Raw genomic sequence first — 72,089 nt, 5'->3', positions numbered from 1 at the left:
TTTTCTAGTTGGATTGTTTTTAATTTTGACTTTTGAGAGTTCTTTATTCTAGACATTAGTCTTTTGTCAGATTTGCAGTTTGCAAATCCTGTATCCTAGTCTGTGTATTATATTTTCGTTCTCTTAAAGGGACTTACACAAAGCAAAAGATTTTCATCTTGATGAAGTTCAAATTACTGATTTCTCATTTAAGGTTATATTTTTGGTGTCAAGTCTAATATCTCATTACCTAGCTCTAGATCCTGAAGATATTGTTGTTACCTAAAATTTTGTAGTTCTATGACTTACATTTAAGTCCATGGTTCATTTTGAGTTAATTTTTATAGAAGCTGTGAGACATAAACAAAGGTTCGTTTTTAATAGATGCCTAATTTCTCCAGCACCATTTGTTTAAAAGGTGATGCTTATCTCCATTGAATTTTTTTTGTTGTAGTTTGTCAAAAATCAGTTGAGCATATTTGTGTAGGGTATTTTGGGTTCCATAAGCCATTCTTTTGATCTTTTGTCTATTCTTGGCATAATATGTTGTATTTTCATTTTTATTTAGTTTGATATGTTTTTAACTTCCTTTGAGTCTTCCTATTTGATTAATGAATTATTTAAAAGGGTGTTGTTTAGTTTTTAAATGTTTGGAAATTTTCTTGTTTTCTTTCTGTTATTGATTTCCAGTGTAATTTCTCTGTGGTGAACTCACTCTATGATTTCAATTCTCTTAACTGTGTTGCAGTTTGTTTTATGGCACAAGATAGAATCTATTTTGGTTATGTTTCACGGACACCTGAAAAGAATATATATATTCTTGCTGATATTTTGCTAGTTTTCTTCTCAGTTGTTGATAGAATGGTGTTGAAGTCATCAAAATCATTGTGAATTTGTCTATTTATGCTTCTAATTTTATCACTTGTTGATGTACATATTTTTCAGCTCTGTTGTTTGTTGCATACACAATTACAATTCTTATAATGTCTCCATGGAGTGATCCTTTTTTCATTATATAACATCTTCCTCCATCTCTTGCAATTTTCTTTTCTTTTATGTTTTCTTTACTAGGTATTAATATCCATTTCTGCATTCATTTCATTGATATTCTTTCTTTAACTCTCACGTATCCCCATTCTCTTCTCCAGTAACAATGTATTTTCCTTAAAATTTTCATATACATACATTTAGAACCGTATCAGACAATATTGTAATTTTTTGCTTCAGCCACAGACACAATTTGGAATATTCAAAGGAAGGACAATCTACTGTATGTACTCATATTTTTACTTACAGTGCTTTTTCTTTCTTCCTGATACTCCAAGATTTCTCCTCATATTGTTTCCCTTCTGTTTAAGAACTTTCTTTAGCCATGTCTTTAGGATAGGCCTTCTGGCAACAAATTATCTTAATTTTCCTTTATTTGAGAATTTATTTTCTTTCCATTACTGAAGTATATTTTTGCTGGATATATAGGTTGATGGTCTTTTTTTCCTCCCAGCACCTGACACTGAAAGTGTTATGCCATTTTCTTTTGACTTCCATGGTTTCTGATGAGAAATCTTATCATACAAACTTGTATTACTTTACTGGAAATGTGTCATTCCTCACTGACTACTTTCAAATTTTGTTTCTTTATCTTTGATTTTTGAAGCTTAACTATTAACTATAAAGTGTCTTGATGTAGTTTTGTTTGGTTTGTGTTTTCTTCTTCTTCTTTCTTCTTCTTCTTCTTCTTCTTCTTCTTCTTCTTCTTCTTCTTCTTCTTCTTTTCTTCTTTTTCCATTTTCAGTTGACTGAGCTTCTGGTGTCTCTAGCTTTATGTCTTTTGCTAAAATTGAAAATTTTCGGGATCCCTGGTGGCGCAGCGGTTTGGCGCCTGCCTTTGGCCCACAGCGTGATCCTGGAGACCCGGGATCGAATCCCACATCGGGCTCCCGGTGCATGGAGCCTGCTTCTCCCTCTGCCTGTGTCTCTGCCTCTCTCTCTCTCTCTCTCTGTAACTATCATAAATAAATAAAAATTTAAAAAAAAATAAAAGAAAAGAAAATTGAAAATTTTCAGGCATTTTTCTTTGAGTACTTTTTCAGCTCTACATTTTTTTCCCTCTTTCTAGGACTCTATTAATACAAATGACAGGTATTTTGTAATACTCTACAGCTCCCTGAGATTCTGTTCATTTTTATCCAGCCTATTTTCTTTCTGTTTTTCAGATAGATAATTTTTATTATTCTATCTTCTAGTTTACTGGTCTTTCCCATTCTGCCATTAAATCTACTCATTTTAGTTTTTTATGCCATTTATTGCATTTTTCTGTTCTAAGGTTCCTATTTGTTTTTTTTCATCATATATTCTATTTATTTGTTGAGATTCTTTGTTTCTTCTCCTGTTTTCAAGTGTATGTGTAATTGTTCATTGAAACAATTTTATGGCACTTCCTACAAATATTTTCCAGATAATTCTAACATTTGTCATTTTGAAGATAGTATCTCTTTCTCTTTTTAAAAGATTATTTATTTATTTATTTATTTATTTATTTATTTATTTATTTGAGAGAGACAGTGAGCATGAGCTGGGGAATGAGAGGAAGAGGGAGAAGCAGACTCCCCAATGAGCAGGGAGTCCCATATGGAGCTCAATCCCAGGACCCTGATTATGACCTAAACCAAAGGCAGACACTTAATCGACTGAACCTCCCAGGTGCCCCGAAGATAGTATCTCTTAATTGTTTCTCTCATTCAGGTTGAAATCTTCCTAGTTCTCCATTTGGTAAGTGATTTTCAATTGAAACCTGGACATTCTGGACATTATATAAAGAGATTCAATATTATTTAAACCAATTGTTTTATGTGATATCCTTTGGCACTGATCTGTCAAGGAAAGAGGGTTTGCCACCTTGTTATTGCAAAGTGTGGGTAGAAGTCCAGGTTCCACATTCTGCCTCTACTAACATTTGAAGGGAAGGTTTTAATGCTCTGGACCCTTAGTGGCCTCCACGGACACAAGAGGGACGAATTAAAGACAAGACTCTTCACTAGGTTTCCTCTAACCCATTTCTAGATAGGTGGGGAGGGATGTCTCATTGCTGCAAGATGGGAGTGGAAATGGGGGTTCCCCTAAATAGTCTCCATTGTGGGTCTTGTTATGTCCCAGTAAAGATAGAAATCTAAGCTTTCCATTCAGACTTTACTGGCATGGGGAAGGGTGGATCAATGTTTTTCTGGGTGTTTGGCTGTAATGGAGCGGTTATTTGTAAAAGTTTTCTTTCTAGGCTGCTACCTTTCTGGCCCTTTGGCTAAAGAGAGGAGGCTTTTCTTGAGGATATCCTTGCACCTATCCTTGCTTTTCTTGAGGGGTTGTTAATTTCTAACTCTTCAAATACCAGATCTGGGATGTTGGAAGCAGAAGGAAAATCCAGTTACATTGGTCCTCAGGTTCCAAGATCCCTACCTTCTTTCCTCCACCTTTCAAAGTCTTTTTTATATTTGTTTTATAAATAAAGTTTAGGCTTAGTGGGAGGAAAAGGGAATGCGTATCTTCTCCATCTTCAAGGAGGTTGGATTACCATTATTATTATTATTATTATTATTATTATTATTATTTTACAAAAAACATTTTATCTTAAAGAATTTTCGAAACTTCTGGTTTTGCAAAACAGATTCATGTAGTAAGTGGCTTGATGGATATGTTTAAGCAAGTTAGGATAACAGCTAAGATTGGAATCAACTCACTCATTCTCAATTTAAGTCACTTTGTATTTTTCTGCCATAATATATGGTGATCACTGTTGTGCCCTCATATTTTTTCCAGTACTTTTTCCCATTCCATGGGGGGTTTGGAGACCAAATACATTCCCAGTAACAATAACTGAGAATCCCAAGAATTCCTTGCCCTAACTAATGAAAAGAGTGTTGTACTCCTCTTTGAGAATAGAACTATTAATATACCATTTTCACTATCTAAGAAGATGGCATTCACAAAAATCTGGATAATATTTTAAGGACTTTTCCCTTCATTTTCACAAACTCCATCCACTTCTAGCTATGATCACTTATCTCATCTTGTTCAGACCATAGTGACTGTCCTCTTCTTCTTGGTGACTCTGATACATTTTGTTCTTCCCTATTCTCCCACTCAAATTACCTAAATATTATTTTTACTTCAGCCATACTCAAATTTTCAAAATACTGAAGTATTATTGATTTTTATTCTTCCTAAAATAAAGATAAAATACTTAACACATTAAGAAATGGTAAAATAAAGGAACCTTGCTTTGGTCTTACACTTAGATCAGCTTCTTGCACTACTTCCCCTGTCTTGTTATGCTTCAACCTCACTGCCGTTCTCCTGGGCCCTTGTTCATACTGTTTTTCCTCACCCACTTAGGCCATTAGGCCTTTTCAGCTGCTGCTCAATTATCCAGAATCCATCTCCACTCTTCACACTTCCACCCTTTCTCTAGTAAATTTGCTCAACTGCTAAATATCAGTTAAGCTATCATTTACTAAGGATGTATTTTTTTAAGGATACTTTCATGATAAGAATATGCTTTCATTTCTGACCTTGCTTCTATAAACTGCTTGTACTCTATGCTATGCCCACACTAATACACATTTTAGCTCTGTTATTAGTTTATGGATATTATTTGGATCTGTATCTGAACAATGATAAATGACAAAAACTTAGAAATGGACATAGTTAATAATCATGATGCACTTGACAAGGAAACTCAAGTTAATTGTAACATATAACACTTCAATGATCTAAATATCAAGTCTTCTTTAATCACACATTCCTTTCTGTAACAGAACCATATTCCTTCTTCCATGACACTTCTTCCATGAATGTAACATGGATATAACAACTTGATGTATGTTTATCTCCTATAATTTAGAGTTACCTCCACTAGAAGAGTCCAAGGAGGTTTTCCCTCCTCCACTCAATCCCCAGCAACTTACTCAGTACCCAGTATGTAATGGATGCCCAGTGAGTGTTGGTTAAATTAATGAAATAAGGCAGGAATAAAAGGGAGGAGAGAAGAAAGGAGGGATATGTGAGGGCCAAAGAGAGAGGGTAGAAGTAAATCAAGGGATGGGAAAGACAACTGCCATGTGGACCTCTTTTATAACCATAACTCTGATATTATTAGCTTCTCTATTCTCAATATCTTCAACCACAAAGTTAATAAAGCAGCACTTATTGAACTCTTGTGAGAACTGTATAAAGTAACACATCTAAAATATTTATGATGAGCCTAGAACATTGAGCAGATAGTTAATGTTGGTCACATCCCTTTCTACCTGACATTAGCTAACTAGCTAATGGATTTTCTCTTAGGTGATTTTTTTTTTAAATTCAATGTGGGTGTTTGCTTAATTCCACAACCTCATCCATCAAATGACATTAAATTGTTATTACTTGATGATTTACTACCATGAAAACTATTTGTCTTTCACACACATCAGGCAATATGCTAACATAACTGAGAGATTGGCACTAAAATGTGCTGTGGTCCCCAAAGTCTTTAATTATAAAATGTTGTGCAACTTCATTTTTAGCTCACTTTGAAAAGTTGAGAAACCGTTACCCCATTGTGTATGCATTACACTGAATCCCATGAAATACTCCATTGATTTTATAATCCTTACCATTAGCAGTTAAGTGTTTATATTATTCTGCTCCCTGATAGTTAGAAAACTTGTTAGGATATTATTTTCTTTGGCTTTGTTCTACCTCAAGAGTTGTTGTCCCTCAGGCATGTCTGGGTTTTAGTGGATATAGTCCTTATTTTTGACATTTTACTCAAGGATTTTTTGAAATGGGATGTCTGTGCCCTGTAGATTGGCTCTTTCCAAACATATAACTGAATACACAAAGTCATTTCATTGAACCCAAATGCTGTTATGATAAAGTGGATATGCTGAAGGCTTTAAATACAGACCACTAGGGCTTAAATGATAAATGTACCTATTACTAGTGGTGTAATATGGGAAAAAATTATTTTACCTCTCTGATCTACCCCTTGCTTATTGCAATACTTATCTTCTAGCATTGTTTTGAAGATCAAATGAGAAATGTCTAATATTATTTGCCAGATATTTTTATAAGTGGTATTTATTTATTATGTTATCTAATATTTGTCAAAACCTTGTGAGGTTGATACTATTATTGTTCCCATTGTACAGATGGGGCAGTTGCATTCAGAAGTAACTTGTCCACAGTCACACAACTAGAAAATGGCCACTTAATACAATGAATTCAGGCAGTGGGACTCCAGAACCTGCTATGGCACCTCCCAGAATACTGACTTCTTATGTACTCATATGGCACAGAACTGCCATGGAATCTTCATGGCCTTCCTGGTCCTGCTACCAGCTGTTACTGGTATGTACAGCATGTGGATAGATGTCACTGCACATCTCTCAGATTTGGGAGGAGCCAAGCCAAGGGTCATGCCATTGTTTCCTGCCTGTGCTTAGCTCTGTAGGGCTGAAGATATACTTGCACATGCCACCACAATGCAACTTCCTTTGTATTAAGATTAATTAAGCACAGAGAATCAGACAACAGTAAAGCAATCAGCTGTACAGGTTCTTAAAAAATAATTATGGTGTCTAAGAGCTGGGTTGTACCATGCAAATAGTAACTAGAAATTCTTTCTCTTTTGAGATTAATAACTTGCATCTCAAAGACTTGTTTTAGGTCTTTTAGCACTTTTCAGGCCATAAAAATGCATCCATTTATATTTGACCACAGGATAGCTCTTTCAGGAACATAATACTAACCCCATTTTATAGCTGACAACACTTGAGGTCCCTGAAAGTCACAAAATTTGACTGAGAAAACTGAAGTGGTAATGTCAAAACTTGAGATGTTTCTTTTTTATAAACCAGGAATATCTTGAGTTAATGATGTGTTCATGTCTTATCATGCTTGTTTTCCTATGTGTTTAGGACACTATATCAGAGCAAAAAAAATGGGACTTTGGTACAAAATGGACCTGAGGCCAAATACAGAAAGATCCATTGACTTTTCAATTGGCTTAAATCCCTTACTTCTGTGGGTCTCGGGATCTCCAGTTCATAAAAAACCAACTATTCTAATAAATGCTTAGAACATATGAAACCTCTAAAATGCAGTTTAATTGGTGACAGTTCCATATTTGTCTATGTTTATTTTACTTTTGGGTCCCATCCACTGCCTTATCTCATGGACAAGCTGCATGTGACTTTAGACCTCAGAACTAAAGATGGAGGGCACACAGTTTAGAAAAGACTCCAGATAGAGGATGAACCACAACAAAAAGTACATTCAGCATGTGGGGAGGAAGGAACATATTTTCTGTTCCCAAGGCTCAGGAAATTGTGTCTCACAAGGTAGGGATATTAAGGCAAAATAAATGGTCCTATACTAATGAATTTTATACACATATTTTTAAAAATGAGAAGTCCTTTTCCAGGGTCTTTGCCACCTCCAGGATCTGAATACATAGGTGGTATTTCAGACAGTAGAACTCCAAGGGAAGCAGTGCTAAGTCGTCAGAAAATGTGGCATAGGGAAAGAAGAGCAAAAGCTGCTCTAATCAAGAAAAGCCTGCCAAAGGATTCTGTTTCCAATTTAATTTTTTGTTTGCTTTTCAAAAATAGGGAAGATTATCCAAGCACTGCCAGAATACCTGAGCAGGAAACTAGTATTCCAAATTTTATCACCTCTCCAAAAATCCCAAACATCAAGCAAAGAAAAAGTGGAAGTAAAGACTGAGTGAATAAAGAATCAGAAGGAGGAACTGGTATAAAACAAGGGCAGAGTGAAGATATTACATCTTTTTACAGAGACCCAAGCATTTGCTTAATGTCATTATCTCCCCCACTCAGAGAGGGAATTAAGAAAGTGTTTTTTGTTGTTGTTGTTGTTTTGTGTGTGTGTTTGTGTGTGTGTGTGTGTGTGTGTTTTAAAGCACCATATAAAATGGCATTTCCCCTCTTTTAAAGTGGAAAAAACTTTGGGCAAACTGGTTGAGAATCAGAAGGTAAAAACTAATGGAAACATTCCAAAACTGAGAAAGAAAACATAATGTTAAGAATAGAATACAACCACAATCTTAATCTTTAGAAGGCATGAAAGAACTATTCAGCTCCTTTAAAGCTACCTTTGGAGAAATTTCTATATCTATATTTTTACCCGAAACCTTCTAGGAAAGAATGTTGCAGGATGCACTTACATCATTTGATTCTGAGAGCGGGAAGACAAATGTGAAAACTATGAACCATAAAGAAAATCAGACGAAAGATTGAGAGACCAAACCTTAACTCTGGCACAAGTAGCTACATAACCTTAGCCAAAGAATGAATACCCTCAAGTAGGCCTTGTGTATAAATGTTGATTATAATACTATCTTTTCTACCTCAAAAGACATTCAAAGGATCATATTACATCAGATCATTTAGATCATATACCTCAATACATCTAAATGCAGTAGTTTAATAGTGGTAATGATGATAATAATATCACCTGTTATTAGTTGTAATTGTATTTGGAATAACTTTTCAATTAACATGCACATGAGTTGTCAGGATACAATATCACATTTCAGGAAATGACTGAGATGAATCCATCTTAATATATTAGAGGGAGCATAATAACAAAACAAAGAAACAAACAAAACTTTAGCAAGTATTCATAATAAAATCTGAATAAAGAACATAGGAATGTGCATTTTGATTTACATACAAAATGGTGAATATTATTTCATTTTTCGGACTCAGAAGAAATTCAGGACATCACTACTTCATTAGCGTAAACTTTCAGAAGAATGCTCACTTATTCTCTTTGAAACATAATCCATATGATTATTTTAAAGTTGATTAGAGTTGACTCTGTTGGAATGAAACAAAGTTTCCAGAGAACAATGTGGTAACAATTTACATTTTGTTCATATATGATTGTTCAATTCTGGACCTAAATTTCATCAATACATAAAATGTAAAAGTGAATCAATCAGTCAAATTCCTAGTATTTGGGAATCCCTGGGTGGCTCAGCGGTTTAGCGCCCCCCTTCGGCCCAGGGCATGATCTTGGGAGTCCCGGGATCAGGTCCCACGTCGGGCTCCCTACATGGAGCCTGCTTCTCCCTCTGCCTGTGTCTCTGACTCTCTCTCTCTCTCTCTGTGCCTCTCGTGAATAAATAAATAAAATCTTAAAAAAAAAATTCCTAGTATTTTCTCCCTATTTTTTTTATTGTGGTTAGATACACATAACATAAAACTTACCATTTTAACATTTTTAAGTGTACAGTTCAATTGTATTAATTAAATACATTCCTAATGCTGTGCAACCATCACCAACATCCTTTTACATAACTTTTTCAACTTGTGAAATTGAAATTTTATACTTATTAAAAATGGTAACTCCCTATCCCCATCCTCCCAGTTCCTGACAACTATTTTTTGACTTCCTGTCTCTATAATATTACTCTAAACTCATCTAAATGGAATCATACAGCATTTGTCTTTTTGATTGGCTTAATTCACTTAGCATAATGTCCTCCAGGATAATTTATGTAGTATATCAAAATTTCCTTCTTTTTAAATTTTGAATAACATTATATTCTTTGTTTATACCATATTTTGTGTATCCGTTCACCTGTTGGTGGACACCTGGGTCACTTCCATATTTTAGCTACAATGAATGTTGCTATAACATGGGTGTACAGATATTTCTTTGAAACTCTGTTTTCAAATTTTATGGATATATGCCCAGAAAGAGAATTGCTAGATAATTATATTTTTGATTTTTTGAGGAACCACCATATGGTTTTCCATTGTAGTTGTACCATTTTGCATTCCCACCAAGAGTGCACAAGAATTCCAATTTCTCCACATCCTTGCTAATAGTTCATATTTTCTGTTTTTTGTTTGTTTTGATAGTCATCTTAATGGATATCAGGTAGTATCTCATAGTTTTGATTTGCAATTCCTTAATGATTAGTGATGTTGAGCATATTTTCATCTGCTTATTGACCTTTTGTATATCTTCTTTGAAAAAATATCTGTCCAAGTTCTTTGTCCATTTTTGAATTAAGATGTTTGTTTTTTGTTGTTGATAAGTTTAGGAGTTTCTGTCTATATTCTAGATATCAATCCCTATTCATATATATTATTTTAAAATATTTTCTCCCACACTCTGAGTTGTCTTTTTACTTTGTTGATATATTTTGATGTACAAATTTTTAAAAATTTTATCAATTCCAATTTGTTTATTTTTTTCTTTTGATGCCTATAACATTGGTCTCTTATTTAAGAAATTATTACCCGGGGCGCCTGGGTGGCTCAGTGGTTGAGTGGCTGCCTTTGGCTCAGGTCATGATCCTGGGGTCCTGGGATCAAGTCTCACATGAGGCTTCCCATAGGGAGCCTACTTCTCCCTCTGTCTGTGTCTCTGCCTCTCTCTCTCTCTGTGTCTTTCATGAATAAATAAATAAAATCTTTTTTTAAAAAAGAGAAATCATTACCATATTCAATATTATACAGCTTTTGCCCCATTTTTTTCTAAGAATTTTATAGTTTTAAGTCTGACATTTAGGTCTTCAATGAATTTTTAGTTTTTGTATGTGTTGTTAGGTAAGAGTCAGTATAGTATATACATATATATATCATTGAAGTTTGATTTACCAACATATAGTATAACACCCAGTGCTCATCCCATCAAGTGCCTTCTTCAATGCCCGTCACCCAGTTACTCTATCCCCCCGCCCGCCTCCCCTCCCACTACCCTTTGTTCATATAATTCTTATCCAGTTTTCTTAGCACATTTGTGGGAAAGAGTACCTGTCTCCCACTGAATGGTCTTGACATCTTTGTCAAAGATTATGTGACCATATCTCTGAGAGTTTATTTTTGATCTGTCTATTCTGTTCCATCAGTCTATATGTTAGTGTTTATGCCAGTACCACATTGCTTTGATTATTGTAGCTTAGCTTTGTAGTGAGTTTTGAAAAATAGAAAGTGTGAGTACTTCAGGTTTATTTTTCTTTTTCAAGTTTTTTTTTGTTATTCTATTGTTTCTCTTCTAATAAAGAAGCCATATTGCTTTTAAATGGTTGAAATGGGTGTTTAACCTTCACTCTATCAACTGTATGCACATGTACAGATATACAGAATAATAAGTAATTCATAGGGCGTTCAGGATGCATCAGGGATATAAATGATACTAAAGTATGCAGGACGCATAAGAATGTCATAGATTAAGTGTCTGGTATACCTTGCTAAGGAGTGTATCTCCCCTCTATACCCACCTCTTCTACCAACTATGAACCAAAGACAAAAATTGTTTCCTAGTCCTGTGCCCCAATAGAAAACATCACTCTCTCAAAGAATAAGACACTGACTGGGTTGTGGGTGTAAAGAAAGAGTACAACATATAACTATGTAAAGACTGTCACTGTCATTCTCACCTCAATGATTATTTTCTGTTTTCATCTTGTATATTGTGTTTTTGCACTTGTGCACATGGTTAATGAGGTAAAGACTAAACACTCATTTTTAACCATATAGAAGCAATGGGGCTTAAAAATACCAGAAATTTCAGATTAAGTAGAAAAACAACTAGATACAACAAAAGGCATATATTGAACATGATTTCATATTAGAAGTTTGAAGTATATTACTCTATAAGTATATGAGTAAGTCATACATTGATCAGATGATTCTCAAGTTCTGGAGGAGAAGTGTTTTTATTGTTTGCTTGTTTTTCACTCTGATCTAAGCATCCAGATTTGTGTCTGATGTGGAGTAGGTTCCAAAAACATTTTTGTGAAATGAAAGATGAGGAAAACAACAAGAAAAGAGCATATTGATTCATACTTAAAAAATGGTCTTCCTAATCAGCCATGGATACAATCCATCTAGGCGATAAGTTAGTAAGGAATGAAATATTTAGGGCAAAAATATAAAGCCTGCTCTTAAAAGAGAAAAGCAGGAAAGGAGGACTCATGAACTCATAAATCTGCCAGTAACTAGGTTAAAGATTCTTTATATAGTGTCTCATTTAATCTTTGTAGCCATCCCATTAGATAAATATCTTTAACCCCATTTAAAGATGAGGAACATAAGAATAAGAAGATAAAGTAACTGTGCAAGGTCACACAATTAATAAGTATCAGAGAAAAGATTCATTTAAAAAAATCTTTTTGATTTCAAGTCCAGTGAGCTGTCTTTTGTAATACCATGTTTACCTTTTGGAAGATTAAAAAAAAAACATAGGAAATGATTTAAAAATGTTCATTAAAAAATATAATGAGAGGTCTTCTACTTTAGAATAGGAATATATGTTAGGGTCAAGGAAAAGCAAAGAGAATTAGAAGTTTTTTCAGTGTCTACTGACGTGTTTAACCTTACAATATCCTTTCAGATGATAGTTCTCAAGAAACAGAAAACTTAAGAAATCCCTGTAGTCATGAGTCAGATATAAGACTTGAACTAGAAAATCCATGGTCTTCCATTACACTGTGAGGTTTCTATGTAAACGATGGCAAAGTAGAGAACACTGAGATAAATCAGCATGCTTGTTCTATAAATTCTCACATAGATGATTCTATGAAAAACACAAAGATAAACAGCATAATAAATGCCTCATTGTATATTAGTGAGATTAAAGAGAGAAACAACTGGATCACAGGACATATATTGACCATGTTTTCATATTAGAATCTTGAAGTATATTACTCTATAAAATAGATATATGCATAAACAAACAAATACATAGTAAAACCTGGCTTGGAATTTCACTAAGATTCTTAGAATGTCTTTAAATTATGCTGGATTCCAATTAATTTATATTCTTTCAAATTCTCTCAGATGTTGCAGGACTGGGAGCCAATAACGTAACTGTTACATATTGCACTGCATTCTGGTTATCAAGCAAACACTAAAATTCCTAAATAAATTTATTTAAAAATGGTGCTTTAGCTTCATAATTAGAATGCCAAATAATTGCCATTTCAAATAGGCAGATTTGAATATTTCCTATTTTGGTGCTTTCCTCTTCCCTAAAATGTATTCAAAACCTTATTTATTTATGCATTGATTCTTTTATCTTTGGGCTACATACATAACTTTGTAACAGCTGATATACTTATTAAAAAAACTAGACAAATACATATAAATATGCACACAAAACTATCAAGTTCTGTTATATTTTTACTGACTTTCTGGATGTACTAACTAATTTTTAGTTTACCTGGTTAATATGGCAAATAAAAATCTGTCAAAAGAAGTATATTTTATGAAAATATAATCATAAATTAAAGATTTTGAGTAACTCAACAAGTATAAAATAACTACCCTTTTTCCAAAAAAAATTAAGAGTATTTTTTAGCAATTCTGAGAGGATAGTAAAATATATATGTCTGGTTGATTGTCTTATTAATTAGTGATAGACTGGAGTCCTGCTTGGAAAATAATTCATATATAATTTGAAATAAAAAATTAAGTTATTGCTAAGGCAACTTACTGGATTTGATGAAGAAACTCACTTGGGTTTACCTAGAGGACCATATAGACACTCTGCTAATTTCCTTAACAATCTAAGTCAGATGTTTCCAATAATGGCTTACCAGATAAGTTGGTTCAATTCTCTTGGTGAGAACAATTAAACCAAAAGAAAAAGAAAAGTAAAAGAAAATAAAGTAAAATTAGACTGAAATATTACTGGATAAGATCTAGGGAAAATATATCTTGGAGACATAAGCTATCATTTGGGATCCCATTAACTCTGGAGGCATCTGTCAAATCTGGAAAATTCTACTGAGACTCTGAGAATATTAAAACTTAAACCATTTGAGAAGCTCATGAGGTAGGGACAAAAATTAGAATTTAGAAAACACCAGGAAAGGGGGATATGCTCTGAAAAATCTTTAAGATGCAGCCCATGGATAATGCTAAATTAGAACACAAATTGAAAATTATATTATCTCATAAAAATGAAATAGTGAAACCCAGTTTTAAATAAACTCAATAACCAAAAATTAGATTATGATTATCATGGAATAGGATGCCTGGGTGGATCAGTATTTGAGCATCTGCCTTCAGTTCAGGTCGTCATCCTGGGGTCCTGGGATCGAGTGCCACATTGGGCTCCCCTCAAGGAGCCTGCTTCTCCCTCTGCTTATGTCTCTGCCTCTCTCTCTCTGTGTCTCCCATGAATAAATAAATAAAATCCTTTAAAAAACAGATTATCACGGAATGTTATTACCTTTATGTTTTTAAGTTCAAAGCTGAATTATCTACAGAGGAACAAAATATCGTCCTCGTTCTCAAATTATTCCCATAGTTTTAACTACATCAAAGTAATCAGGCAAATGAGGAGACAAGATATAATGTGACTATAAGCTTAGAAAATAATACAAAATAAAAGTAGATTCCTAGGTTAAAATGAAGTCATCAGAATCATTTAAGATAGCCAGATTCCATATGTTAAGGAAAGCTAAAGAAAAGATTGAGAATTTCAGTAGAGGACTGGAAATAATATAAAAATTAATCCAACACAAATTCTAAAATTAAAAAAGAAAAAATGACTAAATTAGGAATTTGAAGAATAAGTTCAGCAGCATAAATAATATACATTAAATGAATTATTAAAATGAAAAATAAGTTATAAGAAAATACATAGAATAAAGCACAGAGGACACAAAAACAAATAAAATGAAAAGATTAATGTTAATTGGAGAGCAAAGATAAACGAAGATCCTCTATTTGATGAGAAATTGGCTAAAAGTTTCACAGACTGATAAAAACAAAGCACTATTAACCTATACTAGGATGAATTCAAAGAAAATCAAATTTTAGAAAATTATGTTAAATCTGCTGAAAACTAAAAAGAAAAAGAGAAATTATATATACATAATAAGGAACACCAATTAAAGAAAAGGAAACTAAAGTTACAAGTTTCTTAAGGATATTCAAAAAATATTTTTAAAAGATGGTCCACTTAAAATTACATAAGCAGAAGGAATTACATTCCAAGTGAAGACATGGTACAAACATAAACTGGTTACATGTGGTACAAGAGATTATAACCAAATTTTATTAGATTTTAATCAGGGAAATATACATGTTGCAATATCTAGGGTAACCATTAAATGAATTATGTAAAGTAAATGAATGAAACTAAGGCATTAAACAGTGAATAGAGGAGAAATAAAAAATGATAAAATATTAATAAAAAAGTGGCAGGATAAAACATAAAGAAGAATGTAGAATAACTGGAGCAAACAGTAAGCAAACAGTAGAAGAAGTATATTTAAGTCCACATATGCCCATCATTTAAACCAATGTATGCAGAGTAAGTTCGAATTAAAACATACACAATGCCTAACTGGATAAAATAAGAAAATACTACTACGTGGCAGTAAATTTTTATGCAGATAGGTTTAAAGAATGAAACATATTATAATATACAAGTACTCATCAAAAGCATTAGAATAACTATATTATGATCAGATAAAGTAGGCTTCTGAGCAAGCAGCATTACCAAATATATGGTGTAATATTTCATGGCAATAAAAGTTTTAATTCAAGGCCAAATATGATAATTTTAATGTATGCAATTATTAACATAGCCTAAAATATATAGACATAAACTTTTAAATGACAGTATTAATAAGAGATATATACCTGCAAACATTTTATTTTATTTTATATTTTTAACCTACATTTCATATATTTTTTAAAAGATTTTATTTAGTTATTCATGAGAGGCACAGAGAGAGGCAGAGGGAAAAGCAGACTCCCTATGGGTAGCATGATGTGGGACTAGATCCCAGGATCTCCAGATCATGACTTCAGCCAAAGGCAGATGCTCAACCACTGAACCACCCAGGAGTCCCTTACCTACAAATATTTTAAAACACGTAATTAAGTAACTCAAAACAAACAATTATAAGTAAGTCAAATATAGAATATTTTATCAAAATTAACTATGCACTAGGCTGCAAAACAAGGCTTAACAAATATCAAATAATTTAATTCATAAAGAATATATTCTCTGATTACAGAATAAGGAAGCAAAAAATAGTTTTAAAAATCTAGAAAATGTCTATGGACTTAGAAGAAACAACTTTTGTAATAAACTATAGGTCAAAGAAGATGTTACAATGGAAATTATTATATGTTTTGAATATGTACACAAACACACACAGCTACATGACAAAGCTTCACTTCCAAAGAAATGTATAATTTTAAATGAGTGTGTATGTTTCTTTTTTTAAAAAAAGATCTCACTTATTTATTTGAGAGAGAGCCAGGGAGAGGCAGAGGAAAGAAGCAGACTCTCCAGTAAGCAGGGAGCCCCACACAGGGCTCAATCCCAGGACCCTAGGATCACGACCTGAGCTGAAGGCAGACACTTACTTGATTGAGCCATCCAAGTGCTCTGTTTGTGTGTTTCTTAAAGTAAGTTTAAAAAAGTGCATACTTTTAATATCCACCTGAAGAAATTAGAGAAAGGATGGCATTTAGACAGCAGGTTTAATATAAAGATATTAGAAATAGATCAGTTACTTAGAAAGTAAATAAATAGACAAAAAAGATATATAAATTAATTGAAAGATTAACAAATCCAAAAGTTGGGTGCACAGAAAAGTTAACACAATTTATGAAACCTTGGTGTGTATGAAGGAGAGACAGAGAAAGAGAAGCTACAAATACCCAATATCAGAAATGAAAAGGAGGGCATAACCTCATATTCTCAGATACTATAGACATTACAAAATTACACTAGAAATTATTTCAACAACTCAAAAATGTAGACAAATTGGAAAAATGTTCTGAAATACACAGCTTATCAAAAGTGATCTAATCAGAAAGAAAAAACCTGAATAAGCTTACAATATTAAAAGAAATTATAATAAATCCAACACCACTTTCATTTCACAGAAAAAAATAATCATTATGCTCATTTGGTTTCACCTAAATTCTGCTAAACTTTAAAGAAGAAAAATACTGGATACAAAAACCTACTAATAAGATTAAAAGAAAGGAAAACAGCAGTGAAATCCTCTCATAAATCTACTATGTAGATTTGATGTCTACTATACTCAAAAATTCTATGAAATATTAGCTTATTAAATTTTGCAATGTATAAAAATCACATATCTTGAAAAAGCCTAGTATTTTCAGAAATGTAAGATTATTTTAATAATCTAAAATTAATCAATGTATTCCATTGCATCTAACAGAATAAAGGATTAAAAAATACATATGATAATCTCAGTAAATGCCAAGAAAAACAATATCATATAATTCCATACCTTATCAAAAAGAAATAGGTTCTTAATAATAGGAAACTCTTAATGAACTAATAAAGGGAATCTTACTCATTCTCATAAAATGTATATAAAAACTATAACAAACATTATTCATAGTATTTAAATATTAAAATCTTTCTCCTTGAAATGAGGAATAGGAAAAGATCTTAGTTACTATTATTTCTAATCAAAATTAAATAGGAGGTTATAGGACATGAAGAAGAAGGGGTAGGAGGAGGAAAAGGAGAAAAAGAAAGAGGAGGAAGAGGAGGACAACAATAAGAAAATATGGTTTGGGAAGAAAGAATTCAGTTAAGTCTCAGGATACAAAATCAGTGTACAGTAATCTATTGCATTTCTTTTTTTTTAAAGATTTTTTAATTTATTCATACATGAGAGACACAGAGAGACAGAGAGAGAGGCAGAGACACAGGCAGAGGGAGAAGCAGGCTCCATGCAGGGAGCCTGACATGGGACTTGATCACGGGACTCCAGGATCATGCCCTGGGCTGAAGGCAGGCACTAAACCACTGAGACACCCAGGGATCCCCCTCTCTTGCATTTCTATACACAAATAATGAAGCAGCAGAAAAAGAAATTAAGAAAACGATCCCAATTATAATTGCACCAAAAATAAAATACCTAGGAATATTTAACCAAAGAGGTTAAAAACCTGTACTCTGAAAACTACAAAACACAGATTGAAGAAATTGAGACAACATAAAGAAATGGAAAGATATTCCATGCTATGGATTACTAACTAAATAAATTCTTGCTTCCAAGATATGAAAGCAAGCTAAGTGCTCACTAATGGATAAATGGATAAAGGAATTGTGGTGTGTATGTCGTGTGTCTTATATTGTATTATATTATAGTTATATAATTATAATATAGATATTTCCAGCATATATTTCCACTATTTGTGTGTGTGTGTGTATTTGTGTATGTGTGTGTGTAGTGGAAACCTAGTTGGCCATAAAAAATGAAATCATGCCTTCATGACAATATGGATGGATCTTGAGAGCCCTATGCTAAGTGAAATAAGTCAGACAGAAAAACATATACCATATAACTTCACTAGACGTGGAATCTAAAAAAAAAGCTCATAGATACAGAAAACAGATTGGTCAGGGGCAGAATTGGGGGCTGGAAATGGGTGAAATGGTTAAGGGGGTCAGAAATTACAAGCTTCCAGTTGTGAAATGAATGTTATGAAGATTTAATGCATAGCATGTTGATTACAGATAATAATACTGTATTGCATATTTGAAAGACACTAAGAGAATAGATCTTTAAAGTCTTCATCATAAGGAAAAAATTATAGCTATGCATGATGATGGATGTTAACTAGAATTACTGTGGTGATAATCTTGGAATATATACAAGTATCAAATTGTTACATTGTACACCTGATGTAATATAATGTTATATATTTATTATACCTCAATTAAAAAGAAATACAGGTATTGATAATCTACTTCATGACCTACATATAAATCAATTCTAGAGGGATAATGAAGTTACTTCTGAAAGAAAAAAAAACAATAAATTGTCTATGAGATGACATAGGATAATAGCTTCATATCTTCTGGGCAGAAAAGGACTTTTTTAAAACAAGATATAAAGAGTAATAATCCTAAGAGGAAGGAATTGATAAATTATACCACATTAAGATAAGGAACTCTTAATGAAAACACCATTAGAAAAGAGAAAAGGCAAGCCAAAGTGCAGGAAAATGTACTTGAAACATATGTAATTGAAATAGAGTTCATACATAGAATATATAAATAAATCGTTCAAAAATAATAGGAAAAGAAACAAACATGTTTTATGTCATTAAAAATCAGGGAAAAATTAATTCTACAATAAGATATAATAAAAACTCAGCAGAATGGCTAATGACAATTATTATGTTATACCAACTTTTGGTAAGGAAGTAAAGCTATAGGAATTCCCATACTGCATAGGAAGAGACATAAGGACTACTATCCTATAAACCTATTTGTGAAAATCTACTGACATTGAACACACACTATCCTGTGACAACCAGTTTCATTCTTAGGTACATACCCAATCTACATGTACAAGAGTGCACCAAAATCTACAGAAACATACATAGCATAATTTAGTATAATAGCCCAAAACTAGAAACAACACAAATGTCTATCAGGATTAGAATGGATTTATAAATCATGAAATATTTGTGTGATAAAAAATTTATAGCAATTAAAATAAACGACAGCTGTATTCTGTTCATAAAATGGTATCATTAAAGGAGTGGAAATTCATAACAAATAATATAATATTAGAATCCAGGCTGCTTATTACCTTTGGTGAGATGTGAGGAACTACTTATTGATAGAAGATAGTAGGATAGCTGCTTGTGAGGATGATATTTTCTTCTCATCAGGGTTGATAGTTATAAGAGTATCTTCACTTTGAGATGCTTATTGAACTATGCATTTATGATTTACGCACTTTCTATATGATGTTTCCCTTCATTATAAAAATGTTTAAAAATATAACCAGACTTATTTGAGGAAAAAATACTGAGAAATAAGTTTGAAATATACACTATTTCTATGTTTGTCTTTCTAATCATCTATTTAGATAGAGATGCATATATTATAAATGTGCCCCAGGAAATTTGAAACTTAGTAGAAATGGATTGATTTATTTAAAAAATTTTTCTTACAAAGCTTGATAATAAAAAGAAATATAAAATCAGAATCATCTTATTTCTATTAAACTAATCTGTAATTAAAATCTTCCCTCAAAGGAAATCCTGGACTCTCTTTCTTGTCTTTATGAGTGAATTCTATTGAATATTAAAATATATATATATATCTAATTTATGCAAATTTTTCCCAAGGAAACAAAGGAACCTATTTTATGAGGTCAGCATATTTTTGATTCTAAGGATGGACAGGAACATTACAAGAAAGAAAATGTCAAGCCAGTATCACTTAAGAACACAGACATAAAAATGTGAGCAAACAAAAGCTAACAGTATGTATAAAGAATAATACATGATGAATAATTTAGTTTTATTACAGAGATACAACATTGATATATATGGAAAATTTATGTGATCATTTCCACAAATTGCAGTAAAAAGCATTTGATAATATATACCATTTATTGAGTTTTAAAAATAGTGCTTTTCAAGCTGAAAATAAAAGGCATCCTTAATCTACCAAAAACAAAAACAAAAGATAGGGGATCCATGTGTGGCTCAGTGGTTTAGCACTTGCCTTCAGCCCAGGGCACGATCCTGGAATCCTGGGATCGAGTCCCACATTGGGCTCCCTGCATGGAGCCTGCTTCTTCCTCTGCCTGTGTCTCTGCCTCTCTCTCTCTGTGTCTCTCATGAATAAATAAAATCGTTAAAAAAAAAAAAAGATACCATGCTTAATGGTTAATGAGGAAATAAAGCTTTCCCTGTGGAATTAGGAAAAATCAAAGATTTTATAACATGCTACTTTTCTTCATCATTGTACTAGAGGTACTGATCCATGCAATAAGCCAAAGTAAAATAAAATGAATTAAATATTTAAGATGTAAAAGGAAGAAACACAAATACTACTATTTTTAATCAATTAAGAGAGTGGTCTAGTTTTATTCTGCTGCATGTGGATGTCCAATTTTCCCAGCACCATTTATTGAAGAGACTGTCTTTTTTCCAGTGGATGGTCTTTCCTCCTTTGTCGAATATTAGTTGACCATAAAGTTGAGGGTCCACTTCTGGGTTCTCTATTCTGTTCCATTGATCTATGTGTCTGTTTCTGTGCCAGTACCACACTGTCTTGATGACCACAGCTTTGTAGTACAACCTGAAATCTGGCATTGTGATGCCCCCAGATATGGTTTTCTTTTTTAAAATTCCCCTGGCTATTCAGGGTCCTTTCTGATTCCACACAAATCTTAAAATAATTTGTTCCAACTCTCTGAAGGAAGTCCATGGTATTTTGATATGGATTGTATTGAACGTGTAAATTGCCCTGGGTAACATTGACATTTTCATAATATTAATTCTGCCAATCCATGAGCATGGAATATTTTTCCATCTCTTTGTGTCTTCCTCAATTTCTTTCAGAAGTGTTCTATAGTTTTGAGGGTATAGATCCTTTACCTCTTTGGTTAGGTTTATTCCTAGGTATCTCATGCTTTTGGGTGCAATTGTAAATAGGATTGACTCCTTAATTTCTCTTTCTTCAGTCTCATTGTTAGTGTATAGAAATGCCACTGACTTCTGGGCATTGATTTTGTATCCTGCCACACTGCCAAATCGCTGTATGAGTACTAGCAATCTTGGGGTGGAGTCTTTTGGGTTTTCTATGTAGAGTATCATGTCATTGGTGAAGAGGGAGAGTTTGACTTCTTCTTTGCCAATTCGAATGCCTTTAATGTCTTTTTGTTGTCTGATTGCTGAGGCTAGGACTTCCAGTACTATGTTGAACAGCAGTGGGGAGTGGACATCCCTGTCCTGTTCCTGATCTTAGGGGAAAGGCTCCCGGTGCTTCCCCATTGAGAATGATATTTGCTGTGGGCTTTTCGCAGATGGCTTTTAAGATGTTGAGGAATGTTCCCTCTATCCCTACACTCTGAAGAGGTTTTATCAGGAATGGATGCTGTATTTTGTCAAATGCTTTCTGTGCATCTATTGAAAGGGTCATATGGTTCTTGTTTTTTCTCTTGCTGATATGATGAATCATATGATTGCTTTACGAGTGTTGAACCAGCCTTGCATCCTGGGGATAAATCCTACTTGGTTATGGTGAATAATCTTCTTAATGTACTGTTGTATCTTATTGGCTACTATATTGCTGAGAATTTTTGCATCCATGTTCATCAGCGATATTGGTCTATAATTCTCCTTTTTGGTGGGGTCTTTGGTTTTGGAATTAAGGTGATGTTGGCCTCATAGAACGAGATTGGAAGTACTCCATCTCTTTCTATCTTTCCAAACAGCTTTAGTAGAATAAGTTTGGTTTCTTCTTTAAACGTTTGATAAAATTCCCCTGGAAAGCCATCTGGCCTTGGACTTTTGTGTCTTGGGAGGTTTTTGATGACTGCTTCAATTTACTCCCTGGTTATTGGCCTGTTCAGGTTTTCTATTTCTTCCTGTTCCAGTTTTGGTAGTTTGTGGCTTTCCAGGAATGCGTCCATTTCTTCTAGATTGCCTAATTTATTGGTGTATAGCTGTTCATAATATGTTTTTAAAATTGTTTGTATTTCCTTGGTGTTGGTAGTGATCTCTCCTTTCTCATTCATGATTTTATTAATTTGAGTCTTCTCTCTCTTCTTTTTAATAAGGCTGGCTAATGGTTTATCTTCTTATTAATTCTTTCAAAGAACCAACTCCTGGTTCTGTTGATCTGTTCCACAGTTCTTCTGGTCTCGATTTCGTTGAGTTCTGCTCGAATCTTTATTAACTCTCTGCTTCTGCTGCGTCTAGGATCTATTTGCTGTTTTTTCCTTAGCTCCTTTAGGTGTAAGGTTAGCTTTTGTATTTGAGTTCTTTCCAGTTTTTGAATGGATGCTTGTATTGCGATGTATTACCCCCTTAAGACTGCTTTTGCTGTATCCTAAAGATTTTGAATGGTTGTATCTTCATCCTCATTAGTTTCCATGAATCTTTTTAATTCTTCCTTAATTTCCTTGTTGACCCTTTCATCTTTTAGCAGGGTGGTCCTCAACCTCCACGTGTTTGAGGTCCTTCCAAACTTCGTGTTGTGATTTAGTTCTAATTTCAAGGCATAATGGTCTGAGAATATGCAGAGGATGATCCCAATCTTTTGGTATCGGTTCAGACCTGATGTGACCCAGTATGTGGTCTATTCTGGAGAAAGTTCCATGTGCACTTGAGAAGAATGTGTATTCATTTGCATTTGGACGTAAAGTTCTGTAGATATCTGCAAAATCCATCTGGTCCAGTGTGTCATTTAAAGCTCTCGTTTCTTTGGAGATGTTGTGCTTAGAAGACCTATTGAGTGTAGAAAGCTCTAGATTGAAGTCACCAAGTATAAGTGTATTATTATCTAAGTTTGTCTTAACTTTGGTTATTAATTGATTGATATATTTGGCAGCCCACATTCGGGGAATATATATTGAGGATTGTTAAGTCCCCGTGTTGGATAGATCCTTTAAGTATGATATAGTGTCCCTCTTCATCTCTCACTACAGTTTTCAGGATAAATTTTAGTTTATCTGATATAAGGATGGCTACTTCTGCTTTCTTTTGAGGACCATTGGAATGGTAAATGGTTCTCCAACCTTTTATTTTCAGGCTGTAGGTGTCCTTATGCCTAAAGTGTGTCTCTTGTAGACAGCAAATAGATGGGTCCTGCTTTTTTATCCAGTCTGAAACCCTGCGCCTTTTGATGGGGTCATTAAGCCCGTTCACGTTCAGAGTTACTATTGAAAGATATGAGTTTAGTGTCATCATGATACCTATTCAGTCCCTGTTTTTGTGGATTGTTCCATTGGACAATCTTAACGGGGAATTTTAAGAGTCCCCCTTAAAATTTCTTGCAGAGCTGGTTTGGAGGTCACATATTCTTTCAGTTCCTGCCTGTCTTGGAAGCTCTTTATCTCTCCTTCCATTCTGAATGAGAGCCTTGCTGGATAAAGTATTCTTGGTTGCATGTTCTTCTCATTTAGGACCCTGAATATATCCTGCCAGCCCTCTCTGGCCTGCCAGGTCTCTGTGGAGAAGTCTGCTGTTAATCTGATATTCATCCCCATATAAATTAGGGATTTCTTGTCTCTTGCTGCTTTAAGGATCTTCTCTTTATCTTTGGAATTTGGAAGCTGCACTCTTAAATGTCAAGGTGTTGAGAGGTTTTTATTGATTTTAGGGGGGTATCTCTCTATTTCCTGGATCTTAATGCCTGTTTTCCTTCCCAGGTTAGGAAAGTTTTCAGCTCTGATTTGTTCAAATACATATTCTGGACCTCTGTCCCTTTCGGCGCCCTCAGGAACTCCAATTAAACATACATTTTTCTTCCTCAGACTGTCACTTATTTCCCTTAATCTATCCTCATGATCTTTTAATTGTCTCTTTTTTCCTCAGTTTCCCTCTTTGCCATCAACTTGTCTTCTATGTCACTCACTCGTTCTTCCACCTCGTTAACCCTCGTCATTAGGACCTCTAGTTTGGATTGCATCTCATTTAATTGATTTTTAATTTCTGCCTGGTTAGATCTAAATTCTGCAGTCATTAAGTCTCTTGAGTTATGCTTTATGCTTTTTTCTAGAGCCACCAGTAGCTTTATAATAGTGCTTCTGAATTGGCTTTCTGACATTGAATTGTAATCCAAATTTTGTAACTCTGTAGGAGAGAGGACTGTTTCTGATTCTTTCTTTTGAGGTGAGGTTTTCCTTCTAGTCATTTTGCTCAGTGCAGAGTGGCCAAAAACAAGTGTATTGGGAAAAGGAGAAAAAGAGATAAGAGAAAAAAGGAAAGAAAAAGAAAAAAGAAAAAAGAAGAAAAGAAAGAAAAAAAGAAAAAAAAGAGAAAAGAAAAAAGAAAAAAGGGGAGGGAAGCAAACAGAAATCAAAAAACAAAAAACAAGGGGGAGTATCCTCTGATTCTGTATACTGTAAATATCTCGACTTCCCCTGGAACTTTCCATTGCTGCTTGGACAATAATTTGTTTTTCCCCCTGTCCCTCTAGCTGGTCTTCTGGGGGAGGGGCCTGTTGTGCTGATTTTCAGGTGTTAGCACTTGGGGGAGCTGCTCAGCCCCTGCCTGGTGCAGGGCTCAGTGAAAGATGTTTAAGCTGTTTATCTGGTGAGGCCACTGTGAGGCTCAGTGGGGGTTGTTTACCCCGTGTGGCCCCAGGAGGATCAACCGCAGTGGCGGCGGCCAGCTCTGGAGCCCTGGAGTCAGCTCACGCAGTAACTACGGAGCTTTCAGTCTGCAGGGGCCTGGATGCTCCGGGGGCCAGGCCGCTGATCTGCTCAGCTCGGGCCGCCCTGCAGCAGGAGCATCCTTGCTGTCCTGGACCCTCCCAGCCTCTGCCTGTCCCGGGGGGGAGGCCTGATCCTGGGCTGTGTCCCGGCGCTCTGTGCTCTGGAGCCTGCGCCGTTATTCACGCTCCCGCCCCGCGGCCCCCTCCACCGAGCCTCTCCCCGAGCCGCCTCCGAGCTGCTCCTGGGTCCAGCCATGTGCACGCTGCAGCCCTTAGGGAGCTCAGCCGCGGGTGTGGCACACTCTTCCTGGGGTGCAGGTGTCTGTTAGTGCCCCTGGGAGCCTGAGGGCATCCCTGCCCTCCTGGGGTCCTGGTCCAACTCCCTGCTGGCGCCTTTCCACCTTTCCACCCGGGGAAGATTGGTGAAACTCCTGTTTGTCCAGGCGGGACTCTTCTGTCCTGGGGGCAGTTGCCCCGGCCTTAGCCTGCTCCTCGCGGGGCCCCTCCCCCTTGGAGGCCTTTTGTTTCTTTCTTTCTTTTTTTCCGTCTTCCTACCTTGATAGAAGCGCGAACTCTTCTCACTGTAGCATTCCAGCTGTTCTTTCTTTAAATCTCAGGCCAAATTCATAATTCTTTTTCTTCCTATGGTGTTGGCTATTTAAAAAAAAATTGTTTGCCTCTTTGCAGATATTTTAAAATTATTTTAATATCCACAAAATAACGTGCTGGGATATTGACTGGGATTGCATTGACTCTCTAGATTAAACTGGGAAGAGCTGACATCTTGACAATAATGAGTCTCTGTATCCATGAACATGGAATACCCTATTTATTTAGTTCTTTTTAAATTCTTTTTATCAGAATTTTGTAAATTTCCTCATATAAATCTCACACATATTTTGTTAGATTTAACCTAAGTATTTAATTTTGGAGGATGTCAATTTAAATCGTATTGTGTTTTTAATTTCAAATTCCACTTATTCATTTTTGGTACACTGGAAAGTGATTGACTTTTGTATATTAAACTTGTATTCTGTAACCTACCCATAATTTATTATTAGTTTCTGGAGTTTTGTTGTTATTTTGATTCTTTCATATCTTCTACATAGACAATTGTATCACCTGCTAATAAAAACAATTTTATTTTTTACTTCCCAATCTGTACAGGTTTTATTTCTTTTGCTTGTTTTATTACATTAGTTTATTACATTAGTTTTGAATTCCAGTATAATATAGCAAAGGAGTAGTAATAAGGCTAACACATTTTTTGATAAAAATTGTTGAAGATGTGTACATGGAGGGCAACATGTTCACATATTACAAGGGCAAATGTAAATTTATGAACTCTTTTCTTACAATCTGAATGGTTACTGGAAGAAATTATTTTTTTTTAACTATTGTAAAAATGTAATCTCTAACATATATAAGTGTAAAGGAAAATTGATACCTGAAGGTGCAGCTGGCTGAAAACTGTTGGATAGTACTGTTGAACTGGTTCCTTATCATGTCCAGTTGTAGCACAGGCACTATGGCCGCCTGAATTCTCTGGTCAGGTTTCCTAGTTAAGTAGGACAGAGTGCTATTGCTCATTAGCTGGGAAGGACTGAAAATTTGTTTCCCTACCTGAGTGAAACCACTGAACGGGCTCTAAAGTTGTTCTGTTAAGCTGTTATAGCTTAATCACTGTAGATCCAAATCTACCAGAACTGTCCACAAAAGTCTCTTGCCTGCTTTGGCTCTGTAAATGGACAGCCACTAGCTGAGCTCTCTGTACAGATTCCACCATAAGCACAGCTATAGGAGGGCTACACAGCTTCCCTGGTTCTGTACACTTGTTAGTTTTCCTGGTGAGGCATAGCTGAGAACTGTATTTAGTTAAGGTGAAGTGGGCTATGAACTTGCTTTCATGTGTATGTTGGGTGGCACAACAGGCTCTAAGGCTGGCATGGGTCATTGTGGATCCAAATCAGAAAATGACTTTGCTAGCCAGACAGGATCACCAGTTGAGCTTTGCAGACAGGCAGAGCACTGGGTGGGCTCTTTGTTCAAGTGATACTGTCAGTTGAGTGGTAGAATGGTCTATGCAGCTTTCCAGGTGTTTTAGTTGGGTTTCCTGATAAAGCAGCAGAGCTGGATGGAGTATTTGGCAGTAGATGGGGCTACAAATTACCTTTCTTTGCTGTGCAGTGCGGCTAAACAGTCCCCGGCGCTGGCAAGGCTCATTGTTTAGGGTCCCGAGTAAAGCAGAACTATGTGCCATATTTCCTGGCCAGACAGGGTCACTGGCTTGGCTCTGCAAATAACTGGGTCTCTACCTGGGTGCCACTGTGAGGAAGAACTCAGTTTGCCAAGATCTGAGCACTGATTAGTGAAAACCCCAAACCCCTTTTCAATTACAATCTGATCTCCAGTGTTCAAGCCAAGCAGAATTTTCCCAAAATCTCTGTGGAGCAAGATTTGAGTGAGAAGTGACACAACCTCAGGAGTGACCCACAATGCTACGGGATCTAGATGTCCACCTTGGACTCCTTTTCCTATTTTGGACTCTTTTTCTCACTGGGCTCTTTTTCTCAGAGGCCTGGGAGTCCTCTTGGTGGAATCCTGTGCTAGCCTTGTGGAGAAACAATGTGGTCAGAGTGTAACCATTTATTTTACCTTATAATGTAGTTATTTTTCATCTTGGTCCAAGGGGGTGCTTCAGCCTCATCCCGGTGTTCTGGGATCTTCATGTGTCTTGTTTATGGATAGTTGAAAGTTGGTCTTCTTGTGAGGGGAACTGAAGTCAGGAACAACCTACGTCACCATCTTAATAATGTCACCCTCCCTCTTCCTTTTTGGGGACCCAAGTTTCCATGGTATTATTTTCTACATTCTGAAAGAAAAAACAAATTGCTATTTTACATGTAATAGAAATGTAATCTGACCGCCACTTTTCTATGTTTAGCATGACTGTGAAGTTGAGTTTAAAATAGGGTAATAAAGAGGGACTATGAGAAATGATGCTGGAAGGATAAGGAAAGAAATGGAAAAAAAAAAGGAAGAAAAGATCTATGTCACGTCAGGGAATTTGAAGTCTACCATGTGTGTGAGGAAGAGCTTGTAAAGTTTTTACTCTTGATCAATTTTGAAATAGTTGAGTATTATCTTAAGATAAGAAATCTTAAGAAATCATCAAAGGGTTGACTTCTTATTCCCTCATGAATGTAATGTGACTTTTATTAGATACAGATCTTCTGTAATCCTCATCCTTTTTTTAAAGTAAAATACTAGTAATATATACCAAAATATATTGTTATATATCATCCATCAGGTAATTACATATTGCATACATCTCTCATACGTATTCTTTTCACCTAAAAACAAAAACAAAAATTGCTTTATACTATTTCCAGAAAATGCATTTATTTTTTTTTAATTTATTTTTTATTGGTGTTCAATTTACTAACATACAGAATAACACCCAGTGCCCGTCACCCATTCACTCCCACCCCCCGCCCTCCTCCCCTTCTACCACCCTTTGTTCGTTTCCCAGAGTTAGCAGTCTTTACGTTCTGTCTCCCTTTCTGATATTTCCCACACATTTTTAAGAGCATTCTGTATATAACCTGAAAGACAGCTTGATTTCAATGGTGTGCTTTCAGGTATCACATTTGGGCAGGAAAGGAAGCACAGTTGGGACAGACAGAACTCTAAGGGGTCTCTCACATGACCTCATTTATATCAATTGTCATTATTGTCTTCACATAGTTTGGGGACTATAGATGACTTATTCAACTGCCTTCAACTTAGAGGCATAAGGAAGTTACATAAAATAAAAAGGTTCGCTTTGTTTTGATTGGAATCACAGTCATCACTTAGCTCTCAAAGAGGAGTATTTACAAATTATGAAGAGCATTTAACTTGTTAATATATGTAAAATACCTCATCCAAATACATGACATACTGTAGACACTTCATAATTTAAAAATAATAGAGGAATAGAAACTTAAGCACAAAGAACTTCCAAGGTATAACTTCTAATAATGACCCATTTGCATGTGTGTGCAGGGGGAAGGAGGTTCTATTTCAAATCACCAGCTCAATATGACAGACTCAATATATCAGAGAATATGTTATTAAATAGATTGCTATAAAAAAGGATAAAATTAATTTTACACTACAGCGCTTCTTCTAAACGTGTGTGTTTGCTGGAAGAACTTGGTGTTGCTTTTTGAATAAAAAGTGACTCTTTATTCATAGTATTTGACCAAGTTTACATCCTCAGGGAAATTAAGAAGACTGGTTGCATTTTATCCATATGTAAATTCATGTCACCAGACAGCTGTGTTATCTCCAACAATTTAGCAGGAATATTAGCTTCTGATAAGTTGCATCATCGGGGGTTATTAGAGTAACCACAGTTAAGTTGGTTTGGGGTTTGACTGAAGTCTTACAGAAATTCTTAATGTTAACTTAAGAATACTTAAAAGTCTGGGATCCCTGGGTGGCGCAGCGGTTTGGCGCCTGCCTTTGGCCCAGGGCGCGATCCTGGAGACCCGGGATCGAATCCCACGTCGGGCTCCCGGCATGGAGCCTGCTTCTCCCTCTGCCTGTGTCTCTGCCTCTCTCTCTCACTGTGTGCCTATCATAAATAAAAAAAAAAAAAAAAAAAATTAAAAAAAAAAAAAGAATACTTAAAAGTCTTCCCTTTCTTACATTTAGGTGTTTTTTTTTTAATCCCCATGTGAGTCCTTGTCCATAAATAAATAAACACAATGCTAAACAAAGTTCTAAATGTAAATTCAGTATTATATATTTCTTTGTTATATTTTGGGAGAAAGTTCATAGATCAGTGGTTTTTATTTATCTCAAAGGACAAAGACTATAGTTTTAGATTTTCTTCAAATACTTGCTTTATCACTGAAATGACAAATATCCCCAATGGAAATCTTTATCTTTCCTCTGGCACAATCTGGCCGGGGGAATTGTTAATTTTATTATTTGTTATCATAATATAAAATGTGATTATTGTACCAAATAACTTTACAAATTTTAAAGCTAAATGCAAATATTTGCTATAATTAATATATCATAATTTCCCTGGAAAATAAAACTGATAACAGTACATCAAACCCTCAAAACCATCATAGATTCCTATTCCTGAAATCATCTTCCTTTTTTTCCACCAATCTCTTTCCTTCGTCTTCTCCCTCTACTTAACCTTTCTCTCTCCCTTTCTTTTAAATTTTTTTCCACCTCTCCCAATTTGTCTCCTGCTCTTTCTATCTTTTTCTTCCCATAGTGCCAGGGTTTGGGGATACTGTGATAAATTACACAATCCTTGTCCTCAGGCAGGTCACAAATATATTCTAAAAAATGAAGGAAAATGAACCAGATTTACAACTCAAGCCACCACTGTTGGTGAACTTTTTACCATATGCTGCTGGAAATTTACCCTCCTTATTGAAGACTCTTCACTGTAGAATCTCATCTACTGGGTGATGGTTATGATGAATATTTATTATATTATTCTTTCTATGTGTAAGTCCACTCAAATTTTTTTCAAAAAAGAAAGAAAGACAGAAAGAAAGAAAGAAAGAAAGAAAGAAAGAAAGAAAGAAAGAAAGAAAGAAAGAAGAAAGAAAAAGAAAAAGAAAAAGAAAAAGAAAGAAAGAAAGGAAGAAAAACAACAGATGTATATATCATTTTGAAGTGCAGTGGCTGCAGAAACTTGCCATGTTTAGCCTGGAGTAGTTCATACTTAGAGTGGCATTAAAAGTGTTTTTAAACAGGTCATGGGAAGAGAGAGACAACTTGGCCAAATAGAAGTTTTAATATTGAGTGTTTCAACTACATAAAATGATTTGATTTCTAACAGACACATTCAGAGATAGAATGGTCTGTCTGAGGAGTAAGATAATGAGCTTCTTATCATCAACTCAATGACCTGACTTTACAGTAAGTTACTGATGTCAATTCTGTAAAAACATATTCTGATGGGGGGAGAAAAAAGATGAATAAGAGGCTACTTTAAGGTACAAGGACACCATGGAATGCATATGTAGAAATAAATATCCTCATTTTCTCAGGGAACAAGAGCAACTCAATATGCTATGCACCTTATGGAACTTTTTAAATAGGTGACCATATGCCATTATATTAATGGAGAAACTGAGGCTAGAGTGCATGGCAAGATCTGGACGTGAAATCAAGTATAGCTTATTGCAAAACTAATGTCTCCCCCTCTATGTGCCCTATCTCAAGAGTACAGGACACGCCATGATTAAATGGCAGAAAGGACAAGAATGAGCAATGAGAAAACTGTATGAATCCAAAGTAGGCTCTGCTCGATGCATCTACTGAAAGATCAAGAACCTACTGGAGTGTGCAGATGCTGCCCTTAAGAGACCTGCTTTCAAAATTTGGCCCTGATGTATGGTCTTGGATAATTTATTTTTATTTTATCATCTTAAACTTTAGTTTGAAAATTAAAAATTGGTTGTTTTTGGTGTAAAAATAGTGTATAATTACTAAATGGTAACTTTTAGCTCTCATGTTCTTCTTACTACTACAAACATACCTGGTCTTCACCTAGCTGGGAAATTAGGCTCAGGAGCAGTGAGGTATCTAACCAGTTTGTTTCATTCTGGGCTTTAACTATGACACGTTCTTTCTGAAAGCTCCAGTCAAGTCAGTTGCTTAGTGGTAATTTTTTCTAGTATAAAAAGATTGACTGGACTCTCTTGACTTGTTCTTTGTAGCTAAAGAAGTCTAGAGGGAGGTGGCAGCAAGTGCCCTTGCTTTTTCAACTGCAGAAAGAAATGATTTTCTGAAGTGATTTTTTTGTTTAGTTGTTTTGTAAGACAGTAGCAAAGGCTTCACTAGCACATGTTTGTTGGCTTCATGAGAGGGAGAGAGACTGGCATTTTTTATCAAGTTTGACTGGAGGCTGATGTTATTGAGCTACTGGTTTTCATGTGCCTGGTGGTCAGTTCCCACAGTAGGTGCTCATGTTTCTTGCTCAGATAATTACTTAAAACATATTTATGGGAATTAACCAAACTGAATATACTCCGGAGCCCATAGGCTCACGCCAGCACCCCAGGCTGTTCATGGTCAGAGCAGAGCCCATTAGAAGCTGACAAAGGACAGAAGGTGAGCTGGGAACTAGGAAAATGTCATTTAGGCATGAAAATCAAGAAGAACCAAATACTCAAGCCCAAGGCTCCAAATAAATTAGAGTGAAATAATGAAAAACAGGCAACATAGCTCAAGGAAATTGAATCCTCCACTCCCTGCCTGCCTCTGTTTATGTGCCCCACCGGTAATTGACCATTTAGGAGCTGATTTGAGCTTTACAGCTGTCATAACAGTCAAGTGCAGGGCAATCCATCATCCCATTTCAATCTAAGTCAGTAAGGTTCACTTCGGATGCTCCTGATTCAATGCTGCACAAACACAGGCTCTTGTGCCATCCCTGTCCATCCTGCTCTGCTTCTCCCTCATCCTGCAGACCAGGGTCAGCCTAACAAGAGCACAGCCACATGTTGGAAAAAAAAAAAAAAAAAAAAGGAGCAAAGACTCCAGAGGAATCCAAGTCCATTAACAGATAGTATCTCGGGTGTATGTGTGTGCGTGTGTGTTCAACACAGTGAAAAAGCCTAGACAGATAAAAAGATAGTTCATTTGAGCTGCGTGACTCTCTGCTATACTTTATATTGGGATTAACTACTTCCACATCCCTCTTTTCACATCTCTGGTACCCATGAACCTCACATTAGGAAGGTTTTTATTTTTTCAGTGTGTCTCTGAGACTTCTCTAGTTCACAAACTATATGAAAGGAATCAGACTCTTTTAAATATCTGTAGTTGGGTTCGCATGTGATGTTTCTCATTGAAATGCTGTTCCCACTGTTTTATCTTTGCCTGGCTTCTCCCCCATTCCAGAGTCCACATATCACCTCTTCTGGTGACGAGTTACCTGGTACATCCCTCTACCTGCCCTAATCTACACATGCATGCTGGGCAGTGCAGATCACAGCCTTTCTACCTAAATATGATATTGACACTTTTTATAGACTCTGCTCACACCTAGCTACTTTGAGCAGCATCTCAATCTCCAACATACCTAAAACGGATGGTTCACTACCGATCCCTTCCCTCCACACACGCGTCCACTCAGTCTGTCTCAGAATTTATTGCCAACATTCACCCAGGAGAGAAACTTGACCTCATCTTAATTACTTCTTATCCCCCATCCTTTACATACCTCAAGTCCTATCTATTCTAACTCTTTAACACCAACACAGTTCCTCTACTTTTCCATAAACCAATCATCAGTTCCTATGTTCAAGGCATTGTGACCCCTAGGGCATGCCCTGCTGTGCCCTTCTTGCCTCCAGGAAGGTGCTGTCTGGGGATCTTTCTGTGGCACCGTTGCGATACTGTCACCACCAGGCCTTGAAAATGTTAGTTCTGTCTGTGCTTCAGAGGCTCAACCTCCAACATGACTTACCTGGCCTGTTTTAGTTCATCCTGCTTAATTTTTAGGCTCCTCTTTTACTATATCTTTTCAATTCCATAATATACTCCTACAGAAATTATATTTTAAATTTATTAAGTACCTCCCCTTTTTTTAATGTGTCCTAGACCTTTCTGCCTGAAAGATCCTTACCCTTCTTTCCTGACTTGCCCACTCCTTCTCATGTTCCAGGTTTTGTTTTGGAGTCACCCCTCTTAGAAGCCAACCTCAGTTTTCAAAGATTTTTTGTTGCTCATTTTTTGTTTTTGTTTTGCTTTGTTTTTTGGATGATACACAATCTATCCTAACATGATGACATCTGTTCCCCTGTCCTGGCATCCATCACTGCTCAGTGCTTTTGCTTATTTCAAGTTTGTCTTATGACTGTCCTGCTTTCTGTAAAGCTGAGGATATGTCTGTATTATTTATTGTTGCAGGAGCCAGCACAAAGACATATTAAATACTTAATCAATGGATGCTACAATAATTATCCTTTCTTACATTCAATAATTCTGCAAAGCACTATGTCCATTTTACAGGGTGGAAGTCCAAGGCTTAATGAAAGTCAGGATGTTCCCAAGATCAAGTAATTATTAAATGGTGAAGTAGGAATTAAAAGTGAGCTATTTCAGGATCCCTGGGTGGAACAGCGGTTTGGCACCTGCCTTTGGCCCAGGGCGCGATCCTGGAGACCTGGGATCGAATCCCACGTCGGGCTCCCGGTGCATGGAGCCTGCTTCTCCCTCTGCCTAGGTCTCTGCCTCTCTCTCTCTCTGTGTGTGTGACTATCATAAATAAATAAAAATTTTAAAAAAAGGAAGGTCTAAATGAATAAATAAATAAATAAATAAATGTGAGCTATTTCTGTTCTTAAATTATATGCTTCTATATTACAATAAACTGCCTTTATAATTCATAAAGTGATATAGTATGTGAATAGTGGTGTCATAGGGATATCTATATCATCCGTCAAAGCTGTCATTGTTTTATATGGGAAAGTACTTTGCAGATGTGAGAATTTTAAGGATTTGGGGATACAGGGATTATTCTGGATGGGCCCAAAGTGTGATGATCATTATATCTTAGAGGGAAACAGAGGGAGATTTTACTATGGAAGAGGAAGAAGGGGATGTATAGGTTAGAATGATGTGAGGAAGGAGTCACAAGCCAAGGAAGGTAGGCAGCTTACAGAAGTTAGAAAAGGCAAGGAGACAGATCTCCCTGCTAGTGCCTTGCCTTTCCCAATAAAACTGATTTTGGACTTCGGACCTCCAGATCTGTCGCAGAATAAATGTTATTTTGGCCTCCATATTTGCAGTAACTTTGCAGCAGCAATAGGAAACTAATAAAGTACATATGAAAAAAAAGCAAGTATACACAATATATATTTGATTATATGTGAAAAGCGTGTATTATCATTAAATTCAACCTCTTGAATGGCCCTCTTCATACCTATGTAATTCAGTTTTAGCTGTATTCATCAACTAAATGGAAGACCACACATTTCCCTGGAAAGCATGAATTTAAAAAAAAATTACTTAAGAGATATTACATTTTAAAAAGAAATTATTTTATGGCTTTCTTCTTATGTTTTTCTAATAATCAAATTTAAAAGGATGAGAAAGTAAAGATAAATCACAGCTTTCAACAAATCATGTGCATTCTTCAACGAGATGACAGAATTATCCCCGGCTATCTCAATACTTGCTTAAGTACAAGTTGTTGCTTGAAGATTGCCGTTGTCCTCCATGCTGAGTTAGGCTTCACATTATACTGTGTAAGGACACCTAGCTAGTAAACTTCAGGTAAAGGGGTGGTGCTATTGTCACCACATCCCCCTGGCACACTCCCACGTTCAGTAAGGTCTGGAGCTGGGGCCAGGGGTCTGCCATTTCCTTCTCGAGGTGGGCACTCATTTCTGGCCAACCTCCTGCATTCCCTACACGCTTCCCCTCATTCATTTTTGTGTGAGAAGTTCCTGATACATCTCTTCATCTCCTAATTACGTCCTTTGCCAATGTCTCAGTTCATCTCTCACTGGATTAATCTTAAGAGCATTCCACCTGCCGCCAATAGCTCCCTATGCCCTGAGAGTAAATGCCAAAGTCCCTCCAGTGACCTGCAAGGCCCCGTATAAATGCGCTGCCTCACACACATTCTGAGTCACACACATGATCTCCTAGCTGGACTTGGAGCCTCCGGGCACACTTCTGCCTCAGGAGGTGTGTGTTTTCTGTTTCTCTTCCTGCATGTTCCTCCCACAGATGTCCACATGGTTCACTGTCTCACCTCCTTCCAGTCTTTCCATAAACATCACTTTATTAGTAAGGCTTTTCTGACAACACAAGCTAAAGTCACAATTCCTTCAAACACTTTCTATCTGCTTCCCTTGCTTCAGTTTTCTCCTTAGCATTTACCACCAGCCAGTTGACAACATAGCACTTAGTCACCTCATGTGTGCGGTCTGCCCTCTCACCGGGATAAGCTCTCTCAAAGCAGGTTTTTCTCTTTGCTGTATTCAGTGTTGTGGTCTCAGTTCCCTGGACAAGACCTAATAGAGATATATAAAAATTGGTTAAGGAAACAATTTTGTAACCAACCTCTCTTTACTCTGTCTAATCATCACATAGTATATTTTACCTTTGAAAAAATTCAAACATAATATCAGGTCCTCCATGTTTGAAATTCATTAGTGGTTCTCCACTAAGGAACAAGGTAAAATGCTTATTTTTTTATTTGGATGTACAAGTGACTCTGTGATCAGGTCTCAATTCTACCTCCTCATCATGCCTCTCCATCACATGCACAAGAACCGACTACATACTTGTTACGGCTTGTCCCCATTTGCTGTGGCTGGCCCATATTCAGTGCCTGATATGCTCCTTCCCAGTGAGTTTACCTAACAAAGCCTTCCCTCACCTCTCAAATCAGCTTGAACGCTACTCTCCAGAAGATGAGCTGTAGTTGTCTTTAGTATTAACATAGAAAGATCACTCTCAGATCCCAAGGTAATGTATCTGCCTGTGCCTGCCTCTCTCAATAGGTGAAACTTCGCTTTAAAGATTAGATTAGATCTTAGTCGGTCAGCAAAATGCTTACATATGTTTAATAAAGAATAATTGTTTGAATTGAATAAGTGAGGAAGGCATTACCTCGATTCTGGGGATTTAGAGCAGTTTATCCACCCCTCCCCCCAAACTTTTTCATGTCATGGCATACACAGAAATTTTGTATGTACTATCCCAAGAATAAGTAATGGAGGCTGCCCTTGGAGGACGAGACTAGTCTGGGGATGTTAGTTACCCTACACTCAGATCTCTGCCTATCTGAAACTCACGTGAAGCACCACAGATGAGACACTCTGGACTGAGTGACCAAAACCCCAGTAGGAACTAATTTTTATGCCCTCTGTGCCTCACTCTTGCTTAATAAGCTTAGAAATCTTCCCTGTGTTGGATTTCAGGTCTCACAGTTAATAACAAAGCCAGGACTTTCCCCACTCTGCTCTTTCAGCCCGAGCTCTGTGACCCTATTCTTTCCAATGACTCCTCCAATTTAAGGAAATGTGTAGATACAAGTTAGTAACAGTGTAAATGTACTTTTAAACATCATATACATTCGAATAATTTATAGAATATATTTGTAATTATAGTATCCAGACTTAAACAGAAACATCAGATACTACTGCTGTTTCTTGTCAGCCACTAGATTATGTGGTGGCAAGTGTCTGTAAAGAGTCAAGCATAAGACAGTATAAGAGGACAAGGCAGAGTTTTATCATTATTAAAGAATGAGCCAGAAGTAAATAAAATTGAAAAATGCAAAACAGGTAAGTAATTATTCAACTCTTAAGACATTTAGCCTACACCAATTACAAATATTACATATTTTGGGGGGGATTTATAGTAATCCTTTGTTCAGACAAAAGGCAGCCTGATTTTTGTGTGAATTCTGCATGTGGGCTATGGTTGCATTTAACCCTGAATTTTATTTTCACTTACCTTTTATGCCAAGCAAAGGATACTGTTTATTTTGTGTATTCCCTCACATCCAAATGAGAAACGTGACATTTACCAGAAATTTGACTACCTAGACTGAAGGTTATTATGTGCCTCACCCTGCATTTATAAACAACATGAAGTTTTTGGTGTAAAAATATATATATATATATATTCCTTACTTCTCCTGATTTCCATATTCCTTCTCCTGATTTCCATATTCCTAAGTATATCAATGAAAAGGAAACCCCTATGTGCTCTAATTACCTACACATGCAGTGCTTCATCCTACAGCATCTAAAGAGGTCTCATAAACAAAGATATTAAACTTAATATTATAAAGAACCAACTTTTCCCCCTGGAGCAAGGATTTTACTTTTTAATAGTATTTCATACATTTCACCCAAATCATTGCAAGGAGAACTACATAAAAACAAATTTAAAAAGAAGAATTTCTCTGGTGGATACAGATGAGGGGCTCTGAGGCTAGTGTGTTCAGAGTCCTCTTCTCCTATTCTGAGGCACTTTTGTTATATCTTGAAACTCCATGAAGCATGATTGGAAAATCAAATGGCTTTTCTGTGACTCTTGTTCATGGTGGAAAAAATTACAAATATGGGAAGGTAGTGGAGACCCTATATAGCTTTCACAGAATTGCCCACCTGGAGTGATACAGTTGGTTCTGGAAGTTAAAAAGTCAAATGGGGGGATCCCTGGGTGGCTCAGCGGTTTAGCGCCTGCCTTTGGCCCAGGGCGCGATCCTGGAGTCCTGGGATCGAGTTCCGCGTCGGGCTCCCGGCATGGAGCCTGCTTCTCCCTCTGCCTGTGTCAAAAGGAACAAACAGGAGCCATCAGCCTTGGGCAGGGGCCTATAGGTGGTCTGGAGCAAGGAATGCACCTAAGGCAAACTGAGAAACTTCCAGGAACACACAGAAATGGTGCTAAGATGACTCAGGCAGAGAGGAGATGAGAAACAGGAAAATGCAAAGGATACTCAGGAAGGAGGCACAGGTGACCACAGAACAGCACCTTGAGCAGACAAGGGCAGCATGGGGTGGGCCCTTCTGTCAGGAAGAGAGAACAGACTAAACAATAATGAGATTTTATGCTTTCCTAATTCCCTGGAGCTTCCAAAGCTCAGATGTTGCTTTGTTTCCATTGGCTGCTGCACAGGTGTGGGAATTTATGGTACAGAGGAATTGCACCTTAAAAGTGCTTTAAGTTTTAAAAAAATCAGAACAAACAAAAAGCAGAAACAGATTTATAAATACAGAGAACAAACTGATGGCTGTCAGAGGGATAAGGATAGGGGATGAACAAAATGGGTGAAAGGGAGTGAGAGGTGCAGGCTTCTAGCTATAGAATGAGTAAGTCAACAGGATGAAAAGTATAGCATAGGAAATTAGTCAATGATATTACAATCATTATGTGGGGACAAGCTACGCTTGTGGTGGCCATAGTAGAACATATAGAGTTGTCGAGTCACTATGCTGTACACCTGAAACTAATGTAACATTGTATGCCAATTATACTTCGATTATAAATAAGTAAATAAATAATTATGGAAAATTTAAAAGGTAAAGTAACAAATCTCCTTAGAGTCAAAGTAAAAAATCTTAAGAAATATACTGTTTGGGCCATTGGTATACCTTATTAGTGAGCTCAACCAGAGTGATCTATTCCCAATGTTGAACAGACTACTATGTCCTCAATTATGTGTCAGAACAAGTAGCTGACTTGGTCCAGGGCACATGCTCACAATTTCCCCCACTATATAAATTGTTACTTTTATAATTGGTTATTTTATTTGAGGTAGAAATCTTGACTTCCGGGACGCCTGGGTGGCTCAGTGATTGCGCGTCTACCATTGGCTCAGGGAGTGATCCCGGGTCTGAGGATCAAGTCCCGCATTGGGCTCCCTGTGAGGAGCCTGCTTCTCCCTCTGTCTGCTTCTCGCCTCTGCTTCTCTCTCTGCTTCTCTCTCATGAATAAATAAATAAAATCTTAAAAAAAAGAAATCTTGACTTCAACTCTCACAAACTAGAAACTAAAACATATAAAATTGTACTCTGAAACTGCAAATGAATTTGTTTCCCAAAATTGAAAAATTATCTCACTTTAGGATGGCCCATTATGGTGGATGCCTGTCTCTCTCACTATTGGTAACTATTCATTACAGAGTCAGTTACTTACATGAATCAGTGTATGCTCAGGACATCACAAATGTCACAGTTCCAAACTGAAGTCACAGGTCTGAGAAAGTAGATCATGAGAGACATTCAAAGACAGAGAGAAACTATCCCTGTCAAGATATTTCTTGGGTGGCATCCACTGATAAAAGGGATACAGTTATCAAGGCTGGAAAACCAGGCCAGATAAGTGCAGTGTGGGACCATGAGGCCCTCCAAGCATGTATCTGTGAGAAGTGAGGTGTGAAGGAAAGGTTCTAAATTCAGACCAGGTAACGGCAAGTGATCTAAGTAGGCCAAAGATTGACATAAAAGATGCTTTGGAGGAAGTAGAACAAGTACCAGAGAGAGTATATTAGTGAGTTCCTAGAAAGCAACTTTCCTTCCATTTACAGTTATTTATCCTTCAGTTAAAGAAAATTAAAAAGAAAAGTGGTATTTTGAACCAGACAAATAGAAACAACTTAATAACAACCTAAAGGACAGAGTATTTAAACATTTTCATTACTTATATTTAGCATCAAGGGCTTAAAAATTCTTTGCTGTATATGGATACAGATGCATGATAGATTTATATTTTTATCTATTATCTATAGAAACATATACTTAATTTTGTAAGAATTTTTCAAGTGCTGCTTATTTTCTGAATTTGAATAAACTGATAGTAGCTTAAGGATATTCATCTAATTTTATGAAACATTTTCCTCTGGGTTATGGGTGTCTCTTGGAACTCTGGTTCCAAGAACGGTGCAAGAATGCAGCCAGAGTCACAAAACAAGTACCAGAACTCACAAGTCTCCAGGTTCTCTTTCTGTGTGTCTTTGATGCTTCTGTCTGTAAACCGTTTATGCTCCTCTCTGTCTATAAACCAGCCTTCTCCACTGCTCACTCCCAAGGCAGAAGAGTGTTGTGTTCTATAGTCAGGATTTTTCATGTCTGCTCCATGTGAGAAGCTCAGTCTTCGACTGGACCTTCTTGGTATGGGTTCATATTTCCAGGGAAAGGCTCTTACTCGCTCAATTCAGGTGGGATTTCGCTCCCAACTCTGATAAACAGTGGTATAAATGTGACTGCTGGGCACAACCCAATTAATTGTCTTACAATCTTTAGTTGGTGGTCTAGGGGAAGTACATAAATAAGAAAGTGTCCAGAGAAGGAAAAGCATGAATAAGACCCACACTGCCAAAGGTATGCAGTATAAGGGATACAGAGAATTTTAGAAAGCTGTCACAGAGATTGGCCTTCTTAGCGACTCCCTTCCCACCCAAACAAAGTCTTGTCCAAACTTCTGGAAGGAAGACGGTTAAGTATAATAAGACAGTTTTATGCAAAAATTAAGATATACACAAGAAGTGAGCACAGGGCAGCATTCTTGGTATGGTGATTGTGACAACCAAAGGTATGTGGTTGTGTGTGTGTGTGTGTGTGTGTGTGTGAGAAAGAGAGTGTGTGTATGTGTTCACGTATTGTGTGGTGGGAGGCAGCAGCTGTGTACTGGTCCTCAGCCAGGTGACCTCGGTGTGGTAGCAGCATGGTCTACCGCCACACCCTTTGGTAGGAAGTAGCTATAAAGCCTTCATGAGTGACATCAATGAAAGTGACTATTTTACTGGAAGGAGAGATAAGTGTCAGATGCTATACAGCAGCAAAAAGGACATATTCAGGAAGACCTGGAACTAACTCTCAGAGACTCTCTGAAATCACTTGAGAGTCTTGGAACAGTCAGGAGTTTGGAAGGCATGGCCGTTCTGCATCTGCAGGGTCCAGTGAAGTGCAGATGACTCCAGATGAAGCTTAGCATGATTTTGCTCTCTGTTCACCTTGAGTCTAAGGAACTGGCTATCATGGCGCATTTCAATTTTCTGATCACTCTTTACTTAATGAGTAACTATCCTTGAGGTACCTAGCCTTTTAGATCTCCTAATTTGCTATTGTTAATTGCTTCTAATCTGAAGCTGAAAAAGACTTTTTTTTTTTTTTCTCTGTGACAACAGTGAAGCTGCTTCCATTGTGAAGCCAGGCAGTGCATGGCAATAGAGACTTTGGAGCCTGGGCACAGGATGAGAATTTTACCTGGCAGTAAGCAGAGGTTTTGAACCCAATCCCACATAACAGTGCTGAACTGGAAGGTTCTGGTCTAGCTACACTTTCCCTCTTCCATTTAAGAAAAGCCATCCATTCCTCTGATCCCTAAATTCTACATCTGTAGAGTGACATTGTTTTTACTTTCTGTGTCCTATCCAGGAAGTACATGTTACAATCAAGGGAAATGCTAGGTATGTGGAGGACACAGTGCCATTGTATTCGGTTACTAATTGGTGGAATTTGTTCTGAGAATCAGATATCCCAAAGCCCCAGCAAATGTTAAATCACTTGCCAGATTTTCATAGAAGAAAGGATCCTATACCAAAACCCACCATTTTTAGGCAAGCCTGATGAAGCTAACATCTTCATTAGCTGAAGGGAAAGGAGAGAGGCCAAGAGGAGAATTCTGGTTGCACACAGCTTTCCAAGGCTTCACTTCTGCTGATTGAGTGGAAAGAATCAGGCATAAGATGGAAAAGGGGGAGTTACTGGGTCCCCACTTGTCAGAAAAAAAAAAAAGGAAAAAAGCCTAGGGGTTAGCAGCTTAAAAACATAAATAGGTAGGAGGAAGAATTCTTTGAAAGATCCCTAAGGCAGAAAAATAGGAAACCACAGACTGCCATTGGTTGAAGTTTTTTTTTTAATATTTTATGTATTTATTAATTCATGAGAGACACACAGAGAGAGAGAGAGAGAGAGAGGCAGAGACATAGGCAGAGGGAGAAGCAGGCTCCTCACAGAGAGCCCGACTTGGGACTCAATCCTTGGTCCCCAGGATCAGGCCCTGAGCTGAAGGTGGCGCTAAACTGCTGAGCCACCTGGGCTGTCTGAAGTTTTTTTTTTTTTTTTTTTTTTTAAGATTTTATTTATTTATTCATGAGAGACACACACACAGAGAGGCAGAGACACAGGCAGAGGGAGAAGCAGGCTCCATGCAGGGAGCCTGACGTGAGGACTTGATCCCGGGTCTCCAGGTTCATGCCCTGGACTGAAGGCGGTATTAAACTGCTGAGCCACCCGGGCTGCCCAAAGATTTTTATCCCAACAAACAAAATTGCTAGGAAGCCTCTGCATGGTTGGAAGGACTAGAGTCTTCAGTGAGGAATATTTGCCTACTTTTCACCATGAGAAGAACAAGAGCAAAATGATTGAGGAGATCAGGTGCTATTTTATTTATGCTTTTATTCTTTATTTGATGACCCTTGAGAAACATTTGGTGGTAGGACATATATACAGCTAATTTCAAAGGTGTAATTTTGGATAAACTATTTATCCAGCTAAAATATGCATGCTCCTTTGTCCTTTATAGAGAGGCAAAGTCAGTTCTTCTACACTAATCATGATTTCGTAGCAACTGAGAGTCGACACTCTTACTTTGCAGCATCCTTACTTGGACACCAGTACTCAATTCTAAAATATTTCAGAAATGTAAACTAAGATACTAGTGAAAGAACATATTCAATAAGCACTTTGATAATTAAAAAAATAAATCTACAGAGATGTGATAGTTAATTCTACAATGGACTATAAAAATAATGATAATAGTAATATTCAATGACATTTGTGGAACAACTGTTTGGTACTGACTTGTAATGTTTTTTGTATCACTGTATTCAATTCCTTTAGAAATCTATGAACTAGATAACCAATTATTTCCCTTTCTTAGATACAGGAATTGAGATGTTAAAAATTTGGCTCAAGGCAACACTACCAGGAAATCATATGGTAGAGACCCATCTCACACTTTGGTCTGTCTGACCCCACAGGCACAAGGCTTTACTCACTGTCTGACAATGGGCTGAAATCACAGGAATCCCTACATAGTTAGCCTCAGGCCTACACCAAATTCTAAATTCCATTTAAATTTCACTTTGGATCTATTGACTTTCCACCGTAAGGCCAGCTATTTGACATCAACAATTGCTAACTGTGATTTTCTTCCCACACTAAAAATTCCCTAGCTGAGGTTAAGTAACTGCCATCAGTAAGTGGAAAGTTTGGTCAGGAGATGGCTGCAATTCTTTTTTTGGTTATATCCAAAAAATATATCCTGATACCCTTTGGTATCAGAGCGTGTAAATCAAGGGAAGGCATCAGAAAGGGAGACAGAACATAAAGACTGCTAACTATGGGAAACGAACTAGGGGTGGTGGAAGGGGAGAAGGGCGGGGGGTGGGAGTGAATGGGTGACGGGCACGGGGGGTTATTCTGTATGTTAGTAAATTGAACACCAATAAAAAATAAATTAAAAAAAATCAAGGGAAGGCAATACTGAAAAAGACTTATTCTCCACTGCTTGTGAATTACTCTGCTACCACCTTTCTGAAGAAATCAAAGACTTATCACATAGAAGACTCAAAAGTCATTTTTTTTTTTACTTCTGAGTCCTACTGCAAATATTAATGTGCTGCTTTGCCTTCCTGCTGGGTTGAACAGGAATGATGGCAAATGAAGAGAAAATCACTGATGTTCTCTAGCTGGCAGGGGTTTCTCTGTACACTGACTCTTTTAGACCATATGCCCATTTATCTGCACCTTTTTTTTTTCTCATATCTATTAGGATGATTTACTTCTGTTAGGGAATCTAAGGGAGGAGTGAGCCATAAACTGAGCATTTCTTAAACCACGGCTACAAGCTGAGACTCTGTGGGAATGCTATGTCTACTCATAATGGACTGCAGAGGGGATTGGAGAACTGAGAAGCTGGGATTGGAGAACTGAGAAGCTTAGGAGACGCACACTTACCATAAGCTCACAGCTGGCTGCACATTTGTCCTATCAGGGAAGGGAGGAGATGGCTCTAGAGAGTATTCACGCAGGAGCCTTGCTGGAGGTGCATGGTGTAGTGCTTAAGAACACGGGCTCCTGAGCAAGTCCACCTGAGCAAAACAACAATAATGATAACTGTGTACCAAGACATATGCATGAATAAGTTCAGGTAAAGCCTTTAGAACAGAGCCTGGTACACAATAAGCACTGTATAAGAATTTGCTATAATTATTACAACTACAGACTACCCTTACCATCATTATTAATGATACAGAATGAAATAAAGAAGTAAATATAGATTTATACTTGTATTTTCATACAGAAGTGTGTTTAAGCCATGTTCTCCTGCAACCTTTTTTCTAAAACCCTTTCCCCCGCTGCACCCTGGGGCAAGGAACCTGGCGCCGCTGCAGCAGGGGCCCCTGCCGCCTACCCTGGAGCTCTTCTATGATGTACTGTCCCCCTACTCCTGGCTGGGCTTCGAGGTCCTGTGCCGGTATAAGAACATCTGGAACATCAACCTGCAGTTGCGCCCAGCCTCATTGCAGGGATCATGAAAGGCAGCAGAAACCAGCTGCCAGCTCTGCTTCCCCGCAAAGCCCAATACCTGAAAAATGACATTTGACTCCGAGGACAGCATGTCCAGGTTCCCATGCAGTTCCCCAAGGATTTCTTCTTTGTGATCCTTGAAAAAGGAAGTTTATCAGCCATGAGATTCCTCACTGCCGTGAACATGAAACACCCAGAGATCCTGGAGGAAGTGTCCAGGGAACTATGGATGTGTGTCTGGTCACGGGATGAAGACATCACAGAACCTCAGAGCATGTTAGCCGCTGCAGAGAAGGCCGGCATGTCTACAGAACAAGCCCAGGGACTTCTGGAAAAGATCATAACACCAAAGGTGAAAAACAAGCTCAAGGAGAACACTGAGGCATCCGGCAAATATAGGGCCTTTGGGCTGCCAGTCACTGTGACCCATCTGGATGGCCAAACCCACATGCTATTTGGCTCTGATCGGATGGAGTTGCTGACACACCTGCTGGGAGAGAAGTGGATGGGCCCTGTGCCTGCAGCCATAAACCCCAAACTTTAAGTATAGCCAGGGGAAGCCTATAGGGATGAAAAAGCAGACCATCTGCTTACCCTTCTTCCACTGTGTGACACATCTCTTGGGGCCTGATTTCTCTGTCTGATAGAGGATCCTCCGTGGCCCTGAGAGATGCCATGTAGGGGGCTTCCTGGTGCCCCAAACTCTGCTCTCCTTCAGAATAAACATAATATTTCTGGGGGGAAAAAAAAACAAATCTTTCCCCCTCTATTCATGTACAGATGCATCCTTTTGTTTTAGCTATCGGGACATATATCTTAATTTTTTGGTATATTTTTTGTTGGAGTTCAATTTGCCAACATATAATATAACACCCAGTGCCCATCCCATCAAGTGCCCCTGTCAGTGCCTGTTACCCAGTCACCCCATCCCCCCGCCCACCTCCCCTTCCTCTACCCCTTGTATATCTTCATTTTAAAAAGCAATTGCTGCAACCATTTGTGAAAGAAGAAAAAAATAGAGGGGCTCCAATTCTTTAATGGAATGTGATGTGATTGAGTCAGAACCTTTCATTATAGGGACTGGAGGTTGGCAGAGTCTCTGGGGCTCAGCACTGAGGATCTTCAAGTGTGGTTGTCCCACCAATCAACCCCTCACCCCTGGTATGCTCTCTTTTCAATTGCACTGAGGTTACCTTCTGACCAAAGTAGAAGAAATTGGACCAGTTGAACATTTTTTTGAATTGTTATGGGATGCCGCACTTCCAAATTACACACCTCAGTATCAAGTATAGTTTCTGGCACATAAGAGACACCTAGAAATTTATTATGGCTGAATGACTATGTGTCCCTATAATCAAAACTTTCCTCCATCTTCAAAGCTTGGTAAGGAAGAGTCGCAGAGACCAAGCCTACAAGGGTCATTCCAGGGCCATCTTGTCAATGGGAGTCCCTGGCTCAGGAAAATAGCTTGTTTGGACCACAAAACAGGTAACAACCTGGATATTATTGTAGTGCTGGATGTGGCAGGATTTCAGGATCTGATGTCATCTGATACCTCCAATCTTTAGCCTGCTTACTATATTCAGAGTCCATTCCTTTAAAACAGCTTTCTACTTGTGTGACTTACCTAAGGAGTTGAATAACAGTGTCCAAATTCCTATAATTTCTGAGATATAGTGCTATATTTTTAATAAATAAACCATATTCAGTTTCACATATCACAGACACTCTTTTGAGCTGGGTTAGTTCTTGTGAGTTGGCTTGGTACAAATCAGCTTTCTTATATCTAGTTGATACTAGGACACATGCACATAAGCAAAATGAAAAAATTAAAAAGTGAAGATGAGAGCCAGACTCTCAATCTTAGAGGTTATACTCTGGTGTATTTTGCTAATCATATTGTTGGCCTTCCTTCTGGCAGCACCTTGGTCTTGCCCTGGTTTTGTTTTAAAGACACAGACTAGTCTCAATATGTTCATCTTCATTTGTTGCTCCTGTTTTGTAAGGGTCTCAAATAATAGGGATATAACCTCTATTCTGCTCTGCTTATCTTCTCTTTCCTGGTGGGTAATATATACCTTTAATGACACTTTGTCAAGATTCTATAACTTCTTGGTGACTCTTGGCTTTTAGAAAATTCTCTAATACTTCAATACTTAGACTCAGTCTTTCACTATTTAAACCTTTATTTTCAAGCATAAGGCAAACGTTCGTATCCCTTTACCCCTCTCCCCAACCCCAACTCAAGCTCAGCTGTCCTGTAGTCTAGTTTCTTGGATTAGGTAGGGGAAGGGTTGTGTGTTGAGCTCTTTACCCTCCTTGTTTTCCCCCTTCCTTAAGTGTTAACTCCTCAGGTGTATTGGGCAAGGACAATTAGAGTAGGAAATGGTGGTTGTCTTCTTACTTCAGAGACTAAGAGTTCCTTCCTTATTGGCTGTTACAAGTTCACTGGCTGATACCAGATAATAGGCTATTCAAACAGAGCAGGTAAAGGTCCTCTGGAGGATGTGGCTGCGACCTACTCCATTGCACTCATCTCTTTGGCATGAGATCTAGTTCTGGACTCCTTTCCTCCTCTACTTTCTAAATTTTATCACAGGGTTCCATCATGGATCCTCTTTTGCCCAGCCTCCCTTAAACTGGAAATTCTCCTGATTGGGTATATGGTCAACTAGCTTCCTTAATGCCCCCTGAATTGTTGGGAAGTTCCCTAGGCATAGTATAGGGCAGGACTACCCTCTACCACTGCTGCTGCCCATTTTCCCTCTACCTTCTCACTAATTTTTTTGGTCTTGCCCAGATAGCACAGAGCAAGTTCATGACTGTATGGAAGTCTACCCAAAAGTTATCAACTTTTCTTATGGCATTCCACTCTTCGATTTTAGAGAGGGAAGGATGTCCCTTCTGAGCCAAGAATTCATTGGTGTTTCTGTTTTCCTGTATTCCAGAGTAGTTGTCTCAAACTATATGTATCTTCATAAACTTGGAATGTGGAGTACTTAGCGCCTTTAACCTCAATTTTACATCTTAGCTAAAGTTCTGAGGCATGAAAAATATCTCTTGAACTCCTGTTACATTTTCTTGAACACTTCCAACTCTCTCTTTGAGCCTTATACCCCCCACTTGCCATTTCTGACAACTAAACGGAGTAGGCATGTGACCCCGAGATGTGCCTTAGATGCACATGACACCTTCGCAATTAGTAAGATAAAGGGCATAGAGAGAGATGTTTATTAAACACAGGAACTTGTTATTGGCAAAAGGAATTCAACATATGCTTTCACTCATTCACTTATTCCACACATATTTATTGAGACCCTGCCATGCACAGAGCACTAGCACTGAAAAGATGCAAGAACTTACAACCATCTGTTTTGGGAGACTGATAATTCAGGTGTCAAAAGGCCATGAGACAGGGGCAATAGGCAACCTCTAGATGAAAGAGATAGACAGAAAACTTTCTTCCCTGAAGATGCAAACATCATGGTTAACTTTTAAAGAAAGAGGAGAGGAGTTTAAAGACAAGACCATAGGTGGCCAACATTTTAGAGATTTGAAAAAGAGCTAATATCAATAAGGAGAGAAAAAAGAGAAGGAATGGTGGCTTCTAAAATGAGTGCAGTACTACAGAGAAGATGAAAAAGGAAGTTTCAAAAACCAGAATGGGATTTAATAATATTAAGTTCCATAGAAAAGCCAAGGATGGTGAAAAATGAGATGGGGCAGGGGGAGCATTTCATAAGTACAGATGACCTTTGAGAGAGCACTTTAGTAGCACAGTCGAAAGGAAGAGTGCAGTGGATTAAGAGCAGGGAGTGGCCAGTGAGGAGGCAAAATTACCTTCCTTTTTTATTTCATTGTATTTTTTAAATTGAAGTATAGTTGACACACACTGTTACATTAGTTTCAGGTTTACAAAATCATGATTCAACAACTCTATACATCATGCCATGCTCACCACAAGTGTGGCTGCCATGTTAAAACTATTACAAATCATTGACTATATTCCCTGTGCTGTCCCTTTTATTCCCACGACATTCATTCCATAACTGGAAGCCTCTGTCTCCCACTCCTCTTCTAAGGAGTTTGGAAGGACAAAGGGTTAGCCCTGGTAAACTTTTATTAACCTTAAACAATGAGAAAATCTAATGCATGAAAGCAGAGGCAAAGGGATGAGTGAAAATGAGGAAATGGAAGTTAGCACTGAAGGAATACGGTCCTAGAAGGGGCAGGGTGGTGTGAGAATCAATGTAAAATAGTAGGTTAGGAGGCGATGATTCAAATCATTAAAAAATAAAAATAAAATTACCTATTTTGCTCTTCAGTGGAGGTACTCCTTGTGTTGAAAATTAGAATTGATTGATGTAATTCTTTTTTTTTTTAAAGATTTTATTTATTTATTCATGACACACACACACACACACACAGAGGCAGAGACATAGGCAGAGGGAGAAGCATGCTTCATGCAGGGAGCCTGATGTGGGACTCGATCCCGAGTCTATAGGATCAGGCCCTGGGCTGAAGGCGGCGCTAAACCGCTGAGCCACCTGGGCTGCCCGATTGACGTAATTCTTTATCTTCCCAAAATTTAATCTGAAATACTCCTTCATGCTACTTGCATCTAAGGTGTTGACTCCCAGGAGGGAAGATCTTCCTCAATTGTATTAATTTAGAATGGTGTTCATTTAAAACATGAGTGAAATTAGTTGGGGCCCATAGGTCCCTGGAAGGAAGTGTGGCTGAAGCAACCTTTCTGAAGTCAGAGATGAAGACAAGCAATGGAAGCAACCATTCACATTCAAGTCTACCATGACAACATGCTATTTTCTCTGGCTCAGGAGTTTCCAGCGTTAGTATGAGTGAAGAGATGTAAGTGTTCACACAGGCACCAGGTGAAAGACAGGGATAGCTATCTGACAACATGTTCTCTTTTCAAACAGCTATGATTGAGTTTTCAGAAAGTTTCACTTCATAGAGCTCAATAAAACCAAACATGAGTGGAAAAGAGGTGCGAGGTGGCCTCTCCCACATAAAACTTTGTGGGGATAAAGCAAACAAGAATAGAGTTTCTACCAACAATAACAGATCAGAAATATCTTTGCAATGTCCTCTCAACTCCATGATATATTCTGCTGTTTTGAGGGCAAGAAGTATGAGATAAGACAAATGTGTAATTACTTCTTGACCCACTCTTTCTAGTTTTCCATTTTCATGAGACGCCACAATTCATTATTTGCATTGATATATACAGAAGGATGGGGATGCTTAGTTGATATTCATTTATTCAGCAGTCTGTAATCTATATTTAATGGAGTACCAGACTGTGGCATAATAAACCGTTTAGAAAGATAGCTGCTTCATACACAGGGGTTATTGCTTGCATAACCTGTACTTATTTTTCATTACAAAACTAAAAGAGCAAAGCATAATTCATACAAGCAAATGAAGTTAGCATTTAATGGCTTGAAAAATGATAGTATGAGCTTGTACTGTCAGGCACTGAGTGGCTGTAAAATAAAAGAAAAGAATCCCCCCAAAATTGCTAAATAAAAAGCTGTTTTTTAGCTTACTGCAAAATATAGACGCCAAAACAAGCAATGAGACTCCACTTCATCAGGTACTAAGTAGCCCCTTAATTGGCCGACTTGCAGCGAGAGGAGCTTTTTGCCCTTCAGAGGCAGCCTCTGCCCTGGACCGTGCCATGTGCTCAAGGTCTAAAAAGGTCTTGCTGCTAACAGAGAGCTTCGGACACTTCATTCTGAGCACGCCTGCTGAATATGCACCATGCCATGTGAGCCCAGGGGAACCACGTGTGGAAATTAATGTGACCTAGAGTCAGTGATGCACAGAATGTGAATCTCTGCTGGCCCTGGAGCACCAACACTGCCCGGTGCCAGCCTTGTGGCTCTCAAATGCTGTCCTGTGGAGCAGTACAAATCTTGAATAAACTTTTGTGAGTTTGTAGCAAAATTAAAATCATAAAGATACCATTATTAGTTTGTCAGGTTGTTAAATGTATTCAACTTAAAGGGCTTTACGTTTTTTCTGCTACTATGTTTTTCCAAGTTTGTTTAAATCATCATTTCTATTTATGAAATAATAATGATAATGGATGGTATTTGTGATTGTCTTTTTCAATATAAAGTGATCAAATAATAAAATCAGTCACTCAATGTCAGCTCTCAAGGAATCCAACATTCTGGGAATCATGGTTTTAGATTTCTCATTCTAAAAGAGTGATAACAGATTAATTTCTGTATGCAGAAGCCATCTCAGTACTCATAGGAATTACTCAGAATTATACTTTCTTGAGCCTACATTAACTTCACCTACTAGGTGACATTTTTTCTGTCTGCTATTATCACTGGTTTTCCATTTGTAAGATTTCAGCTGACAGAATATTTATACATTTTATTCATCTTCTGGCCCCTCATTTTCTCTACACCAGCAATTTCCTTGGATATAGTGTATCAATAAGTTATATTATTACACCATATATTATAGCTTTCGGGGCAGGTAGGAACAGCAATAAATCATTGCTTTTGTTTCTATAATAGCATTTCTTTTTTTATCTTGTGGTCCAGGAAGTAGAAGCAAATGTTTGATTGTGGCATGGATTAGCAGCCTGCCAGGGGTGTGCTATTATCAGACATCTGCAACAACTGGAATGCTCCCAGCTATCTATGATCAAAGACCATCAATAACACTCAAAACCAGGATTTCAGAGACCTTTAATTATTTTCAACCCATACTATTAAGCCTTTTTATTTATTCTTACATGATAACTCCAACTCCTTATGTCACTGTTTAAAAATGAGGGTTTAATTATTTATATTAGTTCTGAAGGTAAAAGGAAGGGGTGTTACAAGTCACAGTATGACTGTTATAAAACTGATCACAATAAAACTCAATAGACAGATGGTTGGATGGGGAACAAAGGTAATGGAATCTGTTCCAGAGCAAGCCAGGCCAACCAATGAACAAGCACTTGCAAATTCAACACAGGTGTCAGAAGGAAGAATAAGTACATAAGTAAACTAGGTTGAAGTACCTTGGTCTCTATTTTGTTGTGCTGGGATGGAGATGTTCTTATTTCCGTTGCTATGTTACCGCTACGATTGCTTGATCACCACAAATTGCATATACTATGTCAAGGTGTCATAAGGATATAGCGATTTGTATGAAATAAAAGTAGGATTAAGAAGTATCTGCTAAGATCTCCAAAGAAGGAATCTAGAATGTAAAATGTACTGTGTATGTATTCTGGATATTGAGAAAGCCCAAATCATACTTCCTTGGCTATGCCAGGCCACATTGTAAATAACTTCAATGATCTGTAATCCAGAATCATCAAGATTATCATCATCATCTTCAGCACCACCATGACCACCATCATTGCAATTAACATCTGTTGAGTTTTAATTATGTAACAGACACTGTGCTATGTACCGTAAAGTTGTTATTACATTTAATCTTTACAAAACCTTATAAGCTATTTTCTATTATTTGTTCTCAATTTAAAAGAAATAAAGACAAAGAACCTTTATATGTTGTGCTCAAGGACCAACAGAGAGCAATACCAGAACTTGGATCAGAATTCAAATTTGCCCAACTTCAGTATACCTTATTATTGTCTATTTCTGTAGTCATTGAAATTCTTTATAATTTGGAGAGAAATCTCTGATATGAATGGTCAAGCTTAATTCTTTGTTGCTCCTATTGGAAATGTATAACAAGATGTCACATAAATAATTCTAAATATGCTATTCTTCCCCCTTCCCCCAGTCCAAGGGGCAGTATTCTCTTCTGATACCCTGTTCTAGTTCCCCTCATCTGTTCATATATTCCTTAATTCTTCCATGAAAAGGGGCTTTAATTATTCTGAGGCAGATTCGGTTCCTCGTAATTCTTGCAGAACAATTGCCTTTTGATAGATTTTAGTGTCAATAATACTTTAAGCAAAACAGTATTTGTTGTTCATCTTTTAAATTCTGGAGTTGAAAGGAACTTAGATTATCCAGTATATTGGAGAAAATTGAATCCCAGAGAGGCTAAGTAACTTGCCTTAATTTATAATCTGGCTGGTAGGAAAATGTGAACTGCATATCAGTCTTTGTGATATTTGCCATCCCTGGGAAAGGGAAATACGTTATTTGCCAAAAGTCTTCAGTATCAGCTATCTATAGAAAGAAGGTGACTTCGTTTCTTTTTGCTACTAAAAGTAAACTAAGTCCTTGTTGCACTGTGCATCTGGAGGAAGAAAGACAAAACACCCCTCTCACCAAAGAAAAAACAAAAACAAAAACAAAAAATCCCTGGAATATAAAACAAACATGCACACAAAAAAACCTTCCTAAGTATCAGAGTTGTCCACGTAAGATCATTGAACCCTGTCCCATTGCCTTTGGTTTTCCAGGGTAATGCCTGCTCTCAGTGCGGAGTTCCACTAGAAATTGTACACTGTCTTTCAATACACTTAATATGCTCAAACCTTTAGAGTTTCACACCCCCTTTCTATAACCCTGCTAGCTTCAACAGGTTCAATGAGGTTTCACTTGAGCAATTTCTGTTTTAAAAATGGAAGGAGTAGAATGTATAGCACTGTCTCTACCCACTCTGTTAGCAAATTGTGATCAAATGTCACCCACCAACAGGACGGTTAATGATTTTCTTTGAGCTGAGACAGGAGTTGATCACTGGAAAATGGAAACAGTGTTCTTTTTTACTCCCTGCTCAGGATAGGATATAGGGTTGACTAAGGACTCTATTTAAAATTCAGCAACACAATTATCACAAAAGCTGGGCAAAGCAAATCTCCAAGCCTAGAAAATGAGAAATTCAGAAAGTAATGACTAAATCAATAGTATCTATAATCTGGGATGGAGGGAATGTCTTATCTGCAGTATTGATAGTTATTTGTAATACACAGAGATTTACTTAATGCTCAGATAGAGATGAAAACACAGGCACTCATCAACTGAATTGGTTTAGAAATATAGCAGAATGAAGGACAGAAAAACATACTTAATTCTTTACTTGGGCAAAGGCACTTAAAATAATTTTCAATCCCGTGATTAGAGACAGGGCTGGGAAAGCAGTAGACATAGGATATGGGTAAGGGAGCCAAGCCCTTCTTGAACATGATGGTTGAACTACTGAGAAGTGTTTTGTTTCTTTGCTTGCTTGCTTGTGGTGTGTGTGTGTGTGTGTGTGTGTGTGTGTGCATTGTCAGAAACTGGTTCAGATAACAGTCAGGGGTAAATGTAACTGCAGAGGGCGACATCTGTGGTTCCACGTATGAGTATCTGGGAGAGCTGAGGCAGGAAGAAAACTCAAAGATGGTGGGTAAACAGGCTTGATGCTTATAAATTCATCTCTTGGGAGCAGGGCAAGAAAATGGATCTCTTTCCAAATTTTGCCATCAAAAGTTTTGTTAATTAACTCTTATTGAATTGTGGCATGCAGGCTTAAGTTTTTGGGAAAAAAATCAAGCAGATATAGAGTAAGTATCTATAATAAACAAAGGATACAAAGCATATATTGCTAGGATATAGAAACCACCTATCTCAAACCTGTCAAATGACTTAGCATCGGATGAGTTTTTTGTGGCCCGAGTCCTTCAAAGTAGTATTATAGCTCCTTAATTCAGAGGATGCTTAGCTCAGAGCTTCTGTGACAGAACAAGTAACTGCAAATATGGAAGAAAGCAAGAGATCTCTGGGTAAGCAGTGGGACAGCCAGAGTGCCCTCCAAGTGGTGTCATTCACAGAGAGGGCAGCTCCATCTGAGCCTTCAACCTTTGTGCACAGTCTGCTTTTACTGAGGCTGAGGTACTTCTGGCCTATTTCACTCTGGGAAGAAGTGTGATTTTTCACTCATCAGCACAAGTTAAGTGAAAAATGCACAATGCAGTAAAGAGACAGTAAAGAGAAGAGCAATGGTGGGCAAATCGTTAGCTATCAGGCAGCAATGTCTCACATTAGAAGAAATTTTCAGGATTCAGACATTGACATGCTCCCTATAGAATGAGAGACATGATGGGGTTAGTCTGGCCAGACCTTGGGAAGAAAGTGGTCGTCATTTAGATGATATGGCCCTAAGACAGTATTAGGGGCTCTGTGTAGCAAGAACAGAAGGCTGCCTTGTGAGGATATATGTATGTAGTGGGGCAGGGGAAGCACACTGTAGAACTCCCTGGGGCAGAGGAGAGAAGGCAGGCAATGAGCCTGCAGATGGTTGTTGAAGGGATTAAGAACTGGCAGTGACTTTCTAGAAGACAGGATCTGGGCTAAAAATGTGAACCACAATGTTTATCTTGAATTTTACAAGCATATGCATAAATGTATCTATGTTAATGATAGCTAAGTCAGAGTTAATTTATAATAAAATGATATAAATTACTGTGCACTGAATCCACTAATGATTTAAAACTTGGGAGATTGATCACAAATAAAATAGGGTTATAGCTACTAGAAGCAGACAATGACAGCTATCAATTCAGGAGGAAACAAGTTAAAAAGATGTCAAAAGTAGAGGCTAGAACTGGAAAGGTGTAGCTCTCAGGGTTATTTCATGCAGCTCAGCTTGGGCCCTTTTCCTTTTAGTGTAGTTCAAATGACCCAGAGCCATCAAGAATAAGTAAGTAAATACTTAGGAGGTTTGTGTTATACTCAGAGAGTATCACATATTTTATGAAGAAAATCACAACTCCTTTCTAGGTGCTGAGGCTGAACCACTTGTTATCCTTGTAACCAATTACTTTCTTGCCCAGCCTGAATCCAATCCATCTGCAAATCTAGTAGGTTCTGCCTTCAAAACATATTCAGCACACTCCATCATCCCACTACCTCCTCTCTTCTCAGCCAGAGTGAAATAGAAGCTTCCTTCCCCATGCGATTCCCTATCTGCCTTGCCCTAGCCATCCCCCTTTCCAACACACAGTTTACTAGTCAGTTGTCAGGGAAGTTAATTTAGGGGAAATTCATATTTCAAATCATGCTGTGTTGATGAGCTGATGACATAATTGAGGCACAGTAATGAGCTGTAGGCTTCAGATTCCTGAGGCTTAGAAATGGGCCTCCCTTCATTTCAGTTGTATGTGATTTGGAAAATCAGTAAGCCTTTTTCTTTCTGTATATTTCTTTGGCTGTTATATCAGTTGGGGCCACTGAAATGGCTTCCTACCAGACTCTCTGATTTTTGCCTCCTCTATATATTGAGAGAAATTCTAAAATGGATCTGTCAAATCTACATTTTTGAGATTGAAGGAAAACACTAATAATTATCCCAAGACCATGGTCATAAATTGGAGCCATCTATGGAAAACCAGGACATATGGACAACCATACTTTTAATCTATTTTTCTTATAGCAAGATCAGTAAACTTAAACAAAATCTAAATAATGTTTCATCAGTGTCCTTCTTAAAAACCCTCCTGTGGCATCCCATTCCACCAATAAGAAATCACAAATCATACTGGGGCTTACTTTATCTTGCTTTGCTCCATATGTTCCAGGCCCCCGGCCTTTGTTCTGATCCCTGAAAGTGTCCAGCTCAGTTGGCTTCTGATACCACTGCATACTCTTACCCATTCTGCCTGTAATACTCTTTCCCTTCTGTGTGTACAGCTGACCTTCAAATGTGCTCACAAAATCTCTTCCAAGAAATCTTTATTATTACATCAAAAATATCCCTCCACCCTTTTATTCTATATCATGTTAATGTGATCAGCTGCCTTTTTAGTACTCGGATTCATCTAAATTTCTATTTACATTTTCATTGTTTACCCTCTCCTAGAATACAAACCTCATGCAAGCAGAAGTAATCTTGTATCTTCAATGCTTGGATTAGCATTTGGAATTGCAGGGGAGGAAAAATAATTTTCCCTCTACCCTTCTTAGTTCTGGGCTGGGAAACTTGTAACAAAAGACAGGTTAACAAGAGAAAAACAAGCAGAAGTTAATTTACATGGGAACCCATGTACACATGGGAGAGACAACCAGGGGAAAATGGTTAGTTTTAAGAGGTGGTTAGAATTCGGGCTTAAATACTATTCTCAGCTAAAGACAAAAGAGAGAAGGATGTGTGTGTGTGTGTGTGTGTGTGTGTGTGTGTGTGTAGGGGTGTTAGTTTGGGGAAAATGACTGTGAAAAGTAAACAAGAGTAAAAGTTTTTTGTGATTTATAAGTCATCCTTCTCTTCTAGGTACAAAGCAGGTGCCACATTCACAAATGGAGATTTCCTCTATTAATGTAAATTTCTCTTACAAGAGTGTAAATTCGACTTTATTTTCAAAACTTCTCCTGTGTTCGCTGTTTTTCAAAATAATCATCTTAAAAAATTCTTACACCAGAGAAGCACATTTTTGTATGACATATTCCACCACATATGTTTATCTTGTTGTCTTTATGAGTTTATATGTATTTGCACAAACGGTGAATGAATAAAACTTTAAATTGCGTTCAATTACATGACTATCATAATAAATAAATGCAATAAAATGTGCTAAAATGTTTTGTAAAATAAGAAGTAATATACAAAATAAGATGCTCCTAGGTAGGTAAATATACCTATATTTATCTTTATATATGTGAATATATATTTGCGGGAGCTATTATAAAATAATAGGTCCACAGTTCTTTATCAACAAACCACTCAGAGAATATTATATATTAAACTATCTGGTTGACAGAGTATGACAGTGAAAGAGTTAACCCTGGTTGGTGAGTGGAAAAGCTGGAAAACACCAGAGATGCGTAATCAGATGCCTGATCCCTGGCGGAGGCGGTCTCCACATCATATCTATTATGAGTGATACAGATGCAGAAAACTGTATTCTTCATATCATTACACTTACATACAGCATAATTTTCCTTCCAGAAATCCTAGGCTGCATAGCCTGAAGGTATTCAATAAAACTGAGAGGAACACTAGAAGTGAATCATACGAGTTTGACATTTCCAGTTCTGCTGTGACCGCCAGACCAAAATATAGTCTGCGGGCCTCTTTTTCATTAGCGTGAAACTGCCGGGTTTTAAAACAATTTATCCGTTGAATTAATCTCCAATCTGTCTTTCACACAGGGCAGATACAGCTCCCTGCATCCGTCTTCTTCTTCTGAAACACTCTTATTTCTATTTGTATGCATTCTGGGTAATGAATAACGATCTTTTGTGGTTAGAGAATGCCATTCTCTAAAATAGCTCCTAGCATTTTATTTTGTAAATGTTAACTCATTAGATCTCATACGGTCCAGAGCCATCTATCACACTGAGGTAGGTCAAAAGCATCATACTTCACATTTTATAAATGGAGGAATTTTAGGACTTCAACCCAAGGTCATCTGCAATCAGCAGCCGAACAGAAGTAGACGAGGCACAGAAATATTACCCCAGAATCAAACAAATCTTACTCTGCCTTCTGACTTAGCCAAGCTGGCCCTCAGGGTCATGTGAGGGCAATGGTGTTTTCATCTAACTAACCCAGGGATCCAGATCCAGATGGGGATGGGGGATATGAGGCTAATCACACTACTTGCCCCCTACTCACTTTGTCCCAGCAAAGAGTAATTAAAATGCATATCAAAGCAGACTTTTCGAAGTTCCATAATATCTGAGGCAATTCATTTCCTTTCCATGCAACCCTCTGCTCTAGGCATTTTGCTGAGATTTTCACACACTTCCATTTTTCATACCGTTTGCCATCCTGGGAAGAAGTGATGCTGCTAAAGGTATTTTCCAGCTGCAGAGACGTGAACTGCTCTATGGTTCCCACTCCCATAGAACTCCTTTTACCTTTCTAGTGAAGCCAGTGGCCCAAACAGCCACCCATTACATGGAGTGCTCTGCAGTCTTCCTAGCCCCATGTCCCTTTTCCTCTCCATCACAACCCTGGCCCGCACCTCCAAATAGAGCCAGCGTGCAATGCTTGCTTCAATCTATGCTTTCTAGGGGATCCAATCAAAGGGACTAGTGATGAGGAAACATCCAACACTGAGAGATGTTTCTTGATGCTTTTCTTCTAAGACAAAGGGGTATGGCAGAGAATTGAAAAACTCATGGCAGACTACAATGAAACTTAGAAATGTATTCTATTTGGGCTTCATCAGCTCAGTGATCTATATTAGGTTCCTTATCAAGGAGGACCTGATTTTGTAACATTTCACAAGTATTAGGAGCAGGGATAGGGGGCGAGTGGGGTGGGGTGGGGGGAGAAACACAGGCTGAGGAGAATGTTCACGTCCCAGTGCCTCAATTTTAAGATAATTATCAGCCGGTTGTCATGAGTGCTTCAAGTGTCAGAAATATAATAGAACTGGAAACATGAGAGAAGTTATATTAGTTATGTAATTTGAGAGTCATATTTATTTTGAGACAACAGCAATATCAATTTTTATTCTTAAATTATAAAGAACAAATGAAACAGTCAAATTCCTTTTGCTCTAATAGGAATGCACCATTAGACATACAAAGTATATACACAGATAAGGCAACAATGTAGTAGCAAATGCTCCCAGCTCTGGACAGACTGGGAAATGGCAGTACTTCCTTTCTTGGTCCTCAGATCTAATTCCATCTTTGCCAGTTTGCAACCAATCAAAGACAAATGATTTGTAAGTAAATGAGAAGACTTTTTGGTATCCTGAAAATTCCCCACCCCCCCTTACATTTACTTCAGGAAAAAGCTGTACAAATGAGTGGATCCCTACGACTATAAGAGCCCCGCTGAAATTGGTACAAATGAAAAAGAAACCAGGCTCTGTGTAAGAAAACATGAAAGTCTGCATTAATTTTTTAAGATTTTATTTATTTATCCGAAAGAGAGAGAGAGAGAGAGAGAGAGAGAGGCAGAGACACAGGCAGAGGGAGAAGCAGGCTCCACGCAGGGAGCCCGTTGTGGGACTGGATCTCTCAACCCCAGGATCATGCCCTGAGTCGAAGGCAGGCCCTAAACTGCTGAGCCACCCAGGGTTTCCCCGAGAGTCTGCATTAATTTAACCAGCACTCATCAATCTTATTCACTCTATTTAGCAGAAGTTAAATTATCTATTATTATTACTATTATTATTATTAATTATTATTTCTACTAATGTAATAGAAATGCATACAATGGATGTACTGTCCTTATACTAATGTATTTTTGGTTCATTTTCAATTTTCTGTGGTTGTAAGAAGCTTATATCCAATATATATATATACCTGTATATCTTAAGATTCAAGCCTCAGCACATTTATAGAAAAGGAGTGGATACTTTGGCTCTTGTAAAAAAATTTTAATAAAAATTACCAATTCATTGTCTAATTAAAAGTGTATAAATTATCTATTTTTCTACCTCGTCAATACAGAGCTTCAAAAATAGTTTTAGGGTTTTTATGTTTGTTTTTGATAGATGAAAGGTGTAATTCTCTTAAATTTCCTTGGTTTCAGTGTTACCTAACTCAGAGTTTTTCTAGGGATAATATATGGAATTTCCTTGAAGCCTATGATCAGCCTGGAAGAGAAGAGTATTGAGGAAAGAAAAAAAGGAAGAAAGAAAGAAAGAAAGAAAGAAAGAAAGAAAGAAAGAAAGAAAGAAAGAAAGAAAGAAAGAAGGAAGGAAGGAAGGAAGGAAGGAAGGAAGGAAGGAAGGAAGGAAGGAAGAAAGAAAGAAAGAAAGAAAGAAAGAAAGAAAGAAAGAAAGAAAAAAGGAAAAGGAAAAGAAAAAGGAAAAGGAAAAAAAGGAAAAGGAAAGGAGGGAGAAATAGAGAAAGGGGAGAGAGGGAAGGAAGGAAGGAAGGAAGGAAGGAAGGAAGGAAGGAAGGAAGGAAGGGAGGGAGGGAGGGAGGGAAGGAAAAGAGGAAACATCTGTAACATTTCACCAATGATAATAAGTATCTGAATTTACAAAAGAGGCTTTCAAGTGACTTTAAATTAACTCCAAAGCTCTGAGGATGTTGAATATTTAGAAAATTCAGTGTGCGATTGTGTGATCACTAAAGTCTTTCCCTACCTGTATCACTCAGGGTTCAATCAAAAGACAGAATGAGGAGGAAATATATATTAAGCGATTTATTGCCTTTGGCTTACAAAATTGAAGGGGTTATCTGTGCAATTCTAAAATCCCTAGGATAGGCTCTAACTGCTATCTGGCAGGAGCTGAAGCTCCTCTCCACAGGTAGAATTTCTTTTTCAGAGAATCCTCAGTTCTACTCCAAAGTCTTTCATCTGATTAAATAATGTTCTCCCAGATTATTTAGTATAAACTCCCTGATTTAAAGACAACTGATTATGGACTTCAATCACATCTATGAAATGCCTTCATAGCAACTCCTAGGTCAGGGTTTGACTGAATAACTAGAGATTATAGACTAGTTAGGGTGACACATAAAATTAAGCATCACTCTACCCTATCTTGTTTTATGTCTATTTAGGATGAGGAGAAGAAATTCCTTAACAATTTTAACCTTTGTAATTTCTGTATCTCTAACTAACTTGTATCATTCTTCAGGAAAAAATATTTTCTCTTATTAATTATTTTTAATGTTCCTAACAGCTTTATTATAATAGCCAAAAATTGGAAATAACCAAAACATGAGAATGGCTGAACAGACAGTAATAAGCCCATACCATTGAATACTGCTTGGAATAAATAGAAAGGACCTATTGTTATACTGAAAAACTTGGGTGGACCTCTAGGTCATATGCTGAAACAGAAGATCCAATATCAAAATATCATACACTATCTAATTCTAACTATACAACATTCTGGCAGGTACAGAATTTTAAAAAATAGAGGACAGACTAGCAGTTGCCAGGGCTTAGGGATGGTGGACAAGAGAGAGAAGTGAGTGACCACAAAGAGGGAGCATGAGAAAGATCTTTGTAGAAGAAACAGAAGTTAAGGAGTCAATCCCATTTACAAAAGCACCATTTGCTTCAACGTGGATAGAACTGGAGGGTATTATGCTGAGTGAAGTGTCAATTGGAGAAGGACAAACATTATATGGTCTCATTTTGGGGGGGGATATAAAAAATAGTGAAAGGGAATAAAGGGGAAAGGAGAGAAAATGAGTGAGAAATATCAGAGAGTGTGACAGAACATGAGAAACTCCTAACTCTGGGAAACCAACGAGGGGTGGTGGAAAGGAGGTGGGCAGGGGTTTGGGGTGACTGGGTGATGAGCACTGAGGGGGGCACTTGATGGGATGAGCACTGGGTATTATGCTATATGTTGGCATATCGAACTCCAATAAAAATATATACAAAAAAATAAAATAAAGCAACATTCTATGACAAAAATAGTAAAGTTCTTTGTGATGGTGGAAAACTGCTGTTTCTTGGTTGGGGTAGTGCTTACCAATCTGCATATATAACAAAATAACATAAAACTACACATGGGACTTCTCTCTACCATATTTCTAACTTCTCTGTATCAATAATCATTTCAAAAACAAAAGCCTAAAAAAGAAATGAATGTACATACTGTGGACTTCACATTAAGGCTGGGACACACTTGCTAAGCAAGACAGGAAATGGAACAATTGTAAATAGAAATGAAGACATTATTGAAAACATCACTTTACAACTTTTTGAATGGCAGAAATCTGACAAAATCAAATAAAATGATAGAATTGGAACCTGATAATTGATCTTTGAACAATGTGAGGTTAGGGACCCCAAAAGGGGTCAACTATATTTGTAATGTGAGTAAGATACTAAGTGTTGTTAGTCGTCAAGAAAAGCAAAGTAAATGAGACTGAGGTGCAAAGGAAGAAGCACTGGAACCACTCAGCCATACTTCTCAAGATGTATTTTTAAACACAGTGCTCGGATCCCTCTGAGAGAATGGTAATGATGATGACATGATGATGACAATGGGAACAACTACTGTTTTTTTTTTTTTAATCATGGAAAATCTGTTTTCAAAGTGCTTTTAAACATGATTTACTGTTTTCGGATGTGAGTAATGGCGGGCTTAAGTCTCTGAAACTAAGCTCGCATCCAGATGGCTATGTGTCTTGTTGTCACTGGCACCCATGTTGATATAACAGCACTCCAACCAGTCCTCAGAGTCCACTTGCTTCAAGCTTATGCGCCCCTTGCTTGCTGACTCTTGCTAAGTCCCTTGGTCTGTAGCAGGACCAACCTACTCTTCTAGAGATTTGCAGACCACTGGGCTTGAGGAGTGAAGGACCAGACTTTCCAGAAGATAAGTCCTGAAAACAGAAGCTACTGATGCCAGCAAGTCTGCTCAGGATCATGTCTGCATACGACTGACTGCCTGCATCCAGACCCCCTCCTTTTTCCCATGCCTTCCCCTAGAAAACCCTCTGGCTTCACCTGGACTAGGAAGATGTCTTTGGGATGTTAGTCCACTATCTTCACAGGTTACTAACTTCCTAAATAAAGTGAGCTTTCCTTTCCCATCATCATTTTCTTCAGTATTGATTTTCAAGCAGGGAATAGCTGAACCTGAGTTCAGAACCAGTTCTCTGTCTGGTATCATTGATGATGTGGATATTGAAGAGCCTGGAACCATAGGGGACTGCTGATGGAAGAGACATGGAAGATGCCTAGGCTAGATGGGGGAGGGCAGCAATCCAGGACATGGTGCACTTCTCCTAGCCCTTCATCTTCCTGTGTTTTCTGTAGGATTCTATAAATAAGCATAAGGAATATTAGGTGAGGGATTTTGGTGAATTGTTAGAAGCCAAGTCTGGGCTAGCTGGACACCATGAAGCCTCTGGAGCCACAGTAATAGGGAGATATCACTTTTCCTCAAAGGAAACTCACCAAACTGTCACATGGAGAATATAGGATGAAACCCAGGAAAGCTTCTTTACTTCCTGATAGCCCTGTTAGAGGGAGTGCAAAAGTCTCATATTAATTTTTGTATCCTTTTATCCTAACAATAAACTTGATGCATAAAGAACTTTGGTAAACATCTGTAGAACTGAAGTACAAGAAATGTTCATATCCATCCACAACTTCAAAAGAGGACAATTTTGCCTTTTTTATTTCTTACCAGTGCCTGAGATGGTGATAACATGTTGAAGGCACACAGTATTTAGCTTATAGCTCAACTATAATGCTCTATATTTTCATAGAATTATCCCTACTAATAGCCCTTTCATCTCTTATAATTGTTTCTGCATATAACCTGCTGACTCAGATTGTACCTTCATAGATGAACTTCAAACCTATACAATGTCTATACCTGTTACAAGTGCATCCCCTTGGGAGAGATTTTTTTTTTTAAGATTTTATTTATTCATTCATGAGAAACACACACACAGAGAGAGAGAGAGAGAGAAAGAGAGAGAGAGAGAGGCAGAGACACAGGCAGAGGGAAAAGCAAGCTCCATGCAAGGAGCCCAACATGGGACTCGATCCTGGGTCTCCAGGATCACACCCTGGGCTGATGGTGGCGCTAAACTGCTGAGCCAGCTAGGCTGCCCCGAGATAACTTTTGATCAGGGAGTCTTTTACCTCCTTTAAGAAAGGATTGGATAAAGAGATAGCACAAAAACTACAGAGGGCTGACAAGTAATTAAGATAAATGCTGAATTCGAAAGTCTTTAGCATTGAGGTAAGATTGGATTGGAAGGTAAAAGTAATCACATTTACTGAGCATTACTGAATCTCAGGCTTTGCAGTTAGATGATTTTGAAACATAACCCCAATGGCTTCTAGGACTCCTTGCCCTTGGATTTCAATGTGCAATTGGCTCAGACTCTACCCTAATTTCACTGTATCCTGGTGCATGTAACTGGGACTTAATTTGAATGAGAACTTGGAGCCACCCTAGTTGGAATAATTGTGGTTTACTTGCTTGTGTCAAGCAAGAGACTTGCTGAACTGGCAGTCAGAAGACACCCATTTAAATCTTGACTTTGAAACTTACTCTGTAACTCTCTTAGTCTCTATGAACTTCAATTTCATAATATTCATAATAGGATAATGGCTCTACTTCAATCACTATGCAGGGAGTTATAGGAGTCAAACTAAATAGTACTTTATGTAATTTTACAAATATGCTTGGTCAGGACTTTAAGTGATCTTTTTCTAACTAAGTCATGTCAATCAACTCACCCCCTCTTTGAGGTTCTCAATCAAAAACAGTACAGAAAGTCAAAACAATAACAGAATGATAAAACAAAATATTGCAACTTCTAGATTTTTTTTATAGCTGAGAAGTGACCCTTTGGCCCTTTGGAAAGCTCTTATAGAAGTTGTCCTGAAGGGTAGGACGTAGGTCAGGAGAACTATGGGAAAGCTGGGTACTTGTTGTCTTCTCCATATTCCAAACCCCTTAGTTTGAGGATAAACTGGCACAATAAATGAATGGATGAATGAATGGATGGATGGGATATAGCAGGTGCCAGGAGGAACCCTGGGCTGATCACTGAGTGAAGTACAAGAGAGGAGGATGACCTGCCATCCAGAGGAACCAGGCCTGGGCTGATTACCACCCTGTAAGGAGGAATTACAGGAGCTAATTAACACATGAAGACAAGCAACAGGAACACAGAAATCTCAGCCTGGGCTCCTGTCCTTAAAGTTAAGGAGCTGCTCACATTACAAATATGGCCCACAGGATATTAAAGGTATTTTGTATCAGTAGGTCAGTCCTCTTCTTGTGGCCTGGAAGGGATAGTAAAGGTGCAAAGGAAGAAATAAAAAGTCCCTATCTCCAAACTCCTTGACAGAGAGAGAATGCATAAAACTTCCTCATTTTAGATAACCAGAATAGGAAACAATTAAATTTGATTCATGTAATTCCAAGCTGATTCATGTAATGATAAGGTTTTCTGTTTGATTATAAGTTCAGCTTGGTTTAGGAACTCAAATAATGTAGCTAAGGGATGCCTGGGTGGCTCAGCAGTAAGCGTCTGCCATTGGCTCAGGGCATGATCCTGGAGTCCTGGGATCGAGTCCCACATTGGGCTCCCAGCATAGAGCCTGCTTCTCCTTCTGCCTGTGTCTCTGCCTCTTTCTCTATGTCTGTCATGAGTAAATAAATAAAATCTTTTTTAACAATAATGCAGCTAAGATTTCATTTCTCTGCAACTCTTTTTTTTAACTTTAAAAAAAATCTTTCCAGCTTTATGGAGGTATAATTGACATATAACGTTGTGTTAGTTCTGTTATCTTTTGACTCTGTCTTCGGCTGCTCTGACTTCTTCACTCTTGGGCTCCATGCCTTGGCTTTAGGTAACCTGGGTTCACATCTTCTTCCCTGTTTTATGCAGATAAAAAGAGAGAGAATGAATATTCTTAGCAAGACTCATACAAGTTCGAGCATTTACTCTGGGATCCATTTGGAATGCATACTCACCCCTAAACCAATCATTATTACTTCAGCCCTTTGATAAAAGAAAGATGAAGAATTATTGTCAGAAGAAAAGTTAAATAAATGCTGGAAACCCTAAAATATTTATTTTACTACACAGCCATAAGAGAATGTCCTTCCAAAGGGTGTATTTCTATGTTCAGAATACCCAAAAGGGAAAAATAAAGATCATTGCATTTATGAGAATGAAAACCACTAGATTAACATGAAAACATAGAGTACATATAGAATGGAAAGAGAAACTTCTGCCGTGGGAAGAGTTTTTGAGGGGAAAGAGGCCAGTTTTAAGAAGTATCCATTTCTGGTAGCAGCAATTGGTATGCTCCCCATGTATTTCCTTTATCTTCACTTTCACATGGTTTAGTAAATTAATTATTTAAAAATATATACACATATATAATAAAAATATATGAAATATTAATTTTACAATTGATATTATATAATATTTTAAAATATATTTAATTTAATGTATATATTTTATAGATATTTATATATAGGACCATTTATGTTGGAAAAATTTGATGTAACTTCTTAACTACTATAACACTGTATAATTTAGCTTCTGTTGAAACAGATTTAATGAGAGGGAGATTACTATTTTGCAGAAGTGCTTGTTCCCTTTTTGGGTAGCTAAGGTTGTTAAAACTTACATGATACAAGGATTAAACACTGTTATACAAAATTTAACTCCCTCCTCCCATAATAGCCTTTCTGATATCTGAAAGTATTGCTCGTGGGGCAGTTTGGAAAACTGACTTTGTCCACATCTTTTCAGTGTTTGTGCTCCCAAGAGTAATCATGGAAGGAGAGTAAATAATCCCAGGAAGAACTCAAGAACCAAAAGGTTGCTTTTACAATCAAAAGATTCATTGAAATCATTCATGGTGCCAGACTCAGCAACAGTAGCACTGAGGAAAGTCAGCAAAGCTGCTGCTGTGGGATCACTGGGGAATGCAGAAGTCAGCTGCCTTCTAAGGAAGGGTGAGAGCACTCCATGAACTCAGAGAATGTGCAGCAAAGGAATTCTTGCTTCTTAGAATTGCTCTACTTTATTAATCAAACCTTGTTTTTTTTTATTCCTTTTATTTCTTTAGTAGTAGTCACCAATTAGATTTTCTACAGATGGTTCGTTAAAATGGCTTCAAGTCTCTCTTTCCCACTATTTCAATTGAAAATAGCCAATTTTCTATTTTTATCTCATCTATATGGTATGCATTTATTCTTTCCATGATGAGGAAAGTCTACTCTAATTAATTTTAGGTCATTTATATTTGCTTATAAGATGCAGATAGCTTTTATTTAAGTGGCTGGCAATGCATGTCCTTTTTACACCACTGGAAATGAAGGTGTGTTGGTTTGCGTTCTGAAGTTCCAGGATTGGACCCCAATTCATTAAGATGGCATCTCACAGATCTTTAAGGGACTGCAAGTAGATCATGAATGTGAAAGAGCCATTTCTCCAATCCTTACTTTGTAGAAAATGGTTAAGATAGCCCAGTATTATTTTTATAAAGATTCTAGAAGAGCTAGCATTCTCACTCAAGTGTCTTACATCAAAATATTAACCCCAGTTTATCCATAACCACACTGAACCTCACAACAACCTAATGGCAGAGGTATAATCATTGCCATTTCATAGGTTAGAAACTTAGGCTTATAGACAGTAAGTAATTGCCTAAGGTAACATATAGCTAAGAAACATGACAAATAGATTCAGAAAAGTTCAGAATGTCAACCTTATGAACTGGAAGTCAGCAGTTGGGTGATTGCTTCATGTCTCATTAATGAGAAGAATCAGATCTACCTGTGAGTTCAGGCAGGTAGCTGTGGTGTTTGTGTGTAGAAAGGACAAGGGAGAATATGGAGGGGGAGGGAAAGCATGTGTGGAAACCTTACTATGTGTCATCCCTTTGCTCGTGAGCTATCTTAAAGTGACTAAGTCCTTGGAGAAAAGCATAACCATTTATGAAAATGAGGGAACTGGATCCTAAGAGCATAAATGATTTGCCCAGTTTCACAGAACTACAACAAATGTTGAAGGAAGGAATTGGGATTTGGCTAGACGTATTTCTTCCACGAGAAGGAAATGTTAGGAAAGATAAGTGAGTGCATGAGACAACATTTCAACCCAGGATCAGTCCTCATATCACAAGAGAAAATCTCATCTATCAAAACCGCAAGCTCTTCCTTATTTCAGGCTGAAATAATTACCATGTATTCTCCTAGCAAGCCTATTAAAATTGAAATACCTTTTGCCTCAACAATTTCACAATCACTTTTGATTGATTGAATGATTTATTTATTGATTTATTCATTCATCAAACACATAGCCTTGTAAGCTATGTACCTGACATAAAGATAAATAAAGTAAAAAAGCCTTGCTCCCAAGGAAGCCCTTATCTCATCAGAACAGAATGTGTTAAAATAGCTACAAGGCATTGGGACACAGTAATCTGGGAGGAAAGCAGAGAAGGGGGGGTCTTTGAATAGACCAGCAGAAGCTTCATATAAAAATGTCAGAACACAGTCCATGGGATGATTTTTACAAAGTTTAAAGAATCAATTGACCAACAATATTGTCTAATACCTAATACATGTAAGAAACTATAAGTTGTTAAAGATACAAAAGAAAGTATGACTGGCTTCATCAACTGAAACTCTACTCCATGCCAGGATATTTATGGGCATTTATTTTTCATCTAATATCAGATTTAGAAATAAGTAGGTTTAATCTAAGACTCCCATGTACAATAATTTGCATAGAATCATCAAACAGTAAATTTGGAATTCAATTCACTTCTTCTAGGCACTAACACCCTGATTTTTTACTTTCTCATGCTGTCTTCCATCAAGTCCCTGAATTGACAGGATTTACATATCAGTTGGAAAGAGACTCACAGACAGAAAAACAATGGCTAATAACATGAGATAGTAAATCAAAATAAATTATAAACATACTTTAGAGCATGAGTTAGCTGGTTTTTCTATTCAGGATCTCTTCTTGCAGAAATTGAGATGTTCTTCAAGGGCTATGCTCTCATCTGAGGCTCAGGGTCATCTTCTAAGCTCACTGTTTGTTTCCAAAATTCAGTTTCTTGTAGTTTTAGAATTTAGGGTCTCAGCTCCCAGGAGTGACCCCATTCCCAGCCATGAGCCTTCTCTACACCAAGGTAGCATGTTCTTGAAGGCCAGCAGAAGAGCATCTCTGATACTTCTTGTCTTTTATTTCAAGACCTTCTTTTAGATTGTTCATCTCACAGGTAAGTATCCCACTCCCAGGATATACTCCCCATTTATTCTCAAAGTCAACTGATTAGAGACCTTAATTATATCTGCAAATCACTTTATCTTTGCCATACAACACAACCTAATCCTTGGAGGGGGTACTCCAGGATGGTCACAGGTTCTGTTCACACTCAAGGGGGACAGATTTTTACAGAATGTGAATCTTAGGGACCATCTTAGAATTTTTTCTACCACAGATAGGAAAAATAACTTTATTAATTCATCTGTAAATGTTAAGAGTTTATTGTTTCTGGTGCTGGGGCATAACAGCACACAAGATGATCGACACCCCTAGACTCATAAGGCCAACAGAAACCCTCATGGAAAACTAAAACAATCACATAAATAAATAATGGAATCATAGTTATGTGACACTTAAATACCACAAAGAAAAATAAAATAGGGTACGAGATAAAAATTGGGGTCTACTATTTTAGATGTATTGTGTAGAAAAGGAAAGGCTGATCTGAAAAGAAAAAGAACTCCTTCCTCCCTGAATCTTGCTCTTTTGGGTCAGAACACTGTAGGATAAGAGGATAGCCTATTTCACAGGCAGTTGGAAACCCCTTGAGTAGAGCCCCCTCACTCACCACTGCAGCAGTGTCCAAGTAGTCAAGGCTGGGCCTAGAGCTGAGTCAGGAGGCAGCCCTGTAGGAACCAAGGAGAATATGGAATGGGTCTGTGGATTCCACCATCAGAAATACCAAGGGACCCTGACTACAGTTTTTCTCAGGCTTTTAGTCCTCATTCATGTTCTTCCTGGTCCTTGCTGTGCTGTAAGGGCTTGGCGGTCATACTGAGCTTCAATCTGGACCAGAATTATTTAGGAAAAGGGCATACCTGGAGGCTAGTGTGGTGGTGACAAGTCTGAAATCTGAAGTCATTGTGGAAAAGGTGAATCTAGGAACTGCAGATTCTAGTTCTTGCAATATGAAAATGTTCTCCCCACTGCCTTCCTTTGAGAAAGGTTATTATTAGGCAGACTCTAGATACACGGAAAGAAAAGGTAATAATGTCAGCAGAGAATGATATGAACAAAAGGGTGGGATAGGCACCAACAGTACCCTCATACAATGGTACATCTCAAAGTCTTTCTGAGAAATTCAGTCCCGACAAGGTGAGTTTAGGCATGACTGTACACAAGCTTATAGAACGTGGATGGGTATGTGGAGTTTTCCTGTCTTGTAAATTGTCTTTATAACACGTTTGTTGAGATATAATTGGCAAACCATAAAATTCTCCCTTCTAAAGTAATAGAATTCAGTAGCTTTTAGTATATTCACAGAGTTGTGCAACCATCACTGCTATTCATTACCTTGTGAATGGGTGTGGATTGAAAACTCACAAGATCAAGAAGGTTTGCAAAAGGTCTTGGAAGACCTGCAATAATTCACAAACAAATGGAAAATGTGGAAAGTCTTTGAGGAATTCCTCTTGACTCATACTAATGGGGACACGGTTAAAGTACACAAGAAAAATGCTCACTTATTTCATGCCAATTTTAAATTAGTATCCATGTCTGTGTTGTCTTTGAGACACAATACCTAGTGTGGTGTCTGATATATTGTTGGAGCTAATTAAATATGTGCTTAAAGAATAAAAGAGTTTACCTACCCCTAGACTGGGAATCAAGCTTTGGTCTATACTTGACTGCTTTCAAAATGCAATCAAATTGAAGAGAGAATCACTCAGCATTTTCTCCCATTATATACCCTGGACCACTAGTGGTAACTGCATTTTATTTTAGGTTTATTTTCCACCACCATAGGTACATTAATTTTACAATAATGACTTAGAGTTTTCCTCATTAATTTAACACTTTCTATGTTAGGCATTTCCTTTGAGATTGTTTAATGGTGTCCTATTTTTTTAAAAAGGTTTTATTTATTTACTCATGAGAGACACACAGAGAGAGGCAGGGATATATGCAGAGAGAGAATCAGTCTCCTCTCAGGCAGCCCAAAGTGGGGACCCCGGGATCACACTCTGAGCCAAAGGCAGACGCTCAACCACTGAGCCACCCAGGCATCCAGATGGTGTCCTGTTTTTCTATTTCTTTCTACATACATGTGTATATATTAACCTAAGTTCCTTTATTTTCAGACCTGTGCTCTTGAATATCACACAGGCTAATGTTGAATTTTATTGTTTCTTTTCTAAGATCTTTTGGTTGTTCCTACTTCTTT

General features: G+C 37.4%; 1 pseudogene; it reads left to right on the top strand.

Moving 5' to 3' along the window:
- Positions 1-37,515: 37,515 nt before the first annotated feature.
- LOC144291383 (glutathione S-transferase kappa 1 pseudogene) lies at positions 37,516-45,999 on the top strand (annotated as a pseudogene).
- Positions 46,000-72,089: the final 26,090 nt, after the last annotated feature.

This window comes from Canis aureus, chromosome 20 (assembly GCF_053574225.1).
Source record: "Canis aureus isolate CA01 chromosome 20, VMU_Caureus_v.1.0, whole genome shotgun sequence".
In the NCBI taxonomy this organism is placed as follows: Eukaryota; Metazoa; Chordata; class Mammalia; order Carnivora; family Canidae; genus Canis; species Canis aureus.
The sequence above is the reverse complement of the archived record's forward strand: the minus strand, read 5'-3'. Positions and strand labels throughout refer to the sequence as shown.